Below are 72,089 nucleotides of genomic sequence, written 5' to 3'. Positions count from 1 at the left end.
GAGAATAGACTTTTGACATAAAATTCTCTTTAAAGCAGCTTACACTTCACACTCACATAGGTGATTTCTAACTGTGTCATCTCATAGATACACTATTTGGTCAAATCTGTCAAACTTAGCGAATCATTGAAAACCTTAAGCTTTATTAACTCATTAACAAGTCTTAAAGTATTAATCTTGCTCATGAACATTGTATTCATCATAAGAATGGATTGAGTTGATTGACAATGTCGAACTTTCAGTCACAACTTTATTTTTCTCGTTGAATCTAACTCTTGGAATCTCCAGTCTTCTTGAAAGATTTACCGACGTGTTGACTTGTCCTAAGCTGTAAATGCATTTCCTTAGATTATCGTTCAACTGCCTTTCTCACTAGGCCTTTCGTTAGTGGATCTGACACATTATTGCTCGACTTCACATAATCAATTGTGATAATTGCACTAGAGTGCAGCTGTCTTATGGTGCTATGTCTCCATTGTATATGACGAGACTTATCGTTGTACGTGATGCTCCCTACCCTACCTATTAATGCTTGACTATTGCAATGTATGAAAATAGGTCCCACATATTTGGGACAAAATAAAATATCCTCCAGGAAATTCCGAAGCCATTCAACTTCTTCACCAGCCTTATTTAAAGCAATAAATTCAGATTCCATTATGGACCAAGCGATATATTTCTGTTTGGATAATTTCCAAGAGACTGCTCCTCCACCAAGTGTAAACACATAAACACTTGTTGATTTTACTTCATTTGATGAAGTGACCCAATTTTCATCACTATATCCATCAACCACAACAAGATATTCATATAATGCAAACCATAATGTTTTGTATGTTTCAGATACCCCAACAAACATTTCATTACCATCTAGTGAGTTTGATTCGGATTACTAGTGAATCGACTGAGTTTTATAATAGCACATGTTATATCTGGTCGCGTACAATTCATAATATACATCAAACTTCCCAACACTCTGGCATATTCCAATTAAGAGTCACTTTCACCTTCATTCTTTTGAAATGTAAAGCTTAAATCAATTGGAGTTTTGATAACATTGAAATTCAAGTACTTGAACTTATCCAATACTCTTTCAATATAATAAGATTTAGATAATTCTAGTCCCTGAGTAGTTTTGAGAATTCTGATCCCTAAGTTCAAATCAGCAACTCCTACGTCTTTCATAGAGAACATGTTGGACAACATGCACTTAGTAGAATTTATATCATCAATATCTTTACTCATTATTAACATGTCATCAACATACAGAAAAAAATGACTTCTTGATTCATAATGTTTTAATGTAAACACACTTATCACATTCGTTAATCTTGAATCCATTTATCAACATTGTTTGGTCAAATTTAGTGTGCCATTGTTTAGATGCTTGCTTGAGAACATAAAGCGACTTCACAAGTCTACACACTTTGTCTTCTTTACCAGAAATTACAAACCCTTCAGGTTGTTCCATGTAAATTTCTTCATCCAACTCTCCATTTAAGGAGCTGTCTTTATATCCATTTGGTCGATTTTAAGATCGTACAGTGTCACTAGTGCTATTAAAATTCTAACTGATATTATCCTTGTTACTGGATAGTATGTGTCAATGTAGTCCAGACCTTCTTTTTGTCTGCATCCTTTGACTAGCCTTATATTTGTCAATAGTTCCATCAGCTTTCATTTTCCTTTTAAATATCAACTTTGATCCTAAAGGTTTATTTCTTGGAGAAAGATCAACCAATTCCCAAGTATGATTACTTAAAATTGATTTGATCTTCCTATTGGCAGCTTCTTTTCAATAAGTTGACTCAGGTGAAGGCATAACTGCTTTAAATGTTCGAGGCTCATTTTCAAGCAACAACGCCACAAAATTTGGTCCGAAAGAAGTGGGTTTCAGTTGGTGAGTGCTACAGACCCTCACTAGGTAGTGTATTTTCTGTTGATTCTTCCCTTGGTTGTTTAGGTATTTCACTTGTCGACTCACATTCAGTTTTATACCGATAAATGTGTTCAAAGAACTTTGGGTTATCTGACTCAATCATAATAACATGAATCTCTGGATTATCAGATTTGTGAACCAAAAATGGCAGGCCTTACTGTTCACAAGATATCTAATATTTTAGGTCCAATTTTCACCCTTTTGGGTAATTGAACCTCTAACTTGGATAGACACCCCCACACTTTGAAATATTCAAGTTGGGTTTCCTTCCTTTCCACAAGTCATATGGAATTGAGTGAGTTTTGTTGGTACCCTATTGAGTATCTTATTAGCCGTAAGGTCCCCCCAAAGGTTTCGTGGTGAACCAGAATTAATCATTAAGGCATCCATTATTTCCTTTATTGTTATGTTCTTCTGTTCTGCCAAACTATTTGACTAAGGTGTATAGGGTGCATTGGTTTGATGAATAATACCATATTCCAAACATATCTCTTCAAAATGATATTCATATTCTCCACCCTATCACTTCAAATTACTTTTATCTTTAGATTCAATTGGTTATCTACTTCATTTTGTATTGCTTAAATGCATCAATTGTTTCATCTTTACTATTAAGAAAATATACATAATAAAACTGAGTGCAATCGTCAATCAAAGTTATAAAATACTTTTTCCCACCATGAGATGGTGTCGACTTCATATTGCATATATCTATGTGAATTAAGTCTAAAGGTTTAGAATTTCTTTCAACAGACTTATAAGGATGTTTAACAAACTTATCTTCACACAAATTTTGTATTTCAATTTGTCGCAGTTAAAATTAGGCAATAATTATAAAGTAGCCAATTTTCACAAGGCTTTATAATTTACATGTCCCAAACGGGCATGCCATAAATTATTTGACTCTAATAAGTAAACAGAATCAAAATTCATATGAATATTGTCAACAACCATTTCATACAGTTTGAAGAGACCCTCATTGAGGTAGCCCTTTCCTATGAACATCTCATTCTTACTTATCACAGCTTTGTCAATAACTAGGGCACACTTAAAACCCGTTCTTAACGAGTAGTGCAGTAGAAACTAAATTTCTCCTAATGGTAGGGACATGCAGAACACTGTTCAAAGTCAACACCTAACCAGATGTCATTTTCAACATTACTTTCCCAGTTCCTGCAATCCTTGTTGTTGTTGTGTTTCCCATGAACGAATTTTCATCGTACTCAATAGGTGTACGTTGCAAAAGCTTCTTTTGGAAAGCAAATATGCTGAGTGGCACCTGAGTCAAGAAACCACTCCTTAGGATTTCAAACTAAGTTACACTCCGAGATCATTACACACAAGTCACCTGCATCTTCCATCTTTTCTACGATGTTTGCTTGACTTTTTCCTTTGCATTTGCCTTTATGTTTGTCCTTTCTTGGAGAACAACAGTTTTAACAATTGCCTTTGAATTTCTTCTTGCTTGTTCAGACTTTTGTCCATTAGACTTTTTTCTCTTTTTCTCTTCGGTAGGAGCTTCTTCAATAATATTAACTCCAATGATTGTTGAACTCTTATGAGACTTATTTTCGGCAGTTTTGTTACCTTCCTCAACCTTGAGTTCAATCAAAAGATCTTTAAGCTTCATTTATTTATGCTTGTGCTTTAGATAAGGAGTCAACTTCTCGATCAATGCAGTCACTTTAAAAGCTTCATTTACTACCATATCTTCAGGAGTCAGATCATGGAGAATAAGTTTAAGGTCATGCACTTGTGATCCAACAATTTTACTATCTACCATTTTATAGTCTAAAAACTTTGCGACCATAAACTTTTTCAAGCATGCATCTTCTATCTTATATTTATTCTCAAGTGCATCCCACAAGTCATTCGAAGTTATCATTGCACTTCGAAGTTTTTATTGCACTATATACACTAAGTCATCCTCTAAAGCACTCAGAATGTAGCCCATACATAGAAAGTCTGCCTATTTCCATGCTTCAGTAATCATGAATTTTTCTCTGTCTGACATTTCATCAGCAGGCACTGGAGTTTTTTCGCTGGTAAATTTCTACAGACCAAGAGGGGTAAGCCAGAAAAATATCCCTTGTTGCCATCCTTTAAAATTCACACTAGAGAATTTACTCGATTTATCCTCTTATGGTACAACAGTTCGTGTCGGTGCAGAAACGTCCACTGTAACATTATTGTTTTCCATTTATGATAAACAAAAATCAATATAATCTTAGTAAGTAATAACTCAAAATTGCAGACTTAAAGGAGTATAAAACCATGAAGGTTTTTGTCTCCACCAGAAATACAAATTAAACTAAAATAATAATTTCCTTAAGCTTGTTGTCAATCTGTGTTTGAAAAATAGAATTACCGATCCCAACAAAACTTTGCAGAAATACAAAGTAACCAAAGATTATTGAACCAGTAAGAAAAATGAACAAATTCAGAAAAACTAAAATATGTAAACGTACCAGAATATGAAAACTTTAGAATAGAAAAAGATCAAGCTCATTGAATGTACAGTGTACCCTTAAGAAAATTATTCCCCTCAAGTATTCGAGGTTTCATTTAGAATCTGTCCTCCCAGGATAGAATGATCTCAATCACCAACGTATTGATACCCAAAACTCTTATGTCATTAGACCACTCAACAGCAGTAAAGTACACGAAGAAAATTTTGTGAAGAGAAGACATCAGAAAAGTTCGTAAGGAAAAATTCCAAAGAATAAATGGTATTTATAGGCAAAGGAACAGGTTCTGAAAGTTTGCAACCCTTTCAGAATCCACACGATCATTTATGAAAATTTGTAACCTCTCAAATGGTCCTGGTTGTTCCTGAAAGTTGCAAACTTTTAGAAAAGTCATTTCCAAACGGTGGGAAATTTAAATAATATTGGGAAAGATTTTATATAAAATGAGTTGCGCGGATGCTAGTCGGGTCGGGTTAATCAACTAAAAAGTTAAAACGTTTCAGTTAATCTCAATTAAATAATTGAAAATGTTTCTATTATCAACTAATTAATCTCTCAATCGATCATTTTCCAAAGTCAAATCCAAAGCCAAAGCCAATGTCGAAGAAAAATCCAAAGCCAAAGCCGAGCCGAGCGAGCGACGACGATGATGAAGGCGCGATGGGAGTCCCTCTTTCCAACCCTTCTAACAATTAATTGGATTTTTCTATATTTAAATACTGTTATTTTTCTTTCCACCACGGATGACTGACAAATGCCTTTTCACTAAAGCAGAAAAGGACTTTTCAAGTTCACAACTCTTAAAGTTCCCAACTTTTGAAGTTTCTCTCTATTCATATTCCCTCCATTTCCCATTAATTTTTTCTATATACCCAATAGTTCAAACATAAACATGAAAATGCGAAAAATGTTATGAAAATGCTACCTTTAACACACTTCACAATTCTAACCAATCCAAATTTTGCCATGCATCTGTTTGTCTATTTGTTCTTTTCTTTTATCATTCATTTTGGTGTCGTTTTTGGAACGTCATAAGATAGATTTTATCTTTAAAATATATATATATATATATATATATATATATATATATATATATATATATATATATATGAGAAGGAAAACAAGGGGTCACCTTGTGTAAAAGTTAGGGCTATGCAACATGCCTTTCAGAAATTAATTTTAAAACATAAAAATATCTCCAGATATAAAATATTTACCAAGTAATAAAGAAAAATATATGAATAGCAAGGTTCATAAAGATCCACTCTTATGATATAATATAATGTTAATGAATTAGATGACTAAACTATTAATTGTTCCCAAATCATGCGCCTTTTCACTTTACTAATTTCTACGGTAATAAGAAGTCATTCATTGTTTTTTGACATGCATTATAAACATTAAAACGAAGTTTCATACTCATGAGTCACATCGGAGATAACTTCTTGATCCTAAGAAAAGTAAAAAAAATTTTCTTTATCAATAAAAACTATCATAAAAAAAACTAAGAGTAAAAATTCACTTATGCGGAAGCCAGATGAAAAAAAGGTTCCCGAATGTAACATTCCGCAACTAGAAATAACTAGAAAGGATTTAAAAATCTGGAAAATATTTATTTTTTGAAAGAATAAGGAAATATAGATGGTCTACTTGAAACGACCATAACTCCTAGATCATGATGAGTTAGGAGTACTTACATATATGGTTGGAACAATCTTGGAATAATCTTTCGAACGCCACTAAGTTTGCGCAATTCTGAGTTTGGATGACTGAGTTATGCCTTATCGACAGTCGGGATGTTGGATTAAGAAATGTCTAATCTAGATTTGGGGAGGGCAATTTAGTCTTTTCCTTACCTAATTATATTTATTTATTTTTGGGAATAAATAGGGGTAAAACAAGACTTTCTTCAGTTTAGGAAAATTAGAATTCACGCTGGACTTGGAGAAAAGAGAAGAGAAATTAAGAAATCGCCAAGAAACCTTCGAGTTTTGAGTGTGGATTTCATCGGGGATGTTCCCTAAAAATTTCTGTGGGTGTCTCATAACATTGGGTTTGTTCGCCCATGTGCCATGTATGTTTGAGTTAGCGTAAACTATTTCTAAAACGATTTGAATTTGAATGTTCTTGTTGGTTGTTCTTGAACATGAGTTGAGGTTTATGATTTTATTGATGTGGAAAATGATGTTTTTTTAGTTCATTGGGTTAGATCTTTGTATATATGATGTGGTTACATGAATCTAAAGTGAATTTGAGAAAATGAATCAAATTAAAACGATATAAGATTAGAAAGCGAAAGGATTTTTTTTAGATTTTTGCCTAAGGAACAGGTTGGCGCGATGTGCCCCCATAGTGCCTGAAAGGCTGAGGCAGTGCGCCAACATTGCGCCAAAAATGAGCCTCAGTCAAGTGAGGCTGGCGCGGTGCGCCCTAGATGCACCCTGATCAACATTTTTCACCTAGTTTTCATTATTCAGTTTGTTTAAGTCGTTGTAGAGTGTATTAACATTTCCCATTGATTCTAACTACTTGAGATTATTTTGAAACCCCTAAAAATTATCCAAAATCACAAAGTATAACCTTGAATCCATAATCCAATTCAAGGAAAGTTAAGATCAAAGTAAAAAGAAGTCAAGAGTCAAGTCGAGAAGTTAAGAAGCAAGTTAAAGTAAAGTTTATTAATTTTAAAGAGTCTCTAATAATGTTTTAACCGTGTTTTTAAGACTCCAATTTCACGTTAAGTAAATATTAAAGAGTTGATTTCATTTCTCAAAAAGTTATAAGGGAACTAAGTACACCTTAAATGTTTGTAAATGTTTTCACATTTAAACAAGAAAGGAAAACTGAGATTTCTAAAAGAGCCACTTAGCTAGTTTTTCGATATAGAGGAATTATGATATCCAAGATAGTTTTTAAGTTAAGTTTCAGCAATTATCTCAAACTAGAGAAAAAGTTGTTCTAAATACATATGAGCTTAGTATATGTTGGGAGTTGTATTCAATAGTGATATGGGGATGGAAGTTCATATTAACTCATGCCCCATAAACCATGTAGCCATCATAACAGAGAAAAGGTCATACTTTTTAGATGATTCCTTAGTACTTTATAGCATAGACTAGTGGATCCACTTAGTTTTTCAGGTTCTATACCAATAGCAAGGTATAGGATGGTCCTAAAATGTGAGGTAGAACGTTGTACCATCACTTAGACTTATATTAATGGTTGTCGATTAGAGAATCTCCCATAGAAGTTAAGCCACTTTTTATATAAGTAAAGTTAATTTTGTTATTGTTTTAGTTGTTTTATAAAGCTTTATGTACATCACATGTGTTTTAATTGTTTTAGTTTGAGTTGAGTTTTTCATAAGTTGAGAAGATTCAAGGTAAGTGTTCTTTTCATAATCTCTTTCGAACCTACGTTTGTTAGCATTTCAACTCACATACTCGTACATTCAGTTGGTGCATCGTATTATGATGCAGACACAAGTACCGAAGATCAAGATCCAGTGCCCCGTTGATCCAACTTGAGCATTCAGAGTCTGTTGATGAGCCTCCTTGCCTTCTGGAGGACTCTTTTATCTTATTTCTATTTTATTTACTAGGATGTTGTGGGATTTGTCCTAACATCCATCTTAGTTATTTAGAGGCTTCATAAACAGTAAGATGTTAGTCCTTTGAGTCTTTTCATTATCATCTCCTATTGTTAAGACTTGGGTTGCCACTTTTGGCCAAGTTGAATGTTTAATCTTTTAAACATTCTCAGTTGTTATACTTTTCAGTTTAGTTAATTTCACTGATCTTTATAGATATGTATGTTGTCTTCCGCTAAATTAAGTAAGTCAGGACAAGGGTTTTCTTGGGACCAGCAATGGTATTCGAGTGACATCCGGAGTATAGGATTGAGCGTGACAAAAATGGTATCAGAGCCCAGAGTTCAAGATTCCTAAGGAGTCTATGAAGATGTGTCTGTAGATTCCTAGTTATCGATGTAAAGTGCTCCATATATATAATTAGGAGGCTGCAACATTTAGGAAATTCCTCACTTCTTTCATATTCATTTTGTGGGTTAGAGTTTGATCTCTAAAAAGTTTCCCTCTAATTCGTGCTTGCATTATTTTCAGGTAATCATGCCTCCACGAAGGGCAGTAAGAGTAACTCAATGCACCTAAAGTGCAACCTTAAGGGAAAGTTACAAATGTTGAGTTTCATGAGGTTATAAGGATGCTCCGTCAAGTTGCGACCAACCAAGTTGGGCATTATAGAGGAGCTCAACAAGAAGAGTCTGACACTTCAAAGATTTGTGAGTTCTTGAAGATAAATCCTCCAAGTTTCACTGGTTCGAGCACTACAGAGGATCTAGAGATCATCACTGAGGAATTGAAAAGATATTCAATGTGATGAATGTTGATGACAATGAACGAGTTGCGCTAGCTGCGTATCATTTGAAAAATATTTCTAGGACTTGTTTCGGCCAATAGAAGAAAGGAAGGGTTGAGGGTGCACCGCCTGCAAGTTGGTCCTGTTTTGAGGAAGCTTTCTTGGGGCGATTTTTTCCCCGAGAATTGAAAGAGGCCAAGGTACGTAAGTTCCAAACACTTAAGCAAGAGTCTCTAAGTTGCATGAGTATGGGTGGAAGTTCATCCAACTATATCGTTATGCTCCAGAGATATTTAAGGACATGAGGAGTAGAATGAGTTTGTTTGTTGTTGGGTTAAGCTGACTATCAAGCGAAAAAGGTCAGGCAACAATGCTTGTTAGAGATATGAGTATTTCTTTTTTGATGGTTTATGTGTAGCAGGTTGAGCAAGAGAAGTTGAGAGACACAACGGAGTTCCGAAATAAGAAAGCAAAAATAGGGAATGAGTTTGGGCATCAAAAGGTTAATGTGAATCATTTGTCTTTTCAAAAGAAAAAGGGACATGCACCCAGGAACAAAGGTGAGCATCATGGCCAAAATTCGCAAAACTTCAGAGCTAGGCCAGCACAGTTTCAAGGTAGTGTGGCACAAGGAGGTAGTTGGGATCTGTATGTGCTAGGTGTGGTATACACCACTCAGGTAAGTATCGTGATGGGAAGATAGTTTGCTACAAGTGCGGTCAAAAGGGTCACTTCATGAAAGAGTGTCTTAAGAATAAGAAGGGTGGTGGAAATTCGAGAAATAGAGTCCAATCTTTGACAGTTTCTCCACCAGTCATGGCTACACCTAGAGGAGCTACTTTCTGTACAGCTGGAGGAGCGAACCACCTCTATGTGATCACTAGTATCCAAGAGAAAGAGAACTCTCCAAATGTTGTCACTGGTATGATTAAAGTCTTTACTTTTGATGTTTATGATTTACTAGACCCAGGAGCAAGTTTATCTTTTGTAACCCTTTAGGTTGCAAATAAGTCCGATGTGATCCACGAGAGCTCTTGTGAACCCTTCTGCATTTCTATACTTGTTGGGGAGTCTATTCTAGATGAGCAAGTTAACCTTGATTGTGTCATTTCCATCAATCACAAAGACACTATGGTTGATTTAGTTGAGTTATACATGGTAGATTTGGATGTCATTCGAGGTATGGACTGCTTCATGCCTGATATGAATCAATAGATTGTAGAATTTGAGTTGTCAAGTTTCAGATTCCTAATGAGCTAGTGATAGAATGGGGTAGTAGTTCAGCAGTGCGTACGGGTCATTTCATGTCATATTTACTACTTAGTCCAAGTTAATGATTCAAGTGTTGAGGTATCTCCCATACACTCAGTCACTATAGTAAAAGAGTTTCCACAAGTATTTCCTAATGATCTACCCAGAGTGGAGAAATAGACTTTGGCATACACATCATTCTAGATACTCGACATATCTCTATTCCTCCATATAGAATGGCACCAGCAGAGTTAAAAGAGTTGAAAGAATAGGGAAATGATAAGTTACATAAGGGCTTCATTCGACCAAGTGTCTCACTTTGGACACTCCGGTCTTGTTTGTGAGAAAGAATTATTCCCTTAGGATGTGTAGAGACTACCATAAGTTGAATAAGGTTACCATCAAGAATAAATATCCCCTTCCTAAAATTGATGATCTTTTCTATTAGCTTCAGGGTGCTTTCTGTTTCTCAAATATTGACCTTAGATCAGGCTACCATCAGTTGACAGTAAGGGAATGTGATATTCCAAAGACAACATTTAGAATCCGATATGGTCATTATGAGTTCTTAGTCATGTCATTTTTGTTGACTAATGCACTAGAAACATTCACAGACCTTATGAATAGAGTCTTCAAACCTTATTTAAGTATGTTTGTTATCGTCTTCATTGATGATATACTAATCTTTTTAAGGAATGATTATGCTAGTCATCTTAGAATAGTTCTATTGACTTTGAAAGATAGAGAGTCATATGCCAAGTTCTCTAAGTGCGAGTTTTGTATGTGGCGTTCTTGAGCCATATAGTATCCGGTGATGGTATTAGAGTAGATATTCAGAAAATTGAGGTAGTGCAAAATTGGCCTAGACCTACCTCTCCAACTGATATTAAGAGTTTCTTGGGTTTGAATGGCTATTACAGAAGGTTTTTAGAGGGTTTCTCATCGATTTTGTCCCCTTTCACGAAGTTGACTCAAAACATAGTGAAGTTTCAATGGTTTGAATCTTGTGACAAAAAACTTTCAAGAATTGAAGATGAGATCAACTATTCCTCAGTTTTGACTTATCAGAAGGTACACAAGGTTTTGTGATGTATTGTGATGCATTTAGAGTTGGTTTGGGTTGTTTCTTAATGCAGAATGGTAAGGTTATAACTTATGCCTCCAGACAGTTGGAGGTTCATGAGAAGAACTACCCAACTAATGACTTGGAATTGGCTGCTTTCGTATTCACTTTAAATATATGGATTGATTATTTATATGGTGTTCATGTTGATATATTCATTAATCATGAGAGCCTTCAATCTATATTCACCTAGAAAGATCTTAACCCTAAATAGAGGAGGTGGTTGGAATTACTCAAGGATTATGACACGAGTATATTTACAACCTAGGTAAGGCTAATGTGGTTGCTGATGCTTTAAACAGGTTGTTTATGAGCAGCACCACCCATGTTGAGGAAGGAAAGAGAGAGTAAGCAAAAGATGTTTATAGACTTGTTTGCCTGGGAGTTAGATTTATGGATTCCACATAAGGAGGAATAGTAGTGAGAATGTAGATGTATCATCCTTAGCTTCAGAACTGAAGGAAAAGCAAGACCAAGATCCAATTTTGCTTTAAATTGAAGGTAAATGTTCATGAGCAAAGAGTTAGCTTTTGAACAAGGGGAGATGACGTTTTGATATACCAAGGTAGATTATGTGTGCCAATGGTGGATGGACTCCAAGAGAGGATAATGGAGGAAGCTCATAGATCCAGATATTCCATTCCTCCGGGTTCCAAAAAATGTATCGTGATTTGAGAGAATTATATTGGTGGAATGGTATGAAGAAGGGAATTTGCTGAATTTGTCACTAAGTGCCGAAATTGCCAACAAGTGAATGTAGATCACCAAAGCCTGGTGGTTTGGCTAAGAATATAAAACATTCAGAATGGAAGTGGGAGATGATTAATATGGATTTATCATGGGTTTACCAAGGTCTCATAGACAAAATGATTCTATTTGGGTGATTGTCGACTGGATGACAAAATCAGCCCAATTTTTGCTGGTAAACACTAACCATTAAGCAAAGGATTATGCTAGGTTATATATTCAGGAGGTGGTAAGACTTCATGGGGGTTCCAGTATCCATTATTTCATATAGAGGTACACAATTTTAAATATATTTTTAGAAAAGTTTGGGTTCAAAGGTTAACTTGAGTACCACCTTTCATCCTCATACAGATGGGCAAGCAGAGCGTACCATTCAGACAGTAGAAGATATGTTGAGGTCTTGTGTGATCGATTTCAGGAAAATTGGGATGACCAACTAGCTCTCATTAAGTTTTCTTACAACAACTGTTATCACTCTAGCATCCAAATGGTTTCATATTAAGCTCTTTATGGGAGAATATGCAAATCTCTTATTGGATGGTTTGAAGTTGGCGAAGCAGGGTTGATAGGACCTAATTTAGTTCACTGTCATACCCGGAGAGTACACTCCAGATGCGATCGGAGGCGGCATCCACTCAGAGGACTCAGACAAGACTCATAGCGTTCTTCATAACATGTCATTTGTTTAAATTTAAGGAAAATCAAAAACTTATAATAATATGTAAAGTATACTTAGAACTTCATATTTAACATTCATATTAGCATACGATATTCTAAAAACTTGTCTAACATGTATAAAACAATCTAAAGAATACGAATATGGACTTAGCTAATAAATAGTCAGTATGCCATATAGGCCTTAATACAAAAGAATCCAAAGAACATAGATGGAAATAGAATATTCTTAAAACTACTAAAGTCTTCATAAGCTAGAGTATGAAAAGATATCATTCCCGAACATGAGGACCTACCAAACTTGGAGAACGAGTTTCAAGCTTCTTCAATCGACCTTGTTAATCTTCAACGGCCGGACACTACAATTGTAGTAATATAAAGTAATGGGGTTAGTACGCCACATGTACTAAGTATGGGTATATGCATATAATATTTAAGGACATGCATGAAAAGGATCATTTATCATTTCTTTAAAAAGCATGCTAAGTCATATAAATGTCTCGAATGCACATATAATAGAATATATACCAGTTAAGGATTTCATCAACATAAAGCATGATCATAATAAAGACATATTATCTTAGAGTCATGTTAACGTTTCATATTCAATAGATCATATAAACATAGCATAAAAAACAATTACCAATGATACAATCCCCAACCTACAAGTGCAATGGTCATGTGAACCTCGTAACCCCACACAACGAAATAAATAAGATAGGAGAACACAAGTAAATCTTGGATTCATGTAACTTGTAACATAAGTAGTCATTATCTTATAAAGCAATATAGACCAATCACATGTTCATTAAATTAACCAACTTAAGAGTAACAACATGTATCATAATCATCATAGCTTTCATGTTATCATATTACATAAGAACAATCTCCTAGAATTTCCCTTTGAGTCAACTTATGTAATGTCTAGGTAGAGTCTCATACCCTTACCGATACTAAGTAGACTCCACAAGTCAATTTAGTCAATGTCCATTTAGTTGTCTTTCATTTTACATGAGGGAAGATTGACCTTAACCTACATAGATCATGTGAGCTAAACATGGAATCTGGTGTCACAAAACCCCACATTAAAAGAATGTGGTCTACCGGCAAAAGTAGAACCAAACATGACATAGATTTAGGAGGATCCACTAGCTAGTATCCTATGGTGGAAAGAGAGTTCAAGAACTAGAAGATGTATTAGAGACCATAGTTCCACATTACATGGCAGCCTCTATCTCATGAGAATCATTATGAACCTACCTTCAAACTAAGGAAGGGAAACCTCTCATATCTAGTTCATTAGTGCTTAGATTAAGTCCCTTTCTTCAAAAACCTTTAAGTTGTCTTTTATCATAAACTTATCATAGGTCAAAAGAGATTAAATTCTTGTATAAAAATGATCTTGAGATATTTAGAATTAGATGATAATTTCCTTTCATCATAACTCTTTGTATGTGAGATTAACATAACATAATCACCTGTGTAAAGCATACAAGAGGATATCATAAACTTACATTTTTGTATTTTTATGATGATCTCACATTTAACATGTTCACAGCACAAGATACACTCATAGCAACATCATCCATACTTCATTAGCATATTATCATCATTCATTGTCTAACATAAACATCATAGAGCAATCACAACTTTAGAAGACTTACCTCTTGCTTCCAAGTACCTTATTCAAGAACATACGTTCAATTTTTTAATAATCATAACAATAACATAGTGAAATACTCAATAGCGTAGTCAATACCAACTATTCAATTCATATACAAGATCAATTTATAATGTAGGATAAGGGAACGAGTCATTAAAGAGTTCATTCAAGTTTTAGTTCCAATCCCAATGTTTACATGTAATCAACTAGTAGATACAACCCAATTAAGACTATTATTTAGGGAGAGGTAATGTATGACACGAGATTCTAACATTATTTAATCAAATACTCAATAATTCCTGTGAAAGCAACCATAGAAAACCATTATTTTTATTGAAAGTCATAAATCTAGAGTTAGGAAGTAAACCCATTTCGTAGAGTAAAAATCCTAGAAGTTTAAAGTTTAAATTTTTGAAAACCATCTTTGAAAGGACCTCTTGGAGAAAGGAATCCCAAGAGTCAAAACCCCATACCTTATAGACGAATAATCCACCAAATTTGATTGGAAACCTCAAAGCCTTTGTCTTCTTGCTTAAGCTCTTCTTGTTCTTCAATGGAGTTTGGAAAAGAGAGTGTTTCTTGAGAGAGATCAGTAATTGCATATGATTTTGACGCGTAAAACGTGGTCTAATACTGACCTACTTTCCATATATAGTCATCCTATAGAATACCCAAAAGACCTTTCACTTAAATGGGTCTTTTTATGAAGCTAAATTATCAAAAATACGACTTTAACGAATCTGAGAAGTGGCTGCGCATTGTGGAGCCAATTTCCATTATATTTATGAATTTTTGGGTTGAGGCAGTGAGGTACGTGTCAGCCTCGTGTCGCGAGGCTTCCCCTCAATTCTTGAGGCAGTAGCCTTCATGTAGGTTGTGTGTCATGCACCTCATGCCCTTATCTTGTTCGTGCAGGCTGCTTTTGTAGCCAGCCTACCCATGTTGGGGTCTTCCCGAATGACCATTCGAGTGGTCTTTGGGGTGTCGTTACTGGATGTTTGGACCCTTTGTACTGCATACTACCTATCCAAGATCTCTTTACAAGTTTTGGCCTTCCTTTGACACTTCGAAACCTTCACAAAACATAGGGACGTCAACTAGTTCAAATTAGCTAGTTTTCGGACGTCAAGGTCTTTTTTGTCATTTTGGCTCTTACCTTTTCTAAATGAACTTATTGCACTAATATAGATCTGGAAACATCACTTTAAACAATATTATATAGGTTAATCTCTAGTATAAGTCATGAAATTTCCGGAGTATTACATTATTCCCCCCCTTAGGAACATTCATCCCCAAATGACACAAATATTTTGAAGGGTAGGAATAGACTCAATACTACAAGCCCAATCAAAAACAACATAAAATGATAATGAATCACAGCTCATAGGAGTACTTCACAACTCTTTTCAACACGTACCATAACATTACACATAACACTCAATTAATGATGCACACATAAGAGAGATTAACATTTCATAACACACAGTGAGGAATTTCCTTCTCAACATCAACATGAGCTCAAAATACATCAAGAGTTACCATGCTATCATTCTTCTTAAAACAACAACAAGACAAGAAATCTAAACAAGACACATGCATACATATTTCAAATAAGAGAAAGAATAGAGTATGAAAGTTTTTTTCTTTACTCAAATTGGTATGACTTACCATAATATGCACCTATTTAGAAAACAAGTCAATTTCATGATTATTCATTAATTTCTGTACTAAGAGGAATGTCTGGCCTTAAGGAGTAAAAAGATGAGGGTAGTGGGACTTCATGTCGGCTTCAGCCTCCCATGTTGCACCCTTGACAAGATGGTTCCTTCATAGAACTTTTACAGAGTCAACCTCCTTGTTTCTGAACTTCTTGACCTGGCGATCTAGGATCTCAACCGGAACCTCTTCATAAGAGAGTTTTTCATCCACCCCTAAACCTTCAATTGGCACAATGGATACCAGGGCGCTCATGCATTTCTTGAGCATAGAAACATAAAACACAGGGTGAATTTAAGCTAGTTCACTAGGTAGTTTAAACTCACAGACAACCTTTCCAATTCGTTGTAATACCTCATAAGGAACAACATCAGGGGACTTAACGTCCAGTTATAGGTGAAATATTCAAGTAGACATGATTACTTATTTCAAACTCAAGGTCTCTTCTTCTATTGTCGACATAAGACTTTTGCTGACTATAGGTTGTCTTTAATCTATCTCTTATGATTCAAACTTTCTTTATAGCCTCATATATAATATCTGGACCAAGGAGTGAGGACTCACCAACCTCAAAACATTCAATTGGAGACCTACATATTCTACCACAAAGAGCTTCAAAAGGTTCCATGGAGATGCTAGAATGATAGCTATTGTTTTAAGAGAACTCAATCAAAGGTAGATGATCATCTCAAATTCTCTGGAAATCAATAACACAGGATCTTAACATATCTTCAAGGGTCTGAATGGTACGTTCCGCTTCTGAGGATAAAAAGTGGTAATAAGTTTTATTTGAGTACCTAAATTCTTTTGAAAAGCCTTACAAAAATGAGAAGTGAATTGGGCACTTCTATCCGAAATGAAGACTCACAATCTCATTAATGTAGACTCTTGGATAATCTTTGGCAGTATAATTAGATTTAACAGGAATAAAATGGGAATATTTGGTCAACCTATCCAGAATAACCCTTATAGAATCAATTTGCCTCTGGGTTCGAGGCAACCTAACAAAAAAATCCATATTGATGGCTTCACACTTCCAAGTAGGGACATCTATGATTTGGGTTAAACCACCCAATTTAAGATGCTCAGCATTAACTTGTTGGTAGTTGGAACACTTAGCAACAAACTCTGCTATGTCACTTTTTAGACCATCCCACCAATAGATCTCTCTACGGTCATGATACATTTTGGTGGCACCCGGATGTATAGAATAGCGAGAACCATGAGCTTCTTCTAGAATTCAATTTGTCAAATTAACATTGGGTACGCATAATCTCCCTTGGTACCTAAGAATACCATACCCCCGTTGGGAGAATGACTCACTGAGCTTACCAAGTATTGATTCCTTTAACTCCATCAATAGTGGATCTAGATGCTGCTTAGATTTCACCTCCACCACTAATGATGAGTCAGAGTTATGATGGACGATGAAACCACCATGTGGAGAATCTTCAAACCGCACACCTAATCGAGCCAACCTATGAACATCTTTCACAAGTTCTTTCTTCTCTTGTTCCACATAAGACAAACTACCTATAGTCACACGACTCAAAGCATCCACAACCACATTAGCCTTTCAAGAGTGGTAAAGGACACTCATATCGTAATCCTTCAACAACTCTAACCATTTTATCTGTCAGAGATTTGACTCCTTTTGTATAAACACATATTGAAGACTTTTATGGTCCGTAAACATATCAACATGCACAACATACAAATAATGTCTCCATATTTTCAAGGCAAAAAGTATAGTAGCTAACACAAGGTCATGAGTTGGATACTTCTTATCATGAACTTTGAATTTCCTAGAAGTATAAGCTATCACCTTACCATGCTGCATGAGGACACATCTTAAGCCCACTCGGGAAGGATCACAATATACTACAATGCCTTCATTTCCCTCCGGTAAGGTCAACACTGAAGTTGAGGTGAGCTTATCTTTCAATTCTTGAAAGCCTTTTTCACAAGCTTCCGACCACTCAAACTTTACCTTCTTTTGGGTCAAAGTTGTCAAAGGAGAAGCAATGAAAGAAAATCCATCGGCAAACCTTCTATAATACCCGGGTAGACCCAAGAAACTTTTTGTGTCTATGGGAGTCAAAGGTCTAGGACAATTTCTGACTGCATCCGTCTACTTCGAATCAACATCCACACCATCACCAGAGATAATATGGCCAAGAAAAGCAACTGACCTCAACAAAAATTCACACTTACTAAATTTGTCTTAGAGCTGGTGTTCTTTGACGACTTGCAAGGCCAACCTAAAGTGACTCTCATGCTCATTTTCACTCTTGGAGTATATCAAAATATCAACAATGAACATAATCACAAATGAATCGAGGTAATATCAGAAAACTCTATAAATTAGGTCCATAAATACCGTTGGTTTATTTGTAAACCCAAAAGACATAACTAGAAATTCACAGTTACCATATCTAGTTCGGAAAGCTGTTTTGGGAGTATCTTCACCTCTAACTCTAAATTGGTGATACCCTGACCTTAAGTTAATCTTGGAAAAGTAGCTAGTACCTTGGAGTTGATCAAATAGATCATCAATACGAGGGAGAGGATACTTGTTCCTTATGGTGACCTTATTAAGTCGGCGATAATCAATGCAAATTCTAAGAGACCCATCCTTCTTCTTAACAAAGTAGACCAGAGAACCCCATGGAGAAGTACTATGTTGAATGAAACCCTTGTCTACTAAATCTTTAAGTTGGATCTTCAAGTCTTTCAATTAAGTCGGAGCCATCCTATATGAAGGAATTGAAATGTGGTCCATATGTAGTAAAAAATCAATGCCAAAATCAATTTCCCGTTCCGGAGAAACTCCTGGAAGGTCAATAGGAAAAACCTCAAGGAATTCGCTCACTACTGGGACAGACTCAATAGAAGGAGTTTCATATTATAGGTCTTTAACCCTCACAACATAGTATAGACAAACCTTGGCTATCATCTTACAAGACATCAAGCAGAAAATGATTTGACCCTTTGGCATAAAATTCCCCCCCTTCCACTCTAAAATGGGTTCATTTGGGGGTTGAAACTTCACTACCCTTGTTCTACAATCTATGGAGGCAAAACATGCATGAAGCCAATCCATACCCAAGATGATATCAAAGTCAAACATGCCAATTTCTACCAAATCAACAAGAGTAACGCTATTGGGCAGCATCACAGGACATATCCTATAGACTCTTTTTGCAACCAAAGAGTCACCTATTGGGGTACAAATAGAAAAGGTTTCAATCAAAACTTCGGGAAGTGCGTCAAACTTCCGAGCTACCAAAGGTGTAAAAAATAAAGAGTAGCACCTGGATCAAGTAATGCATAAACATTAATAGAGAAAACTTGTAACGTACTCCTCACAACATCGGGAGAGTTCTCTTGTTCATCCCTAGTCTTGAGTGCATAGAAATGGTTCCTTTTTGGAGCTTCAGAATTTGAACTGCTTGGTTGAGCTTGGACATTCCCATTGCCTTGGCTTCTCACATTAGGAAAGTCTTTCACCATATGGCCACCCTTGCCACAACCATAGAAACTATTAGTCCCAACAAGAGATTCACCAACATGCTTCTTACCATAGTTACCACAAGTTGGTCTCTCTTTTGGTGGATCAACATTTATCCCCTTTTGAGGTTTAGGATTTGAACCTCTATTATTGCGATTCTTGGAGAAATTAGAAGGAACCTAATTTGAAAAACTCTTCTTGCACTTAGGATTGTCTTGCACATCAAGCCTACTCTTAGGAGAACTACTTTCAAAAGAACTTGCCTTTTTAGGTTCCCTATTCTTGTTCCTTAGACGACTATCCTCAACCTGTTAAGCATGAACCATCAAACTAGAAAGATCCATATTGTCATGAAGTATGGCTGCACGACATTCTTCTTCAAGCTCTTCGGACACGCCCGTTACATAACGACTTATTTTATCCATATCATTCAAAACCAAAGAGGAAGCATATTTGGACATCTTAATGAATTTCAAAGAGTATTCCTTGAAACTCATACCTCCTTGATGAAGGTTGATGAAGTCCTATACCTTAGCTTCCTTTTGCTCCCTTAAGAAGAATCAGTCAAGAAAGGAATTAGATGCTAAAGCACATAGTGTCAAAGCTCTAGAGGCAAGACATAGATTTACAAAGAAAAGATAATTTTCTTAATCATCACATAGCCTCTCATCCATAATTATGGCCCGCTACACAACTATGAACAAAACACAAGGTAACGTGGTTTAGTGAGACATTGAACCTAATGATATTTAACCTCATGATCTGATACCAAGTATGTCACACCCGGAGAGTATACACCAGATGCGACCGGCGCCGTCATCCTCTCAGAGGACTCATACAAGCCTCTTAGCGTTCTTCATAACATGTTATCAGTTAAAATTTGCGGAAAATTAAAACTATTAATACAATGTGAAGTATACTTAGACTTCATACTTAACGTTCATATTAATATACGATATTCTAAAAACAAGTCTCACATGTATAAAACCATCTAAAGAGTACGAATCTTGACTTAGCCAATAAATAGTCAATATACCATATAGGCCTTAATACAAAAGAATCCAAAGAACATAAATGGAAATATAATATTCTTAAAACTACTAAAGTCTTCATAAGCTAGAGTATGAAAAGATAGCATCCCCGAACATGAGGACCTACCAACACTTGGAGAAAGAGTTCCAAGCTTATTCAATCGACCTTGTTAATCTTCAACGGTCGGACCCTACATTTGTAGTAATATAAAGTAATGGGGTAAGTACACCACATATATTAAGTATGGGTATATGAACATATCATTTAAGGAAATGCATGAAAAGTATCATTTATCATTTCTTGGAAAGCATGCTTAGTCATATGAATGTCTTCAATGCATATACCATAGAATATGTACAAGTTAAGGATTTCATCAACATAAAGCATGATCATAATCAATAACATATTATATTATAGTCATGTTAACATTTCATACCAATGATCCTATCCCCAACCTACAAGTTCAATGGTCATGTGAAGCCCGATAACCCCACACAACCAAGTAGATAATAAAGGAGACCACAACTAAAGTTTTGATTCATGTAACTTCTAACATAATTAGTCCTCACCTCATAAAGCAATATAGACCAATAAAATGTTCATTAATGTAATCAACTTCATCTAAGAGTAACAACATCTATCATAATCATATACCTTTCATGTTATCATATTACATAAGAACAATCTCCTAGGACTTTCTTTAGAGTCTCAACTCACCCTATTCAATGTTCATTTACTTGTCTTTCGTTTTACATGATGAAACATTTGCCTTAACCGACATAGACCATGTAGCTTAACATGGAATTCGGTGTCATAAAATCCCACACCGAAAGAAGGTGATCTATCGGACAAAGTAGAACCAAACATGACATAGCTTTCTAGGTGGATCCACTAGCTAGTATCATATAGTAGCAAGATAGTTCAAGACCTAGGAGATGTATTAGAGACCCATAGTTCCACATTACATGGAAGCCTCTATCTCATGAGAATCATTATGAACCTACCTTTCAACTAAAGAAGGGAAACCTCTCATATCTAGTTCATCAGTGCGTAGATTAAGTCCCTTTCTTGAATAAACTTTAAGTTGTCTTTTATCATAAACTTATCATAGTTCATAGAAGATTAACTCCTTGTATAAAAATGATTTTGAGCTCTTTAGAATAAGATGAGAATTTCTTTTCATCATAACTCTTTGTATGTGAGATTAACATAACATAATCACCTTGTGTAAAGCATACAAAAGGATACCATAAACTTGCATTTTCGTATTCTTATCATGATCTCACACTTAACATGTTCACAACACAACATACACTCAAAGTAACATCATGAATACTTCATTAGCATATTATCATCATTCATAGTCTAATATAAACATCATAGAGTAATCATAACTTTAGAAGACTTACCTCTTGCTTCCAAGTACCTTATTCAAGAACTTACGTTCAATTTTTCAATAATAATCACAATAACATAGTGAAATACTCAATATCATAGTCAATACCAACTTTTCAATTCATATACAATATCAATTCATAATGTAGGATAAGGGAACGTTTCATTAAAGAGTTCATTCAAGCTTTAGTTCGAATCCCAATGTTAACATGTAATCAACTAGTAGATACAACCCAATCAAGACTATTCTTTAGGGAGAGATAATGTATCACATGAGATTCTAACATTTTTTAATTAAATAATCAACAATTCGTGTGAAATCAACCATAGAAAACTATTATTTTTCATTGAAAGTCATAAATCTAGAGTTAGGAAGAAAACCCGTTTCATAGAGTAAAAACCCTAGAAGTTGAAACTCTTGAAACCCGTCTTTGAAAGGACCTCTTGGAGAAAGGAATCCCAAGAGTGAAAAACCCATACCTTATAGATGAATAATCCACGAAATTTGATTGGAAACATCCAAGCCTTCATCTTCTTTCTTAAGCTCTTCTTGTTCTTCAATTTAGTTTTGCAAAAGAGAGTGTTTCTTGAGAAAGATGGTAATTTCATTTGAATCTAATTTCGATGTGGAAAAAGTGGTCTAAATGAACTTATTACACTAATATAGGTCTAGAAATATAATCTCAAAAAATATTAAATAGGTTAAGCTCTAGTCTAAGTCATGAAATTTTCGGAGAGTTACATTATCCCCCCCTTATGAACATTCGTCCCCGAATGACACTAAAATCTTTTGGAGGGTAGGAATAGACTCAATACTAGCAGCCCAACAAACAACAACATAAAATCATAATGAGTCACAACTCATAGGAGTACTTCACAACTCCTTTCAACACATACCATAAGATTACATATAACACTCAACTCATGATGCACACATAAGAGAGCTTAACATTTCATAACACATAGTGAGGAATTTCTTCTCAACATCAACATGAACTCAAAAATACATCAAGAGTTTTAACATGCCATCATTCTTCTCAAGATAACTACAAGACAGTGAAATCTCAAGAAGACACATGCATACATATTTCATATAAGTACAAGAATAGAGTATGAAAGTTTTTTCTTAACTCAAATTGGTTGACTATTACCATAATATGCAACTATTTAGAAAACAAGTCAATTTCATAATTATTCATTAATTTCTTTACTAAGAGCAGTCTGGCCTCAAAGAGTAAAAAGTTGAGGGTAGCGGGACTTCATGTCGACTTTAGACTCCCATGTTCCACCCTAGACAATATGGTTCCTCCATAGAATTTTACAGAGGCAACCTCCTTGTTTCTCAACTTCTTGACTTGGCGATCTAGGATCTCAACCGAAACCTCTTCACAAGAGAGGTTCTCATCCACCCATAACCTTCAATAGGCAGAATGGATACCGGGTCACCTATGAATTTCTTGAGCACAGAAATATGAAACACTGGATGAACGAAAGCTAGTTCACTATGTAGTTTCAACTCACAACCAACCTTTCCAACTCGTTGTAATACCTCATAAGTACCAACATAAGGGGACTTAACTTCCCGTTTTAACCGAATCTCATCACCCCTTTCATAGGTGAAATCTTCAAGTAGACATGATCACCTATTTCAAACTCAAGGTCTCTTCTTCTATTGTCAGCATAAGACTTTTGCCGACTGTAGGTTGTCTTTAATCTATCTCTTATGATTAAACTTTCTCTATAGCCTCATAGATAATATCTAAACCAAGGATAAAGGACTTACCAACCTCAAACCATCCAACCAGAGACCTACATCTTCTACCATAAAGAGCTTCAAAAGGTGCCATGGAGATGCTCGAATGATATCTATTGTTGTAAGAGAACTGAATCAAAGGTAGATGATCATCCCAACTTCCGTTGAAATCAATAACACAGGGTCTTAACATATCTTCAAGGGTCTGAATGGTACGTTCCGCTTGACCATGTGTCTGAGGATGAAAAATGGTACTAAGTTGCACTTGAGTACCTAAACCCTTTGCAAAAGCCTTCCAAAAATAAGAAGTAAATGGGGCACCACTATCCGAAATGATGGACAAAGAGATCCCATTAAGACTCACAATCTTATTAATGTAGATTGTTGCATAATCTTTGGTAGTTTAAGTAGACTTTATAGGAATAAAATGGGCAGATTTGGTCAACCTATCAACAATTTCCCATATAGAATCATTTTGCCTCCGGGTTCAAGGAAACTCAATAGCAAAACCAATGTTGATGGCTTCCTACTTCCAAGTATGGACATCCATGATTTGGGTTAAACCACCCGGTTTAAGATGCTCAGTTTTTACTTTTTGGAAGTTGGGACACTTAGCAACACACTCTGCTATGAACCTTTTTAAAACATCCCACCAATAGATCACTCTAAGGTCATGAGACATTTTGGTGGCACCCGGATGTATAGAATAGAAGGAACCATGAGAATCTTCTAGAATTTGATTTCTCAAATCCTCAACGTCGGGTACAAATAATCTCCCTTGGGAGAATGACTCATTGAGCTTACCAAGTACCGATTCCTTTAATTCCATCAATAGTGGATCAAGATGCTGCTTAGATTTTGCCTCCACCACTAATGATGATACGGAGTTATGATGGACCATGAAACCCCCATTTGGAGAATCCTCTAACCGCACACTTAATCGAGCCACCGTATGAACATCTTTCACAAGTTCTTTCTTCTCTTCTTCCACACGAGATACACTACCCATAGTCATACGACTCAAAGCATCTGCAACCACATTGGCCTTGCCAGGGTGGTAAAGGACACTCATGTCATAATCATTCAACAATTCTAACTATTTTCTCTGTCGGAGATTTACTCATTTTGTGTAAACACATATTGAAGCCTTTGATGGTCAGTAAACACATCAACATGCAAACCATACAAATAATGTCTCCATATTTTCAAGGAAGGAACTACAAGGTCATGAGTTGGATAATTCTTCTCATGAACTTTGAGTTGCCTCGAAGCATAAGCTATTGCATGAGGACATATCCCAATCCCACTCGGGAAATATCACAATATACTACAAATCCTTCATTGCCCTCTGGTAAGGTCAACACACAAAGCGGAGGAAAGCTTATCTTTCAATTCTTGAAAACCTTTTTCACAAGCTTCCGACCACTCAAACTTCACCTTATTTTGGGTCAAAGCTGTCAAAGGAGAATCAATTGACGAAAATCCATAAAAACCTTCTATAATACCCGTCTAGACCCAAGAAACTTTTTATGTCAATGGGAGTCAAATGTTTAGGCCAATTTCTAACTGCATTCGTCTTCTTCGTATCAACCTCTACACCATCACCATAGATAATATGGACAAAAAAGCAACTAACCTCAACCAAAATTCACACTTACGAAATTTGACGTAGAGTTGGTATTCTTTGAGGACTTGCAAGGCCAACGTATAGTGACTCTCATGCTCATTTTCATTTTTGGAGTACATCAAAATATCATCAATGAACACAATCACAAATGAGTCGAGGTAATCTCGAAAAACTCTATTCATTAAGTCCATAAACGTCGTTGGGGTATTTGTTAAGCCAAAAGACATAACTAGAAATTCATAGTGACCTAAAGTTGGTGATATCCCGACCTTAAGTCAATCTTGGAAAAGTAGCTAGTATCTTGGAGTTGATCAAATAGATCATCAATCCGAGGGAGAGGATACTTATTCTTTATGGTGACCTTATTAAGTTGGCGAGAATCATTGCATATTCTAAGAGACTCAACTTTCTTCTTAACAAACAAGACAGGAGCACCCTATAGAGAAATACTAGGTTGATTGAACCCGTTGTCTAGTAAATCTTTGAGTTGGATCATCAAATATTTCAATTCAGTCGGAGCCATCCTATATGGAGGAATTGAATGGGATTCATATCCGGTAATCAATCAATGCCAAAGTCAATTTCCCATTCCAGGGGAACTCCTAGAAGCTCATTAGGAAAAACCTCACGGAATTCCCTCACTAGTGACTGACTCAATAGAAGGAGTTTCACATTTTATGTCCTTAACCCTCACGACATGGTATAGATAACCCTTCGCTATCATCTTACAAGCCTTTAAGCAAAAAATGATTTAACCCCTTAGCATAGAATTTCCCCCCTTCCACTCTAGAATGGGTTCATTTTGGAGTTGAAACTTCATTACCCTTGTTCTAAAATCTATGGAAGCAAAACATGCATGAAGCCAATCCATACCCAAGATGACATCAAAGTCAAACATGTCAAGTTATACCAAATCAACAAGAGTAAATCTGTTGGGCAGCATTACAAGACATTTCCTAGACTCTTTTTGCAACCAAAGAGTCACCCATTGGGGTAGTACAAAAAGAGGGTTCAATCAAAACATCGGGAAGTGCATCAAACTTACTAGCTACCAAAGGTATAAAAAAGAAATAGTAGCACCTGCATCAAACAATGCATAAACATTAATAGAGAAATTAGAAGGAACTTGATTTGAAAACCTCTTCTTAAACTTAGGCTTTTCTTGCATATCAAGCCTACTCTTACAGAACTACTTTCAAAAGACCTTTCCTTATTAGCTTCCCAATTCTTCTTCCTTAGACGACTATCCTCAACCTGTTTCGCATGAACCATCAACCTAGAAGATCCATATTGTCATGAAGCATGACTGCACGTCTTCAAGCTCTTTGGACACGCCCGTTACATAATAGCTCCTTTCATCCCTATCATTCAAAACCAAAGAGGAAGCTTATTTGGACAACTTAATTAATTTCAAGGAGTATTCCTCTACCTAAGCTACCTTTTTCTCCCTTGGGAAGAATCTGTCAAGAAAGGAATTAGATGCTAAAAGACACATAGTGTCAAAGCTCTAGAGGCACTACATAGGATTACCAAGAAAAGATAATTTTCCTAATCATCACATAGCCTCTCATCCATAATTGTGGCACGCTTCACAACCATGAACAAGACACTAGGTAACGTGGTTTAGTGAGGCATTAAACCTAAGGATATTTAACCTCATACTTTGATACCAAGTTTTTCACACCCAGAATCTATACTCCAAAAGTGAACAACATCGTACTTCTTTCAAAGGACTCATACAAGCCTCTTAAAATTCGTTATAATATATCATCAGTTAAAATTTGCAGACTATTTAAAACTTTTAATACTATGTGAAGTATACTTAAACTTCATACTTAACATTCATATTAGCATACGATATTCTAAAAACTTTTCTCACGTGTATAAAATCATATAAAGAATATGAATCTGAACTTAGACAATAAATAGCCAATATGGCATATAGGCCTTAATACAAAAGAATCCAAAGAACATTAATGGAAATAGAATATTCTTAAAACTACTAAGTGTTCAAAAGATAGAGTATGAAAAGATGACATCCCCGAACATGAGGACCTACCAACACTTGGAAAAGAGTTTCAAGCTTCTTCAATCGACCTTCTTAATCTTCAATCGCCGGACCATACATTTGTAGTAATATAAAGTAAGGGGTTAGTACGTCACATGTACTAAGTATAAGTATATCCACTTAACATTTAAGGACATGCATAAAAAGGATCATTTATCATTTCTTTGGAAAGCATTCTAAGTCATATGAATGTCTTAAATGCATATATCATAGAATATTTACCATTTAAAGATTTCATCAACATAAAGCATGATCATAATCAAAGACATATTATATTAGAGTCATGTTTACATTTCATATTCAATAGATCATATAAACATAACATAAAAAACATTTACCAATGATCCCATCCCTAATCTACAAGTGCAATGGTCATGTGAAGCCCCATAACCCCACAGAACCAAGTAGATTAGATAGGAGACCATAAGTAAAGCTTTGATTCATGTAACTTGTAACATAAGTAGTCATCACCTCATAAAGCAATATATACCAATAACATGTTCATTAACGTACCCAACTTCATATAAGAGTAACAACATGGATCATAATCATGATACTTTTCATGTTATCATATTACATTATAATAATCTCCTAGGACTTCCCTTAGAATAAACTCGTGCAATGTCTAGGTAGAGTCTCATACCCCTATCTATACTAAGTAGACTGCTCAAGTCACCCTAGTCAATGTCCATTTACTTGTCTTTCATTTTACATGAGGGGATATTCGCCTTAACCTACATAGACATTGTGAGTTAACCATGGAATTCGGTGTAATAAAACCCCACACCGAAAGAAGGTGATCTACTGGCTAAAGTAGAACCAAACATGACATAACTTTCTAGGTGGATCCACTAGCTAGTATCCTAAGGTAGCAATATAGTTCAAGAAATATGAGATGTATTCGAGACTCCTAGTTCCACATTACATGGCATCCTCTATCTAATGAGAATCATTGTGAACCTACCTTCCAACTAGGGAAGGGAAACCTCTTATATCTAGTTCATCAATGCTTATCTTAAGTCCCTTTATTAAATAACCTTTAATTTGTCTTTTATCATAAACTTATCATAGGTCATAGGAGATTTGATTCTTGTATAAACATGATCATGATCTATTTAGGATTAGATGAGAATTTCCTTTCATCATAACTCTTCTTATGTGGGATTAACATAACATAATCACCTTGCGTAAAGCATACAAGAGGATATCATAAACTTTCATTTTCGAATTCTTATCATGAACACATATTTAACATGTTCATAGCCCAACATAAATTCATAGAAATATCATGCATACTTATTAGCATATTATCATCATTCACAGGCTAACATAAACATCATAGAGAAATCATAACTTTAGATGACTTACCCTTAATTCCAAGTACCTTTTTAAGAACTTACGTTCAATTTTTCAATAATCATAACTATAACATAGTGAAATACTCAATACCAACTCTTTGATTCATATATAAGATCAATTCATAAGGTAGGATAAGGGAACTGGTCATTAAAGAGTTCATTCAAGTTTTAATTCCAATCCCTACGTTTACATGTAATAAAGTAGTAGATACAACCCAATCAAGACTATTTTTTTACTGAGAGATCATGCATCACATGATATTCAAACATTATTAACCAAATACTCAACAATTCGTGTGAAATCAACCATTGAAAACCATTATTTTTTATTGAAAGTCATAAATCTAAGGTTAGGAAGAAAACCTGTTTCGTAGAGTAAAAACCATAAAAGTTAGAATTCTTGAAAACCATCTTTGAAAGGACCTCTTGGGGAATGGAATCCCAAGAGTGAAAAATCCATACCTTATAGACGAATAATCCACGAAATTTGATTGGAAACCTCGAAGCCTTAGTCTTCTTCCTTAAGCTCTTCTTGTTCTTCAATGTAGTTTTGAAAAGAGAGTGTTTCTTGAGAGAGATCAGTAATTGCGTTTGAATCTGATTTTGACGCGTAAAAAGTGGTCTAATACTAACCTAGTTTCCATATATAGTCATCCTATAGAGTACCCAAAAGACCCTTCACTTGAATGGGTCTTTTTATGAAGTTAAATTACAAAAATACTACTTTAACGAGTCTGAGAAGTGGCTGCGCCTTGCGGGGCCAATCCCTAGTATATTTCTGAATTTTTTGGTTGAGGAAGTTAGGTACGTGTCAGCCTCGTGTAGCGAGGCTTCCCCTCAATTCTTGAGGCTGTAGCCTGCGTGTAGGCCATGCGTCGTAGCCTGCCTACCCATGTTGGAGTCCTTCCCAAGGACACTTGTGGTGGTCCTTGGGGTGTCGTTAGTTGACGTTTGGAACCTTTTTACTACATACTACCCATCCAAGGTATCTTTACAAGTTTTGGACTTCCTTTAATAATTCGAACCCTTCACCAAACATAGGGATGTCAACTATTTCAAAATAGCTAGTTTTCAGACGTTAAGGTCTTTCTTTGTCATTTTGGCTCTAACATTTTCTATAAATGAACTTATTACACTAATATAGGTTTGTAAACAACATTTTAAACAATATTTAAATAGTTTAAGCTCTCTTCTAAGTCATGGAATTTCCGGAGTGTTACATTTACCAAGCTATGGAGAAGGTGAAGGTTATTCAAGAGATTTTGATAATGGCGCAGAGTCGTCAAAAATCCTATACGGATGTTTGGAGGAGGTTGTTAGAGTTTGAAGTTGATTATTGAGTATACTTAAAAGTTTCACCCTTGAAGGATGATATGAGGTTTGGTAAGAAGTGGAAGCTCAGTCCCCGATATATTGGACCTTATTGAATATCCAAGAGGATGGGCAACGTAGCTTATGAATTAGAGCTACAAAAAGAATTAGTAGCAGTTAATTCGGTAATTCACATCTCTATGTTGAAGAAGTGCATGAGTGATCCATCATTGATCGTACCAAATAAAAATATTGGGATTAAGGATAACTTATCTTATGAGGAGATTCCTATGCAAATTTAGATCGCCAAGTTCGCAAGTTGAGAACATTGGAAGTTGTGTCACTCAATGTCCTTTGGAGGGACCAATTTGTTGAAGAAGATACTTTGAAGTTGAAGAGGATATGAAGAAGACATATCCACATCTCTTTGAATCCATAGAAAATGCAGACCAAGGTACTAATTTTCTTCTTAGTACTATCTAAGAATGAGAAAGCATGTTGTTTGTTGTCTTTGCTTGTTGGGTGTTTGAACTTGGTGTTACTACCATTATCCTAGTAAGAATAACCTCATTCGAGGACTAATATTCCCAAGGGGGAGATATTGTAACATCTCTGCAACTAGAATTAAATAGAATGGAGTTAAAAATCTGGAATTTTTTTTTTTGTAAAGTATAAGGAAATCTGGAAATTTTTAAGTAAGTTAAAAGTGAATTTTTGGTAAACATAAAACAACCATAACTCTTAACTCAAGATTAGTTAGGTTTAGTTCAATACATATTTTGAAATCTCTTGGAATATTCTTTCCAACGCCGCCATGTTTGCGTGATTCCGAGTTCGTATGAGTGAATTATGCCTTTTGAAAGTCAAGTTTTTTTTATTAAGGAAAGTCTGATCCAGATTTGGGAGGGAAATTTATTCTTTTTATTACTTAATTATATCAATTAATTTTTAGGAATTAATAGAAGTAAAACATGACTTTTTTTATTTTAGGAAAATTAGAATTCACGCTACGGCTTGGAGAAAAGAGAAGAGAAATCAAGAAATCACCAAGAAACCTTCAAGTTGAATTTCAGCGTGGGTGATCCCTAAACAGGTATGTGGGTCTCTCATAAATTTGGGTTTGTTCACCCACATGTCAAGCATGTTTGATTCAGCGCAAACTAGTTCTAAAATGATTGGAATTTGAACGTTCTTGTTGGTTGTTCTTGAATTGCTTTCGTTTTTGAACTTAAGTTCAGGTTTATGAATTACTTGATGTGGAAAGGTTTTTTTCTTGATTTCATTGAGTTAGATCCTTGTATACATTATGTGGATACATAAATTTAAAGTGAGTTTGATAAAAAGATCGGATTAAAACAATTTAAGGTCAATAACGAGAGGAAAGATTTGCCAGATTTTTGCCTAAGGAACAGGTTGACGCAACGCGCCCCCATAGCGCCAGGAAGGTTGGGGAGGCGCGCCATAAATGGTCCTCAGTCAAGTGAGGCTGGCATGACGGGCCCTGGATGTGTCCAAATCGACGTTTTTCACCTAGTTTTCATTATTCTGTCTGTTTAAGTCCTTCTGAAGTGTATTAACACTTCTCATTGATTCTAACTACTTCAAATGATTTCTTAACACCTAGAAATCATCCAAAAATACAAATCATAACCTTGAATCCATAATTCAATTCAAGGAAAGTTAAGATAAAATGCAAGAGAAGTTAAGAGTCAAGTCGAAAAGTTAAGAAGCAAGTTAATGTAAAGTTTATGAAGTTTTCAAGAGTCTTTAATAATGTTTTAACATTCTTTTTAAGACTCCAGTTTCACGTTAAGTAAAGAGTAAAGAGTTGAATTCATTTTTAAAAACTTTATAAAGGAACTAAGAATTCCTTAAAAGTTTGTAAATGATTTCACATTTAAACAAGAAAGGAAAACATAGATTTCTAAAAGAGACATTGAGCTAGTTTTGCAGTAAATAGAAAATTATGATTTCCAAGAGAGCTTTTTTAAGCTAAGTTTGAGAAATTATCTCAAACCAAAGAAACGGTTGTTTTAAAAACATACGAGTTAAGTATATTTTGATAGTAGTATTGAGCACCGATATGGAGATGCGAGTTCATATTAACTTAAGCCCCCATAAACCATGTAGCCATCATGGACAGATAAAAAGTCATACTTTTTAGATGATTCCTTAGTGATTTTTAGCATAGACAAGTGAATCCATTTAGTAGCTCAGGTTATATACAGATGGCAAGGTATAGGATAGTCCTTGGAAACGTGAGGTAAAATATTGTACTATCACTTAGGCTCATAGTGATGGGTGTTGGTTAAAGAATCTCCCGTAGAAGTTAAGTTACTTTGCATATAAGTAAAGTTAAGTTTGTTACTGTTTTATCTTTAACGAACCAAAATTGTTTTAGTCTTTTTATACAACTTTATATACATCCCATGTGTTTTAATTGTTTTATGTTGAGTTATTCATAAGTTGAGAAGAGTCAAGGTAAGTGTTCGTTTAATAATCTCTTTCCAGCCTATGTTTGTTAGCATTCAAACTCGCATACTATTACATTCAATGGATGATTCTAGTTGGTCTGCATCATTTAGACACAAGTAACCAGGATCAACATCCAGCGCTCCGTTGATCCAGCTTGAGCATTCAGAGTCTGTTGTTGAGCTCTCTTGGATTCCAAAAGACTCTTGTATTTTTCTTTCTCTTTTAGTTACTAGGATGTTATGGGGTTTGTCCCAACATCCATCTAGGTTGTTTTGAGGCTTCATAGATAGTCAGATTTTAGTCCTTTGAGTCTTTTCATTATCATCTCTTATTGGTAAGACTTGGGCTGCCACTTTTGGCCATGTTGAATGTTTAATCTTTAAAACATTTTCAATTGTTAATTTTCAGTTCATTAAGTTCATTGATCATTTTAGATATGAATGTTCTCTTTCTCTAGGTTAAGTAAGTCAGGTCAAGGGTTCGCTTGGTGCTAGTTATGGTCTTCGAGTACCAGCCACGTCCGGGGTGTAGGCTCCGGGAGTTACACTGAAAAATAATAGCAATATCATTCTTAAATTTCAAGAGCCTTTACATAATCTTAAGAGAGGATAATTTCAAAGATCATAAGACAATTGCTAATAGTTGTTTGTTTTTTGTCGCTACTACCTGTGCTAATAAACAAGTGTAACCCAAAGTTAAATGTCATGTTCATTGTTTCAATATCATAAAAAAATTCACATGCAAAGGCAAGTTTAAAAATTAACCATAGCAGAAGTCATTATGAGAGGAACTATTCACTCATTGAACTTAGGCTCAACCTTCAATGAGTTCACTTTCAATCTACAAAATAAAAGTCACCGACATGATTCTTTATGGTGGTTGAAAGGTACCCAGTGAGATCCTATAGTGTTAAAGTGAAAAAAAATAAAAAAAATTGTCATCATAATTCAAAATTTCTCCAAATAACCATAGTTAGGGTAAAAGTAGAGACTTTGAACTTAAATAGCAACAAATAGATTTAAGTAAAAGAAGGATGAAATGGAATTCAAGCTGTAATCTTGGAATTTCTGGTAGTTCTTGAAATTTTTGTTTGAAAATAATAATTTAGGTACACTCAGTTACCATAATTTTGAGTTCTCGTAAAGAGGAAAAGAAAGAAACATAACTGAAAAAAACACCTTAGTTGAAAATCTAGAAAAAGGATCATTTTCATGGGCGATTCGATTGTTTTCTACTCAAGAAAGTTTAGTGGTCTTCTTCTTCCATCTAGATACTGATGGTGAAATTCTAACCCCAACAACAAACACAAACATCACGAAAACTAACACAAGAAAGAATTGATCCACTTGCATCATATAGGAGGAGATTATCAATTGCATGATTGCACATAATAATCAGTCCTTTAGTATGTACATGAAGAAAAGTAATCTTCTAAAATCTACTAATAATAAATCTTTTACATGGAGATGGACTATATTTTAGCTAGGGTTTGGTTTGGTTCGGTTATTGACTCACCAAAACCAAACCAACTTAGTCGATTTTAAAATTATCAAAACAAAACCAAAGCAAATATAATATATATTTATAGATTTGGTTGTTATCGGTTTCAGTTCGGTTTGGTTCGGTTATATGGTTAGTAACCATAAGCAAAAACATCTCGTCATTCCTTGCAGAAAAATATATAACCATATGGTCTCTACAATACTGAACCAAAAGAGGTCAGCCCAAAACTTTTATAATCCTTACAAATGTCCTAAATATATTAGAAAAAGTTGTATGCACCAAGTTACAATTACAAACAGTATGCTCGTTCAAAGTTCCTACCCTTTTTTTTTCAAAATCATTTTATTGTTTTATTGCATTTCGAAGTATCCACATTAGTAATATTACAAGTTTTTTAAAAAAGGGTCCACGTTAGCAAAGTAGAGGCAGTATTTGCACATAACAAATACATTCAACATCAAGTTTAATAACAATTGTTGTCATACAAAGACGATCTACATCTCCTCTCCTTTTTATCACTCAAAATAAAGGAAACATTTAAATTTTGTCTTCAACTGAATCAAATCAATCAATTCTCAAAGGAGTACGTGGATATTCTGAAAAAATAATGATTATATGTCACGACCCAATTTCTCGATTCATGAGGGAACTTATTATAACCCACCAGTATGTAAGCCAACCTGTAACCAAGAACAACACACAATGGGTGTGTGAATAGAAACTAAAGAAGAGTAAGCAAAATTACTATAACAACATAAGCAAACCAAAACATAAATAAAATTACGGATCCCTCCCAGAACTTGAAGTCACTAGTACAGAGCTACAAACAAAACAAGTACAAGTCCCAACAATGAACCAACAAAACTAGACTGTCTCGAAAAGTAAAAGAGAAGTCTTTATATATACAGATGGAGATTGAAATTGTACAAAACGTTGTGTGCACACCCCATCTCCAGACTAGAATGCTCCAAACTCGATCAACGGTGGCTACTGGTGCTCAGACCTGCATCACGAAAATAGATGCAGAGAGTAGCATGAGTACCAAACAACAGGTACCCAGTAGGCATCATAGGCCGACTGAACTAGAAAATTAAAGCAATATGAAAAGACAGAATTACATAACTAGAGGTCAATAACGGAAGGCTAAGTAACATAGAATGCACACGAGTGTATAAATATCTAACTAAAATAATATAAATAAGCTAACTACACCTAAATGGACCCCCATAAGCCCAGAAGGTACACTCATGCGCAAGTTTCAATAAGAATCCGAACAGACTCCCATAAGACCGGCGAGTACACAGAGTAACTATAACTAAGGAGAATAGAACTCAAGACCTAAGAACATCCAACCAAGTAGTAAAATCTGATGGTACGGAGGTCGGTCCTTGAACCAGACACTCACTAGAATTACAAAAGTAGCCAATCACATAATATAAGTAACTGAGGCCGGACCTCTAACCGAATGCTCTACATACTTGAGGCAGGACCTCTAACCGGATGCTCTACATAAATATGTGAATGGTCGAGGCCGAACTTTAAATCCGGATACCCTACCAAGATATCGATTTATCTGCTAAAAGAGTTTCTCTCTATCCATAATCATAAATACCCGTGGAATACCATCCAAACTTAGCTAATCAAAGTAAGTCCTTGAAACCGAATCGAAAATTAACTTGGAATCGCAGAGCGAAATTCATTGTCACTAACGTAACAGGTGAAGTCATAAAATCGAATAAATAAGGATAAATATCACCAGAGTAAGCTCATCATCTAGCTAAAGACAAAACTATTAGACTAATGTCTGCTACACCAGTCTACAAGGATTTAAGTCGGCCGAGCGACGTCGGGGCTAAACTAAGTCCTACTGACTTTGAATCATGCATTTCTGAGGAAAATCCTAGTCAAATCTAAATTAACGCCCAATATACTTCTAATAACCAGTATTCAAACATATAAGTAATTCATATAACAAAAAAGGTCAATTAATAACAATAAACATGCTCATAGTTACCGATAATTCATAGAAAAAGGCCAAAAATATAATTTTTAACACATATGCATGATACAATAACTACCCAATTCAAATCCCATCTAATCAACATGCATTCACATGTTCGAGTTCAATCTAAGAAAGGAAACCGTAGCCTACCTGTACGCAGATCACGTGCACTCCAAAAATTACTTCCCCGAAGCTTTTTCCTTTCTGAATGGACTCAAAACATTGATACACTATTAAAAATAGGGTCACAACCTTATTGCGTTCATTTAAACACTAAAATCACAAGAAATGGAGACGGGCCAATTTTGCGGTTAAAACGGAAAAAGTAGGATCCATATTGAGAAATCTAGAAATAACCCCAAATAAAGGTCCTAAACAACTCTTGAAACTTGTGTTCCAAAATGGAACACAATTTGGGATTCAAAAAAGTCCCAACATAACATCCAATCAAAAACACAAATTCTACGCTAAAATTCAGCAACACTGGCAGCAACTATTTTCAAGAATTTATTAAAAATGAAGGTCCAACTGCCAAAACCAATCACACCACGAAGATCCTCACAAAAAACCCCATAATATAGGCTCTTGAATCACCAGATTCGGACCTAAAATGACCAAGAAATCACCTTCTAAAAGTTTTCCAAAAGTTGAGCTCGAAAATGAGCTATGGCAGCAGTTAAAACACAAAATTTACCTCACATCGGGTCCCCAAATCACATTCAAAGCTCATCAATGTGTTGCCCTCGAAAAATATATATCGCAACTTAAAGTAAGACATAAAGACAGAAATTTGTGCCTAAAGGACGAAGTTGGTCGCTTATAAACCCAAAAATCTGAACGTTAAAACCCCAAATTCTGGTTGTTAAAGCGCTGCACCAGATTTCAGATTTATCTAAATTCTTCAAAGTCTCCTACGGGTGATCGAAATACGTTTGGAACCTGATGAAAATAAAACAGATATGCTACCCTACCAAAGTTGACATTCCAGACTCAATGGCACAGTCGAGATTTCCATCAGATGTCATCTCGATAAAATGTGGGTCCCACTTTCATTGGTCATTTTAAGTCAAACCACAAAAGGGCTTGGAAAAATATCAAAAAACTCAGGACACGAAAGAAGGGTCAAACGACACCAAACTCGACATTCCAGATCTAGCCACGCTGACAGAATTTTCATCCGAGCGCATTTACTCAGAATGTTGACTACAGTCAAACTTAGTCTTGAACTAAAAGTTAAAACGCTTAATCGCACCAACTCACACTGAAAACTTCGGGAGTTATGTCGACCATGCTACTAGCCTAAAATGACCCTTCCAAAACTAATAGAATCGTCAGAATTGGATTTTGATGTCATCTTCTTGAACATTTGATCGAAAATAATCGTTCAAGGTTCATAAGCTTCAAAAACACTAAAGCACACACAATAACCAAACGAATGACTAGGTGACTGAACTGTCAGTCCCAACAAGTCATAAATGACTTGGGGTCACTATAGTTATGCTCTAAACGATGCACAGAAGATAAAACACTAAAATGACAAAAGGGGTCATTACAATATCCACTACTAAAAAGGACTTTTATCCACGAAAGTAAGGGTCAAGAAGTACCTGAAGGCTCAAACAAGTCGGGAAACTGCTCTCGCATCTCCTGCTCGGTCTCCCAGGTAGCCTCCTCGACTGAACAATGCCTCCAACGGACCTTAACAATAAGAATGGCTCTCGAGCGCAATTTCCTCATATCTCTTGCTAGGATGGCAATTGGCTCTTCTACAAATATCAAACAGTCATCCAACTCAACTGCATCATAATGGAACACATGGGACTCATGAGGAATATATCGGCGTAGCATCGAGACATAGAAAACTGGGTGGATGGCTGAAAATGCTGAAGGTAGGCCAACTCATAAGCAACCTCCCCAACTGTCAGAAGTATCTCAAAAGGCCCAATGTACCTGGGGCTAAGCTTACCCCGCCTCCCAAATCTCATCACACCCTTCATGGGCGACACACGGAGGAATACCCAATACCCAACAGAGAATCTCAAAGGTCGACGCCTTCGATTTGCATTACTCTGGTGCCTACTCTGAGCTGACCTGAGTCTATCCTGAATCACTCTCACCTTCTCCAAAGCCTCCTTAATCTAATCTGTACCTCGCGATCTAGGATCTGTAGACTCGAACCAGCCCACTAGAGAGTGATAATGCCTACCATCCAAGGCCTCAAATGGGGCCATCTGAATGCTAGAATGGTAGTTGTTATTATACGGAAATTCCGCCAAAGGCAAGAACTGGTCATAATGACCACCAAACTCCATAACACAAGCCCGAAGCATGTCCTCAAGGACCTGAATTGTGCCTCTGACTAGCCATCAGTCTACGGGTGGAAAGTTGTGCTAAGGTCAACCCGGGTGCCAAACATATCCTGAAAGGTCCTCTAAAAGCTAGACGTGAACTGAGAACCCCGATTTGATATAATAGAAATTGGCACCCTATGAAGTCGAACCACCTCCCGAATGTAGATACGAGCCAACCTATCGGCGCTAATAAAGATTGAACGGGAAGGAAATGTGCTTACTTGGTCAATCGATCAACGATGACCCAAACACTACCAACTCCTCTAGAAGTCCACGGTAGACTAGCCACAAAATCCATAATGCGGTCCCACTACCACTTTAGAATGGGTAATCTCTTAAATTCACCACTAGGCCTCAAATGCTCAGCCTTTACTTGCTAGCAGCACAAGCAACGAGAAACAAAGTCAGCAATATCTCGTCTCATGCCACTCCACCAGTAATGCTGTCTCAAATCACGATACATCTTCGCTATACCCAGATGGATAAGATATCTAGACTTATAAGCATAAGAAGGTATCAACCGTATCAAATCCCTAACTATCGAGACACAAATGCGACCGGCGAATCTCAACACTCCATCAGGATCTAAGGTAGCTTGATCACCATCACCCGCTAACACTCGATCTCTAAGGGACACCAAGGCCTTATCCTCAAACTGACAACCACGGATCCTATCATGCAAAGAAGACTGGACTCCCATATAAGACATGACGCGTCTAGAAACTGAGATACCTAATCGAACCATGCTATTGGCTAAAAACTGAATGTCCAAAGCCAAGGGTCTCTCCCCCGCAGATAAGAAGGCTAGACTACCCATACTCACGAACTTCAGGCTCAAGGCATCAGCTACCAAGTTCGCCTTGCCCAAATAATAGAGAATAGAGAGATCATAATCCTTTAGGAGCTCAATCCAACGATGCTGCCTTAAATTAAGGTCCCTCTTGCTCATGATGTCCTGAAGACTCCTGGGGTCGGTACAGATCTTACATCGAACTCCATACAAGTAGTGCCTCCAAATCTTAAGCGCAAAAACTACCGCCGCCAACTCCAAGTCATGGGTGGAGTAGTTGCTCTCATGGACCTTAAGTTGCCTCGATGCATACGCAATAACCCGTTCCTTCTACATCAATACACAACCTACACCAAAACCATACGTGTTACAATAAATCCTAAAACCCTCGCCCTCAATTGGAATAGTCAATATAAGAGCGCTAGTAACCAACTCCTTGAGCTTCATAAAGCTCATCTCACACTACTCTGACCACAGAAAGGGAACATCCTGGTGAGTCAACCGAGTAAAACGAGCTGTAATAGTAGAAAACCCTTCAATAAAGCACCTGCAGTAACTCGCTAACCCGATAAAGCTACGAACCTTAGTAACAGAAGTGGGTCTATTCCAACCACGAATAGCCTCAATCTTCGTCGGATCAACCTTAATACCCTCTTTGGATATCAAGTGCCCCAAGAATATTACCGATGCAAGCCAAAAATCGCACTTTGAAAACTTGGCATAAAGACGTTGATCTTTCAAAGTTGGAGCACTATCCTCAAGTGTTGCTCATGTGCACCCCGGCTCCGCGAGTAAACCAAAATGTCATCAATGAAGATGATAACAAATGAATCAAGGTATGGCCTGAACATACGTGTCATCAATTCCATGAAAGCGACTAGGCATAAGTCTACCCAAAAGACATTACAAGGAACTCATAATTGTCGTAATGAGTCCTAAATGTTGTCTTAGGGATGTCTGTTGCTCTAATACTCAGCTGATGGTACTCGGACCTCAAATCAATCTTAGAAAATACGATGGAACCCTGAAGCTGATCAAACAAATCATCTATACAAGGCATAGGGTAACGGTTCTTCACAGTCACCTTGTTCAGCTGGCTGTAATCAATGCACATCATCATAGTCTCATCCTTCTTTTTCATAAACAGAACAGGAGCACCCCAAGGTGACACACTCGATGAATGAACCCTTTTCCTAAGAGGTCCTCTAACTGAACACTGAGCTCTCTAAGCTTTGAAGGAGCCATCCGGTAAGGCGGAATAGAAATAGGACGAGTGTCGGGCTCCAAATCTATGGCAAAATCAATGTCACGCTCTGGGGGTAGGCCACGTAGATCTGTAGGGAACACATCTGCATACTCTCTAACCACAGGAACTGAGTCAACTGAAGGGACCTCCCTACTCACATCTCTTATGTGGGCCAAATAAGATAAACACCCAAAAGCACCCAACCGCCTAGCCCAAATAAAAGAGATGATCCACATCGTTGTGTGACTATAAGCAGCCTGGCACAACACCGGGAGAATATCAGGCATGGATAAGGTAACAGTCTTGGCATAGCAATCCAGGACCACATGGTAGGGGGATAACTAGTCCATGCCCAAAATCACATCAAAATCAATCATATCTAGCATAATAAGATCATCTCCAGTATCATAACCCTAGATAGTCACTAAGCAAGATCACAATACTTGATCCACCATAAAGGCCTCACCTACCGGGGTAAAAACATGAACCGGCTCTACCAAAGACTCGGACCTCATACCCAATCGGGGAGAAAAATAAATAGATACATACGAGAATGTGGACCCTGGATCAAATAATATTGTAGCATGCTGATTACATAATAAGAGCATACCTGAGATGACATCTTCAGATGCCTCAGCTGCCGCCCTTGCCAGGGCTGCGTAGAAATGGCTCTAACCGCCTCTGCTTGGTGCACCCGATCTACCACCTGACCTGCCTCACGAGCTCCACCCCTAGTACCCTGTCGACTGTCTCGACGGTCCTAAACTTGACCACCTCCTCTAGCTGGAGAAGACACGGCTAAAACTTATCTAGATGTAGGTGGAGCTGGTACAATCGCCCCCTACCTCGTCGGGGGCATTCTCTAGACCAATGGTCAAGATCGCCACAATCATAACACCCCGAAGTTGAATGCCCTGTAGTAAACCGACCACGTCATAAAGGAAGGGAATTTAATGCCCTCGAATTTTGGCATGTACTAGGACCACTCTGCTAATATTGGCCTCCCTCAAAAGTAGGTAATGTCGCCTGAATAGGCCGACTGGACTGAACCTTCTAGAATCTCTAACGGTTCCTATCATATGAGTCCCTCCCCAAAGTTTGCGACCCACTATAGCTTCCTTGGTACCATGCCCTCTTATCGCTGCCCCCTTGGGCCTCACGATGAATATGGTCCATGGATCGGGCATGACCGACCAAATCAAGAAAAGAACGTCCAGCTGAAACCATATGCTCTTTGTCAACCATCAAACGGTATCGCAACCCACGCATAAAACAACAAACTCTCTCCCCCTTCGTGGGCAGGATCATAGTTGCACGGCGAGACAACTCATGGAACCTTGCCTTATACTCTGAAACGGTCATAGATCCCTGCTCTAATCTAGAGAACTGATCACGAAGCCTATCTGTGACGTTCCGTGGCATGAACCGGGCCAAGAAAGCCTCTGAGAACTCACTCTAAGATATATGAGGAGATCCAACTTCTTGGACTCTCGATACATGCGCCACCACTGCCTGTCTGGCCCACGGAATTGATGAGCGATAAAGTCAGCTCCTCTCCACTCTAAGAGGCCTAATGACTGTAACTGCTCCTGGCAAGTGAACTCTCACCAATCGCCCCTGAGAATATAGGTGGTGCCAACCTCTGAAATACCCGAGCATCTTCTGATCCCGTAATGGCATCTTCCTAACCTCTATGTCTGGCGGGGTATCCACATGAAATGGTGGCGGCTGAACTTGTGGCGATGGGGCTGGTGCTGGTACTGCTGGTGCTGGTGCCTATTGTATATCCCCAATAGCTGCTAGTATCTGAGTCAAGAGGGAATGAAAATCAGGTGCTGCAACTGGTTCAGGTGGTGGTTGCGCTGGCCCCGTCCCCACTGGTTGTGGCGGTACATGCGCTGCATGAGGCTCCTCCTCCCTATCTCGGGCCGGTTCCGTGTCCCTACCTCAACCTCAGGGTCGACGTCTACCCCAAGTTGGGGCTCCAGGTGCATCTTCTCTGGACGCACCGCCTCGCGTGCGAGCCATCCTGCAATAGAGTGAAACAACTGAGATTTTAAGTAACAAAGAAGACACAGGAGGCACGAATTTGAAACAAAAATGGATATCTTCAAAACTACTTCGTGTAGCCTCCTAAAGATAAGTTACGGACGTCTGTACACCGATCCGCAGGACTCTACTAGAAATTAGCTATGTAAAAGTGAGACCGTTGAACCTGGGGCTCTGATACCAATTTGTCACGACCCAATTTCTCGAGTCATGAGGGCACCTACTATAAACCACCTGTAGGTAAGCCAACCCGTAACCAGAACAACACATAATGGGTGTGTGGGTAGAAACTAAACAAGATTAAGCAAAATTACTATAAAAACATAACCAAACCAAAACATAAATACAATAAGGGATCCATCCCAGAACCTGGAAGTCACAAGTACAGAGCTACCAACAAAGAGAGTACAAGTCCTAACAATGGACCACCAAAACTAAATTGTCTCGAAAAGTAAGAGATAAGTTTTTATATACACAGATGGAGACTGAAATAGTACAAAATGTCATGTGCTCACCCCTATCTCCAGACTAAAGTGCTCCAAACTCGATCAACGCGGGCTACTGCTACTCGGACCTGCATAACAAAAATAGATGCAGAGCGCATCATGAGTACCAAACAACAGGTACCCAGTAGGCATCATAGGCCGACTGAACTAGAAAAGTAAAGCAATATGAAAAGAAGGAATTACATAACTAGAGGTCAAGAACGAAAGGCTAAGTAACACTAGAATGCACACGAGTGTATAAAGATCTAACTAAAATAATATAAATAAGCTAACAACACCTAACTGGACCCCCACAAGCCTAGAGGTACACTCGTGCGCAAGTTTAAATAAAAACCCGAATGGATCCCCATAAGCCAGACGAGTACACAGAGTAACTATAACTAAGGAGAATAGAACTCAAGGCCAAAGAACATCGAACCAAATAGTAGAATCTGACGGTACGGAGGTCGGGCCTCTAACCGGATGCTCTACATAAGTATGTGAATGGTCGAGGCCGGACCTGAAGCGGATACCCTACCAAGATATCGATATAGTTGCTGAAAGAGTTTCTATCTATCCATAATCATAAATACCCATGGAACACTCTCCAGACTTAGCGAACCAAAGTAAGTCCTTGAAGCCGAATCGAAAATCAACTTTGAATTGTGAAGCAAAATTCATTGTCACTGACGTAACCCGTGAAGTCGTAACATCGAATAAATAAGGATAACTATCGCCGGTGCGAGCTCATCATCTAGATAAAGACCAAACTATTAGACTCAAGTCTTCTACACAAGTCTACAAGGATTTAAGCCGGTCGAGCGACATTGAGGCTAAACTAAGTCCTACCGACTTCGAATCATGCATTTGTGAGGCAAACCCTAGTCAAACCTACACTAAGGCCCAACATACTTCTAATAATTAGTATTCAAACATACAAGTACTCCATATAGCAAAGAAGGTCAATTAATAACAATAAACATTCTCACATTTACCGATAATTCTCATAAAAAGGCCAAAAATATAATCTTTAACACCTATGCATGATCCAATAACTACCCAACCAAATCCCAACTAATTGACATGCATTAACATGTTCGAGTTCAATCTAAGAAAGGATACCGTAGCCTACCTGTACGTAGATCACGGGCGCTCCAAAAATCACTTCCCATAGCTTTTTCTTTCCGAATGGACTCGAAGTTGATACACTATCAAAAATAGAGTCACAGCGTTATCATGGTAATTTCAACACTAAAATCGCAAGAAACGGAGACCGACCAATTTCACGGTCAAAACTGAAAAGGTGGGATTCGCATTGAGAAATCCAGAATTAACCCCAAATAAAGGTCCTAAACAACTCTTGAAACTTGTGTTCCAAAATGGAGCACAATTTGGGACTCAAAAAAGTCCCAACATAACATGCAACCAAAAAACCAAATTCTATGCTAAAATTCAGCAACAATGGCAGCAACTTTTTACAAGAATTTATTAAAAATGAAGGTCCAACTACCAAAACCAATCACACCACAACGATCCTTACAAAAAAAACCACAATATAGACTCTTTAATCACCAGATTCGGACCTAAAATGGCCAAGAAATCACCTTCTAAAAGTTTCCCAAAAGTTGAGCTCGAAAATGAGCTATGACAGCAGTTAAAACACTAAATTTACCTCACATTGGGTCGCTAAATCAGATTCCAAGCTCACCAATGTGTTTCCCTCGAAAAATATCACAACTTAGCCTTTTGAATCGCCCAATTTGGAGTTCTATAGCTCAATATATCGCAACTTAAAGTAAGACATAAAGGCTGAAATTTGTGCTTTTATAAAGGACGAAGCTGGTTGCTAATAAACCCAAAATCTGGTTGTTAAAACCCCAAACTCTGGTCGTTAAAGGGCTGCACCAGATTTCAGTTTTATCTAAATTCTTCAAAGTCTTCGATGGGTGCTCGGAATCCGTTCGGAACCTGATAAAAATAAAATAGATATGCTATCCTACAAAAGTCGACATTTCGAACTCAATAGCACAGTCGGAATTTCCATTAGAGGTCATCTAGATAAAATGTGGGTCCCACTTTCATTTATTATTTTAAGTCAAAAACCACAAAAGGGCTTGAAAAAATATCGAAAACCTCAGTACACGAAAGAAGGGTCAAACAAGACCAAACTCTACATTCCTTAGCTAGCCGTGCTGACAGAATTCTCATCAGAGCGCGTTTACTCAGAATGTTGACTAAAGACAAACTTTTTCATTAAACTTAAAGTTAAAACGCCTAATCGCACCAACTCACACTGAAAACTTTGGGAGTCATGTCGACCATGCTACTAGCCTAAAATGACCTTTCGGAACTGATGGAGTTGTCAGAATTGAATTCTGATGTCATCTTCTTGAACTTTTGATCGAAAATGATGGTTCATGGTTCATAAGCTCCAAAAACACTAAAGCTCACACAATAACCAAACGAACGACCAGGTGATTGAACTATCAGTCCCAGCAAGTCATAAATGACTTGGGATCGCTATAGGAACGCTCTAAACGCTGAACAGAAGATAAAACACTAAAATGACAAAAGGGTCATTACATTATATTAGACATTAAAAATAAAAACATAAAAGTATATAAAGAAATTATAATCAAGCAATTAATTGTGTGAAGTACCTTTTTCAAGTATCTCAAGATTTTGAATTTCATCTAAAAGATCTTCAAACTTGTACTCTTTAAAAGTTGTGTTCCTTAACCATTGTTGACTACAAATAAGAACTTCAGCTGTCTTTGGCGATAAATAACTTCGATAACAAGCAAGAAATTGACCACCTGTGCTAAACGTTGACTCTGATGTAACTGTAGAAACACGAATGGCAAGCACATCTCTCGCAATCTTGGAAATAATTGGATATCGCTCGGATGAAGCTTTCCACTAAGCCAAGATATTAAAATTCTTGTTCTTCTCCAAATCATCCAATATATATTTATCGAGATCAGACTTAGTATCAACATTATTTTCATTTTCAACAAACTTTTTCCATTATGATTGCACATCACAATCTTGCATTTCATTATTTTGGCTCATCCCACTAGCTTGAAATTGAATATTTTCACCATGAGTCTTAACAAGTGAATTTGCATACAAAAGAGATAAAGTATTTTTCAGTTTACTAGATCAATCTTCTCCCTCCACAGGCTTATAAAATAACTTGAAAAGAAATTCCACATACTTGAACTTATATCGAGGATCTAATACAATAGCAACAAATAATAACATTATCGTATCATCAAAGTCTCCCCAATATTTAGTAAAAACAAATTCCATATTCTTAGCCATATTACTCAACAAAGGATCATCAGAACTAGAATATTTGAGAACATAACTTTAAAGATTATAAATCTCATGAAAAAAATAGTTAGAAGTGACATGTAAAGTTTCTGAAAGTTTTAGAGAGATCAGTAGACAATTTGGAGAAACTTAATGAATACTCTCACATTCTACCAGTCATCTACAGATGGGTGTTCTCTTTTTCCTTTCATGTTTAGATAATACCTGAAGTACTTATGATCATTTTCATACATTCTTGCAAAGGCTTATTCAAACTTTTGAGTTGTGTTTAAACATTACATATGTCGAGTTCCACCTTGTCTCAACATCCAAACTCAAATGGCCATGAGTGTCTAATTTGACTTTCTCAACATATGACCGAAAGGAATCAGTTCTCAAAGCAGAAGACTTAACATATTTCTCCACGAGCCTTACTTGAAAAATAGACTCGTTTTGCTCAATAAGATCTTCTTTCAGAATCAAATTTAGAATATGAGCATTACATCTAACATGTAAAAGATTATTTTACAATATAATACTTTTCCAATCATTAGTTCTCGCTTTAAAGTGTGTGATTGCAGCACTATTAGTTGTTGCATTATCCAATCCAATAAACATGCCTCAATTCCTTTGGCTATCGTCTCACCTTTATGATCTGGAATATGAAAAAAGTTTAGAATTTTTTTTTGCAGATTTCATTCATCTCTTATCCAGTGAGTAGTAATGTCTATATAAGTCAAATTTTAAATTGATGTCCAAGTATCACTTGTAGACACACATGTTGATCCTTCATAAGCCTTTTTTTGCTTATTCTTCTCCTCTTGATAAATCTGTAAGCATTGTATAGCAACGGTCATGCGAGAAGGTAACTCATAATTAGGCAAAATCAGTGTCATTAATCATTTAAACCCTTCTCCCTCTACAACTTTAAATGGCTTTTATTAAGAATAACAAACTCAACAATGACCTTCTTAACCTCAACAACATTATAAACAATCGTTTCCAGAGTCCTTGTCCTTCTTCATTGATAGGTTTAAGCTTTAGGGTTGGATGTGATATATGAATGATTTTGTACGAGGATTTGGCACATTTACTGTTTATATGTGTCCATAGATTAGAAGTCCCATACTTACTAAGGCAAGAAAGTACTTTATAGCAATAATTGCATTTCCCTTTTGTTCACCTTTCTTATCAAGAAGTTTTTCAAAGTGATTTCAAATTTGTGATGTTTCCCTACCACTCCCTCTATGGCTAGAATCTTGACCAAAAATAGTAGTTATTTTTTGTTTATTTTAGGAGGATTGCATGTACAAGAACTTGTAGATGTTTTAAGAGTGTTACCATGTGCTCGAACTATTGTTGGCGTGGATGTAATTTCTTTTTTCAGCCACATTTATTCGTTCAACTTCCATTGTCTCAATCTAAAAAAATCAAAAATTAAAATAAAGCAAAAATTTTGAATATTAGAATCAAGAAATTTGATTTACTAGTAGACAAACTATTAATTAAATTTAACAAATTAATACTTTACCTATGACAAATGGTTAAAGAGATGTAGAAGCAAGTTGCAATAGAAAACAAATCTCAAAGAGTTGATGAAAAGTGTCGCTACACTTTTTCACCGCAAAAGAACGTGTTAAAGTACAATTGTACTTTGTGATTTGACCTAAGAGTCAAAAATCTACAATTCTTGTAGTTGTATTTATTGAATCAGGCTTCAAATTTTTGCTAGGTTTTAATGTCTTTTGTAACCATTATTTTTTAATAGAATTTATTGAACATATATATATATATAGAGAGAGAGAGAGAGAATTTGTCTATTTGGTTTGGCTATCTTTTTTATTTTTTTAAAAAAATTTATAACCAAATCAAATATTATCAATTTTTAAAAATGTAAAATCAAATCAAATCAAAACCAAATGAAAATCGATTTATTTAATCAGTTTGGTTCAGTTTTTCGGTATGGGTTGATTTTTTTCCAAATCGTGAATACTCCTAATTTTAGTCATCAATTCTAACTATTTTTCGAAGGCTACCACAATTCGTCCAATTGTTGTATCAAGAAAAAACAGATTTCGTACCTCATAGACCATCCATGTGGACCTTTACCTTCGTCTTTCACTTATTCAACAACCCAAATAACACCTGAGAATCAATACAGGATGTAGATTCATCGTGAAACAACATAGATAACATTATAACAGGCTAACTTAAGTCCTTCAGTTGATGGTTGAACTTTTTTAGATGTGTTGATGGAAAATAAGGAAATTATGGAGAACTTGTTCTCCTTATTGATTTCTTCATATCTTTTTTTAACCAATAAATAGACAAACATTTGTGATCACGGGGAAAAATTGAATAAATTTCAACTAACCTTCACCTCATCATAATAGATGGCTCCAAAGTCACTTTCTTCAATTCTATTCAAAACATTGTAGTCTTTAGTCCACTCAATATGTTTTTTCGGGCAAAAACTCCATTGATTTATCCACACGTATGCCCTATAAAGCGATACTGAAGCATCATCATTCTTGTTAAAAAAAAAGTTAGGTAATAAACTTGTAGATTAAGCATTCACTCCCCCATATAGATTTGTTGATTGCAGATTAAAGAAAAATTAAATTACCTTCGAACGAAATTGAATAAGAACATAGCAATATAACATTTGGATGACCGATACAATAATCCCTCTAACAGTTATTATATTACTCCCGATAGGCTTGTAATATGTTAATTGATCTGAGAAATCATTGGACATATATGAGAGGAAGCAAGTCATCAACCAAGAACTTAAAGTTTAATAGTGGATAAGAGTAATTGGTTATTCTAAAGAACATAAATAAAAGAAAGTCAAGTTTCCAATTTTCTTTTTTCTCCCTCAAGTAATGAGGAATCAATAAATTGAAAAACCACTCGCATCAATAAAAAAAACTGAAAGAACACTAAATTTTTTAGAAAAAATAATAATGATATCAAGAAGACACACAAAAACCTGAAGCAACAAAATTGAAATAATTCTAAATTTAATGCATGCAACACTACTACGACACAAGGCCAAATAAAAATCAGCAAAATTGAATAAAAAATCAAATCAATCGAATAAAAAATACTACAAAATAAGACCTAAAATTATTTTAAAAATTAAAAAAATCAGAGATACATGAACTAGTAATATTTACGGGGCAGAAGTTATGATAGCAGCGGAAAAAAAAAGTTTAATATGAGCATTGGAAGGTGGAAGGGCTAGAATTTCTCGACGCCAAGATGAAAGGATGAAGGATGAAAGATGAACAATAAGTTCACTTTTAAGAGCAGCTCTTTCAATTAAAAAAAAAAGAGCTTTAAGGTGTGAGAATTACAATAATATACTACTTAAGAATTTATAATTAACAAAATATACACATAATTCTATTTAGTTACAAACATAGTTCCAAAAATTACAAACATAGCAATATAGATGATTTTTTAAATTTTAATTTTATTTCTTATTTTTTATTTTCTTCTCTCCTATTTTTGGGATTATTGTCTAATTTTGAGATGATAATTATGATATTAAATTTTATATATTTTGACTCTTCAATTGCTATTTTTAAGTCACATGTTACTTTAAGATGTCTATCCAATAATACTTTTATTTTTCTGCTTTTTGTATACACTCCACAAAAAGTAAAAGTTCTTTATATTAATCTAAAACTCATTTATTTTACTGCTTTTTTATACAATCCACACAAAATTAAAAGTGTTTATACCTAAGTAAAAAAAAATATCTTCCCGACATTTTTATTCAAAATATTAGATATTCCTATCTAATTTATTTTGATAGAAGTTTTAACCCTTCTCTTTTCCATCATCTTCTCCATTGTTTCACTTTCAGTTCTTAACTTTCACCCATCCCTTTTCACCATTGTTAATTTTTTCTATTTCATATTTTGATTTCTATGAATAGAATGCCTCAAAAAAAGTCATATTACATATTTTTGTAGCAATTGTGGTTTGTGTGTGTATATATATTTGGACTTGTCAATATAGGTTGACCCAATCGGGTTAATTCATACATGCTTTGAAATTTGATGGCCTAGTCGAGCTAGTTCATTTTTATGTGGGCCAGAAAATGATCGGTCCAACCATCTTTTCTTCAAAGTATATTTTGTATAATTTTTTGAATAAATTTTAATTTAAAAATATTATCATAAATATCGACAAGATAATATTATATGGGGTTAGTATTAGTACTTGTTAATCAAATACACAAATAAAAGTATCTATATAATATTTATTAAATTTGATTTAAAGTAAAAACATAAAAAGCTATATAGAAATATTAACCTAATTGTTTTCCAATGATCATAATAAAATACAAAAACTATGATAAAATTCCATAGATTATAACCTATGTAGTAATCCCTAGAAATTTAGAAACTTTTTATTTTATGGAGTACACATTTCATAAATATAATTTGTATTTAAAGGGGAAGGGTCAAAATTACCCCTCAACTTTGTTTATTGGTTGACTTTACCAATACCGTTAAAAACAAGTAATTTTTGCCCCCACCGTCAATAAACTTAACAAATATACCCCTCTTTGGACGGAAACCCCCAAATCAATTGAAATTACCCGATTATAATTGAAATTATCCAACTTATTTTTAAATAGAACCAGAACCCAACTCACTAAACTAAACAAAACTCATAACAAATTAGCTCATCTCCTATCTTCTTCATCTGAGTGCTCTTCCCCTTCTTCTCAATGTTCTTTGTTAAGTACCCTAAGAACACTTACAATCTTTATCATGGCTAACACATAAATCCTACATTGTCTAACCAAATCAATTAAAAAAATTGATAATTATCTCGAATTGTTCAATGAAGGTTGTCTAGGCTTCGACGGTTCCCATGTTACCACACCAGTGAACTCATCAAAATTATATTTTTTTGGATATTCAAATTCAACACTATCAATGGGTACTAGTCCTTCAGTCTTGCTAACATTCTCATCTTCTCTCAAACCATTGAGAACCTCACAATTAACACTAATAGAGGCAAACCCAAGTGAAATTCTCTCACAATGCAATTGAAAAATAACTCTTCTCATGCTTGAAATAAATTAATTTTTACGACTATTCAAACTAAATAAAGGGATATAGTGGATTCTTCTTACGGATCAAAAACAAAAGAGCTCAAATTGAGTGCAGATCTACGATATAGTTGTTCTTATTGAATTTATTTTGGTTATCAAAGGCGAAAACCCCCAACTTGGATACAAAATCAAAGGGGTTGGCTGATTCTTGAGTCACATAAGAAAATACTACCATTCTTAAAATTTGGGAGATGATAATGTGCGGCAAATCAATGTGCAATCTGAAATGTGACACAAATTGAAAATTGTTTCTTTCTTCTTTGGGAATTATAAGTTAAGAATCTTGGTTAGTTAAGTATATTTATTTGGATTAATTTAGTTAGATGGGCCCTATTTGAGTTATATTAGGGTGATGGGTTATTTTTTAACAAAAATCGGGTAATGCTAATTGATTGGGGGTTTTCGTTAGGGTATATTTGTTAAGTTTATTGACAACGAGAGTAAAAATAATTTGTTTTTAATGGTAAGCTCCACCAATAAAATAAAGCTGAGGGGTAATTTTGAGTCTTTTTTCGTATTTAAATTGTAATTTCAAACTTTAAACAAATTTTGAGTGTAGACTCCTATTATTTTTAGTACTCTATTTTATTTTATTTTTAGTTAATTTTTATTAGGTTTACAGGTCAATTCTATCCATATTTCTCAAATCCACAAATCGACATGCTTATTCAGGTCGGACTAAAAAATTCTTTCATAAATGTGCTCCAAAAATTAAAGACCAACCCTATCAAATCACGGGTTAGATCAGACCGATCCAACGGACCTATCCCATATTGACGGCTCTATATGTATTTGATTAGTATGTGTATCGAGAAGATATGAACATATCAAAGACACTTTTTTTTCTGAATATTTTTTTATTGAGATATAGAGCATTACTTTGAAACTATGGAAAAAGGAAAATTGTTATTGTTACCATCATTAAAAGCGGAGCAACCGATCAATTTTAGAGACAACTACAAAATCTCTAATCGAATCAACGAATGTGTTAATAATATCCTCATAATTGGTTGAAGAAAAATTATCCTCTTTACAAGGATTTTGAGGATGAAATCTCTACTTCTAAAAGAATAAGAGAAAATTAAAGTTTATAGTGTGAGTTTGATGTATTACCAATGTGTGTGATTGGTCATATATCATAGTATTATCACGAAAATGTGTTTTTATTACGTCAATTGTCTATATTCATTATTGTTTCAAACTATATATTTGAACTTAAGTAGTTGCTACAGATTGAATGTATGTTGGTATATAATATCAAAACAATACACTATATACAACCATTATTATGACAGATTTTTTGTACTACTCTAATATTATATCAATTTGTATTTACATTTAAAATGAGGGCTAATTCTGATTTCAAATCATTTTTTTTACATTAATTCATTGTTACATTGACTTTTATATGCAGAATATCAATCAATATATACCTCATCGTTTAGATCAATATTTGTGCTTACTCCATCACAAGTATACCAACGGTGTACTTGGTCGTTATGATACACAACCATTGTTATTAACGTTTTTGGTGTTACTCAACAATTGTATTAAAAATTTGCGTTAATAATGTGTATTAATACTAGTTTCAATTCAAACCAAACTCATATTTTTGTGTTCAATGTTCATAATACCAAAATATAAGCAATTATATACCCCCAATTTGAACAATATTTGTGATTATTTCACCAAAAATATATCTAGCCATTATAACAACCATTTATTGATTAAATTTTTTTAGTATTACTCAAACATTATACCAAAATATTTAACTAAATATTGTGTAATAATTTTAATTCAATTACTCTAAGCAGTTGTTGTTCATATTCAATAATTAAGATTGATATTTAATACCAGCGTTTCAATCAGCCACGTGACTATCAACGATAAGTCTGTTAAATAACCAATAATAAGAATACACTAATCAGGAATAACCAATGTTGGATAAAATTGCATTCATTATTCTTAAAAAATTCTAAAATTTTTTGCAAAGAAGCAACGAAACATTTAGTAAAAAATATTGAAAATAATACATAATTGTTAATTCTGATAAGAAAATTTGGGTCAAGTCTTTTTGTTAATACATCATTGTTAATTCTGATAAGCAAATATGGGGGAAGTCTTTTGTCCTGACATACCACATTTACTACAAGTGATTTTACTACACTTGTATTATCCTTTGTTGAATCCCTTCTTACGATCGTCACTTGATGTTCTGATTGATTATTTTCTTGTAATTGGCGGTAACATTACCTTTTCAAAGTTGATTTTTTTTGTGGTATCTACCTGTTTCAGATCTGAACTTATTAGTAGTGCTTTTCGACAAACAGAATGGTCATTTCAATGTATTCAACTTATATATGTTATGTTTTACAGAATGTTTTTTGATGACATGATAATGCTTAACTTAGATATGATATTTACACCACCATTATTTACCAAAATGGAATCTACATGTACACCATCATCAGCTACAAAAATCCCAGCTTTCAATGACACAAAAAAGTATAAGAATAACACCAATCGAAGGAATATTGATTGTATTGAAGTGTTAAGGGAATACATGGGAGATATATATAGGAGATATAGGAAGGAGTACTAATCCTAATAGGACTAGGATTAAAGAGTACTAATCCTAATAGGACTAGGATTAGTACACAGTAAAAACTAATATTATTCTATACTATTTATTTAATACTATCTGTTATTATCCCCCCTCAAGCTGAGCTGAGCGGAAGCGAACAGAAGCTTGGAACTGAGGTAATCGTGCTGTCGGCTCGGGAGAAGCTTGGTGAGAATATCAGCCGGTTGTTCTTCAGTGGGTACATACTGCACAGTCATGGTGCCGGCCTGAACTTCATCGCGAACAAAGAGACAATCGGTATCAACATGCTTCATTCTGGTGTGTAGGACAAAATTCTTGGCCACACAGATGGTTGATTTGTTGTCACAATAGAGAGCGGGAACAGTGTGAGTGGCGTAGAGTTCGCGAAGAATATATGTGAACCACATGGTCTCAGCAGCAAGAAGAGCAAGGGCGCGGTATTCAGCTTCAGTCGAGGACCGAGAGACCTTGGGTTGTTTTTTTGTACACCAGGAGATCAGGTTCGGACCCAAAAAACGAGAAACCCTGATGTAGATTTTCTGTCATTTTTATCATTCGCCCAATCTGAATCTAAGAAACCCCGAAGCTCCAAGTCCCCGGGTCGAATGAGTAAACCACGACCAAGAGTGCCAAAAATGTACCTGAGAATGCGTTTTAGACAATGGTAAATCATGTTCACTTTGTTGATGCATGCGCTGAGCAACTCGGTTGACAGCAAACTGGATGTCAGGACGGGTAATGGCCAGATACTGTAGAGCCCCAATGAAGCTGCGGAAGTGGGTGATATCGGCAAAGGGGGTGTCGGCTCCATTCGTAGACGAAGAGACTGCCATCGGTGTTGGTTGACTGGTGCATTTTTCCAGTCCAACTTTCTGCAACAAATCTCGAGCATATTTTGACTGATGAAGAAACAAGCCGCTGCCTGTCCGAGAAACCTCAATTCTCAAAAAATAATGTAACGGGCCAAGGTCCTTCATTTTGAAGGTAGTATGCATAGCTCGAGTGACATCCTGAATGAGAGCTGCAGTAGAGCCTGTAATAATGATATCATCTACATAGAAAAGAAGAACGACTGTACCGTGTGCTTAATATCGAGTAAACAGACTCGTGTCGTGTACGCAACACGTGAAGCCGAGTCCCTAGAGGAACATTTTCAGACGTGTGTACCAAGCACGGGGGGCTTGCTTGAGCCCATATAGAGACTTCTGGAGTTTGCAAACATGTTGAGGGAAGCGGGGATCAACATAGCCCGGTGGTTGCGTCATGTAGATAGTTTCATTAAGCATGCCATGAAGAAAAGCATTGACATCCAACTGATTGATGAGCCAATTGTTGCGCATGGCGAGTGACAGTACCAGGCGAATGGTTTCCTGCCGAATAACAGGACTGAATGTCTCGGAGTAATCAAGCCCAAACTCCTGATTGTAGCCTTTAGCAACCAAACGAGCCTTGTACCTGGAAATACTGCCATCTGCATTGTGTTTAATTTTGTACACCCATTTACAAACCATTGGGTGCCGCCCATGGGGCTTAGGTACAAGAACCCAAGTTTTCTGATCAGCCAAAGCCTTAAACTCGTCATCCATAGCATGACGCCAATAAGCATTTTTTGAGGCAACAGAGTAGGTTGTTGGTTCACTATCGGGAAGGGGTGTATTTGGTAGTATGGTAACCTGAAAGGTTTTGGGTTTAAAGATACCGCCTTTGCCACGGGTTAACATGGGATGAGTATTGGGGGGTGGCACGGGCGGTGGTAATTCGGGGGTGGCCGGGAAGGACCCAAAACGGATCGGGCTGGAGATGTTATGGGTATGGGGTTGTTCGGGTTGGTTGTGAGTGTGGGTGGTGGTTGTGGGTGTATTGTGGGTGACAGTGGAAGGGGTGGTTGGGTAGTGGGTGGAGGTGTGGGGGAAGGTGGTGAGGGACCCTGTGAGTATGTTGGAAAAAGGGGAAGGACGCCAATGAATGATGTATTTGTGGAGGAGGAAATAGACTCGTAGGAAAACTCATTTTCGACAAATTTGACATGACGAGATATGTAGACTTTATGAGTTTGTGGGTCAAGACAGGGATAACCCTTGGAGGTAGGATGATAGCCCAAAAAAATACAAGGACGGGATCGGGGTTGTAATTTGTAAGTAATATGAGGGCGTAGCCAAGGGTAGGCAAGACACCCAAAGACGCGGAGTTTGGTATAATTGCGAAGTTCTTGGTAAAGGAGTTGATAGAGTGATTTGTTGGAGAGGGTGTGACTGGGCATTCTGTTAATGAGGTAGTTTGCGGTGGCTAGAGCTTCTACCCAAAAGGAGACAGGGAGATGAGATTGATGTAGAAGAGTAACCATCGTTCCAATGAGATGGCGATGCTTACACTCAGCCACCCCATTCTGTTCGGGAGTGTATGGACAGGAGGTTTGATGTATAATTCCCAGGGATTGCAGAAACTGGCCAAAGATGTTATTTACATATTCCTTTCCATTGTCACTTCGAAAAAGTTTAACATGAGAATTGAATTGTGTTTTGACCATTTTTTTCAAAAGTGACAAAGGTGGTGTATGCCTGTGATTTGTGTTTTAGTGGGTACAACCAAGTGTATTTTCTAATATTATCCACAAAACAAATATAATAGCGAAAACCAGCAAATGAAGGAACAGCAGTAGGACCCCATAGGTCAGAATGAATAAGTTGAAAAGGTGCAGTTGTACGCTTCTCAAATAAAGTAAAAGGTAATTTATGAGATTTAGCAATTGAACAGGAGTCACAATTGTTTACATGAATGGGAGAAAAACCTAATTGAGACATTAAAGAATTTATTATTTGAGTAGACGGGTGACCCAGACGACTGTGCCACAACAGACTGTGGCCATCAGCCGAAAGAGCCACTAGAGCCACAGGAACGCTTTCTGAAACTGGGTGGGCAGACGAACTTGTGCCAGGAAGAACGTACAGACCATGCTCACAGGGGCCCTGAAAAATCACCCTCTTCGTAGTATTGTCTAGGATCTTAAAATCATTAGAGGTGAACAAGAGTGAGCAATTATTGTCTTTTGTGAATTGGTGAACTGAAAGGAGATCGGTTTTAATAGAAGGGACGTAGGTAAGGTTACCTAGGTGAAAGATAGCGGTGGGGGTTTTAATGGTACCCGTGCCAGTGTGAGAAATTTTAAGGGACTCACCGTTGCCAACAGTAATACCATTGGAGCCATGATATGGATTTGGAGCGTTAAGCATGGATAGATCAGAAGTAACGTGCATGTTGGCCCAGTATCCAACAGCCATTCAGAGGAAGGGCCGGCTCGAGATGCATAATTGGAACGGTTATCACTATTTCGGCTCTCCTCATACCGAAACCAGCAATGAACAGCGGTGTGTCCTGTTTTATGACAGATTTGACAAGTTGGACGATCCCGCTCGTAAGTGCCGTGCCCGCCGCTGGAAGATGACTTGCCGCCGCTGCCGAAGGAGTGCAGGCTGTTGTTGCTGCCATGCTGCTGACCGTCGTACGGCAGACGACTGCCCTACCGACCGCCGCGCCCGCGACCTCCGCTGTTTCTGCCGTAGCCACCGCGGCTCCCCTGCCGGCCGCCACCACGCCCCCTGTGATAGTTCTGGCTTGCGGTGAGGGCGGATGCCGGCTCCATAACAGGAATATTGATTGTATTGAAGTGTTAAGGGAATACATGGGAGATATATATAGGAGATATAGGAAGGAGTACTAATCCTAATAGGACTAGGATTAAGGAGTACTAATCCTAATAGGACTAGGAGTAGTACACAGTAAAAACCAATATTATTCTACACTATTTATTTAATACTATCTGTTATTACCAATATTGAATCAATACGTACAGGGTGTGAAAAAATCAACTTTAAATGACACCAAAAAAATTAGAATTACATCAAACTAATACAAAACAATAAATTTTACCAAATCACTTACGAAAACACATAATCACTAGATATGATTTTTATTATACAAACCATACAAAAACAAACCAAAGAATTAGAAACAAAAAGGAATCATTATCGTGTACAAAAAAATCAAGTCCGAATTACACAAAATCCGAATTACACCAAATTATTTTTAAAAAACTCATTTCACCTAATCACTTACTAAAACACATAATCAGTAAATATAATTTCTATTCTAAACCCCAAAACCAAATATAACAAATCAATGAATTAAAAAAAATCAAAACGACTCATTGTAACCCAAGAACCCATATAAAATATGATATACTACAACAAAATCATAAAGATTTTTCAATTAGAAGTATCACATAAAAAACATAAAGGAAATATTAAATTATCAATAATACTTGATGCATCTCAATGTCTTTTGTGTTTAATTAGAATTAAATTATTGTTAGTATTCATGATTAAAGAGTGAACTAGAATGAGTAGAAAGAGAATAACTTTTGAGAAAAGAGATAAATATACTCCCCACTATATCATAAATGATATATTAATACCATCTGTTATATTTTAAAGTTGTATATGTCCTTGTCGTCATTCTTTTGGGTTGTATATGTCCTTGAATCTAACCGTTGAACATGTGGCATTATCTAAATGATTTATCTGATTTATTTATTTATCACCCAAAAATTAAAAATTCATCCGACGATCAAAATGGATGGTGTCAAAATCCACTCTTCATTTTCATGGAAATTAATCCCTTTATTCTTCTCAACCCACCATAACCATGGAATCAAGCACTCTATCTTTCAAGGAAGAAGATGACTTGTTCACTAAACTACATTTTTCTTCACTTTCACTTCAAACATTGGATCTTCCACATTTCATCCAGGTTCAACATGTAGCATCCCTGCAATTTATGTTAATCGGTGTCTTTCAAATTTTTTAAGCTCGTTGCTAAAAAAAATCTTCCTCTTTATTTAGCACGGTAGAAATTTAGGTTATTGGGTGTTTTAAATATTTTCAACACATTTCAATAATAACAAATCAATTTGAGCTTGAAAATTTTGATTTGATTGTAGACCCACTTTATTAAAGCTTGAAGTTTTGCCCCTTAATTGTTGGTTGTATTTTCTCAAACCCTTTCAACAATAACAAATCGGTTTGAGCTTGAATTTTTTGATTTGAATGTAGACCCACTTTAAAGTTTGAAGCTTTGTCCATTAATGATGATAGTATTTTCTCAACCCCTTTCAACAAATAATAAATTGATTTGAACAAAAAAATGACATTAATTTCTTGATTTCAATTGAAATAATATGCTTTTGATTTTTTGTTCGCGATTTCGAAAATGAATTGAAGAACATTTTTTCTTTATTTGATTTTAATGAAGATGAAAAATCATGTTTTTATTTTTAGTTTAAATGTAACGGTAGTTAGTTTGGGCCATGGGTGGGTAAAGTATAGGAAATGGTTGGGTATTCAAATTTTTTGGATAAATATATAAATAAATAAAATCAGGTAAGTTATTAAGATGATGTCATGTGTCAATCTGTTAGTCTTAACAGAATAAATGATCCAAAATATTGACGGTGATGTTATATACAATCGTAAAGTATAACGAAGGATATTTACATACCATTTACGATAGTTCGTGAATATAATTGTTATTTTTCCTTTTATTTTGTTAAGAAATTTTTTATTGATAGGAGAGAATATAAATGACTCATTTGAATAAATTATGGAAGGTAGAAGATTTTTAAAAAAAGGAAAAAGTAAAAATCGTGGAACAGTGTTACACATTTTTTTTAAAATTTATATATATATTGAATCAATACGTACAGGGTGTGAAAAAATCAACTTTAAATGACACCAAAAAAATTAGAATTACATCAAACTAATACAAAACAATAAATTTTACCAAATCACTTACGAAAACACATAATCACTAGATATGATTTTTATTATACAAACCATACAAAAACAAACCAAAGAATTAGAAACAAAAAGGAATCATTATCGTGTACAAAAAAATCAAGTCCGAATGACACAAAATCCGAATTACACCAAATTATTTTTAAAAAACTCATTTCACCTAATCACTTACTAAAACACATAATCAGTAAATATAATTTCTATTCTAAACCTCAAAACCATATATAACAAATCAATGAATTAAAAAAAAAATCAAAACGACTCATTGTAACCCAAGAACCCATATAAAATATGATATACTACAACAAAATCATAAAGATTTTTCAATTAGAAGTATCACATAAAAAACATAAAGGAAATATTAAATTATCAATAATACTTGATGCATCTCAATGTCTTTTGTGTTTAATTAGAATTAAATTATTGTTAGTATTCATGATTAAAGAGTGAACTAGAATGAGTAGAAAGAGAATAACTTTTGAGAAAAGAGATAAATATACTCCCCACTATATCATAAATGATATATTAATACCATCTGTTATATTTTAAAGTTGTATATGTCCTTGTCGTCATTCTTTTGGGTTGTATATGTCCTTGAATCTAACCGTTGAACATGTGGCATTATCTAAATGATTTATCTGATTTATTTATTTATCACCCAAAAATTAAAAATTCATCCGACGATCAAAATGGATGGTGTCAAAATCCACTCTTCATTTTCATGGAAATTAATCCCTTTATTCTTCTCAACCCACCATAACCATGGAATCAAGCACTCTATCTTTCAAGGAAGAAGATGACTTGTTCACTAAATTACATTTTTCTTCACTTTCACTTCAAACATTGGATCTTCCACATTTCATCCAGGTTCAACATGTAGCATCCCTGCAATTTATGTTAATCGGTGTCTTTCAAATTTTTTAAGCTCGTTGCTAAAAAAAATCTTCCTCTTTATTTAGCACGGTAGAAATTTAGGTTATTGGGTGTTTTAAATATTTTCAACACATTTCAATAATAACAAATCAATTTGAGCTTGAAAATTTTGATTTGATTGTAGACCCACTTTATTAAAGCTTGAAGTTTTGCCCCTTAATTGTTGGTTGTATTTTCTCAAACCCTTTCAACAATAACAAATCGGTTTGAGCTTGAATTTTTTGATTTGAATGTAGACCCACTTTAAAGTTTGAAGCTTTGTCCATTAATGATGATAGTATTTTCTCAACCCCTTTCAACAAATAATAAATTGATTTGAATAAAAAAATGACATTAATTTCTTGATTTCAATTGAAATAATATGCTTTTGATTTTTTGTTCGCGATTTCGAAAATGAATTGAAGAACATTTTTTCTTTATTTGATTTTAATGAAGATGAAAAATCATGTTTTTATTTTTAGTTTAAATGTAACGGTAGTTAGTTTGGGCCATGGGTGGGTAAAGTATAGGAAATGGTTGGGTATTCAAATTTTTTGGATAAATATATAAATAAATAAAATCAGGTAAGTTATTAAGATGATGTCATGTGTCAATCTGTTAGTCTTAACAGAATAAATGATCCAAAATATTGACGGTGATGTTATATACAATCGTAAAGTATAACGAAGGATATTTACATACCATTTACGATAGTTCGTGAATATAATTGTTATTTTTCCTTTTATTTTGTTAAGAAATTTTTTATTGATAGGAGAGAATATAAATGACTCATTTGAATAAATTATGGAAGGTAGAAGATTTTTAAAAAAAGGAAAAAGTAAAAATCGTGGAACAGTGTTACACATTTTTTTTAAAATTTATATATATATTGAATCAATACGTACAGGGTGTGAAAAAATCAACTTTAAATGACACCAAAAAAATTAGAATTACATCAAACTAATACAAAACAATAAATTTTACCAAATCACTTACGAAAACACATAATCACTAGATATGATTTTTATTATACAAACCATACAAAAACAAACCAAAGAATTAGAAACAAAAAGGAATCATTATCGTGTACAAAAAAATCAAGTCCGAATGACACAAAATCCGAAATACACCAAATTATTTTTAAAAAACTCGTTTCACATAATCACTTACTAAAACACATAATCAGTAAATATAATTTCTATTCTAAACCTCAAAACCATATATAACAAATCAATGAATTAAAAAAAAAATCAAAACGACTCATTGTAACCCAAGAACCCATATAAAATATGATATACTACAACAAAATCATAAAGATTTTTCAATTAGAAGTATCACATAAAAAACATAAAGGAAATATTAAATTATCAATAATACTTGATGCATCTCAATGTCTTTTGTGTTTAATTAGAATTAAATTATTGTTAGTATTCATGATTAAAGAGTGAACTAGAATGAGTAGAAAGAGAATAACTTTTGAGAAAAGAGATAAATATACTCCCCACTATATCATAAATGATATATTAATACCATCTGTTATATTTTAAAGTTGTATATGTCCTTGTCGTCATTCTTTTGGGTTGTATATGTCCTTGAATCTAACCGTTGAACATGTGGCATTATCTAAATGATTTATCTGATTTATTTATTTATCACCCAAAAATTAAAAATTCATCCGACGATCAAAATGGATGGTGTCAAAATCCACTCTTCATTTTCATGGAAATTAATCCCTTTATTCTTCTCAACCCACCATAACCATGGAATCAAGCACTCTATCTTTCAAGGAAGAAGATGACTTGTTCACTAAACTACATTTTTCTTCACTTTCACTTCAAACATTGGATCTTCCACATTTCATCCAGGTTCAACATGTAGCATCCCTGCAATTTATGTTAATCGGTGTCTTTCAAATTTTTTAAGCTCGTTGCTAAAAAAAATCTTCCTCTTTATTTAGCACGGTAGAAATTTAGGTTATTGGGTGTTTTAAATATTTTCAACACATTTCAATAATAACAAATCAATTTGAGCTTGAAAATTTTGATTTGATTGTAGACCCACTTTATTAAAGCTTGAAGTTTTGCCCCTTAATTGTTGGTTGTATTTTCTCAAACCCTTTCAACAATAACAAATCGGTTTGAGCTTGAATTTTTTGATTTGAATATAGACCCACTTTAAAGTTTGAAGCTTTGTCCATTAATGATGATAGTATTTTCTCAACCCCTTTCAACAAATAATAAATCGATTTGAACAAAAAAATGACATTAATTTCTTGATTTCAATTGAAATAATATGCTTTTGATTTTTTTTTCGCGATTTCGAAAATGAATTGAAGAACATTTTTTCTTTATTTGATTTTAATGAAGATGAAAAACCATGTTTTTATTTTTAGTTTAAATGTAACGGTAGTTAGTTTGGGCCATGGGTGGGTAAAGTATAGGAAATGGTTGGGTATTCAAATTTTTTGGATAAATATATAAATAAATAAAATCAGGTAAGCTATTAAGATGATGTCATGTGTCAATCTGTTAGTCTTAACAGAATAAATGATCCAAAATATTGACGGTGATGTTATATACAATCGTAAAGTATAACGAAGGATATTTACATACCATTTACGATAGTTCGTGAATATAATTGTTATTTTTTCCTTTTATTTTGTTAAGAAATTTTTTATTGATAGGAGAGAATATAAATGACTCATTTTAATAAATTATGGAAGGTAGAAGATTTTTAAAAAAAGGAAAAAGTAAAAATCGTGGAACAGTGTTACACATTTTAAAAAAAATAAAAAATATATATATATATATATATACACACACACACAAATTAGTGGTAACTAAGGTAACTAATTTGTATATTTAATTTTGTTTTTTGTTTTGAATAAATGGGCTTGCCCACATTTTAAATATTAAAAAAGAAAAAATTAGTAATTAAGTCATAATATGTTAAATTAACAATACTTAAAAATATTTACTTTAAAATGTTAAAATGACAATATTTTAACAAATAAATTGTATCCTAATATAATTCGTTCACCTTTCTTTTATTTCACAAATTAGGCCCATTTTTTGACTAAAAAATAATAGATTTCATTATCCACTTTTCACTCTCTAAATATTTTTATCCAAATTCTATCATTTCTTTTTCTCTCTCTAAAGGTTTCTTTGATTATTTCATATACTCAAGTAACTTAGACCTTGTCTTTTTCTTAAATCAAAATCCTTCATTTTTCTAAGAAATCTTAGAAATCACTCAAAAGAATTTCAAGTTTTGTCGAAGTATTGAAATACAAAAGTATTCTATATGTTTTGTATATTGGATTTGGATCTGGAAGAAGTATCAGGTAAATAAGTGTCATTTTTTGTTGTCAATATTTGAAAACTTGAAAAATTGTTGAAGATCAGGGTTGTTGCGTTTTGTATCTAAACTATCAAATTGTATTCTTTATTGTTTTTATTTTGTTTGTTGCATTTTGTATTCACTATAAAATTTATGTGTATCTTGCTAAAATTTGAGTTTTTTAGATGTAACTTGTATTTAATTTGTAGGTGGGATTCATTTCAAATTATGTACATATTTAATTTTGTATTAATTTACATAATTTTGTATGATATTCTAAAGTAAGCTTTATACATTTATTTTTGGTATATATTCTAACTATATGCTAACAAGTTTCATATTTTTTGTGCTCATTTTATATTTTTGTATGCCAACAAGTGTTGTATTTTTTTTAATCTTGTATTAATTTTAAGTGTATGCCAACAAGGTTTAGATTCTTTGTGCCCATTTTGTATTTCAATATCATTTTGTGTTTCAATCTCACTTTGTATGCCAACAAGTGTTGTATTTCTTTTTTAATTTGTATTAATTCTAAATGAATGCTAACCCATTTTAGATTTTTTGTGATTACATTGTATTACAATCTCACTTTTTATGTCCATAAATTTTATATTTGTTTTTTAATTTTATATTTATTCTAAAATTTTATTCACTGCCACCAAAAATCATAAATCAATCGATTTCAAGTCGACATAGATTGAATATTTTCATTGGAGAGTTAAAAATTAATATTGAAAATTTGATGTTTAAGGGAGAGAGAATGTTAATTATGGAACCAAACACGTATAATAGAAAAAGGATTTTGTAAATTTTATCCCAACAATAAAAGATGAAAAGAAAAAAAAGAGTAGTGAAAAAAATAATCTAGACCAATTTAAAGTTATACCAGAATTATGATTAGTAATTATGGTAACTTTGTTGGTTTAAATTTAAAAATTATCTTATTTGAAATATTATTTTCCTTGATTTTCTCCATATTGTTATTAACTAATTGTATTTTTTTCAATTAAACAAATAAAAAAAATACATAAATCATCAATATAACAAACTAAAATATTGACACCTTCAATAAATATTAAAAGTTCTGCTATGAGACCCAAATAAATATCAAAATATTATTGTTTTGAAAATTTTTCCCAAAAAAAATTGAGCTACTAATGGCCAAACATTATGAGGCCTTATAGTATAACTTGAAATGTTTTTTGATACCTCTTTTTAAAGTTGTGTTAGTCTAAACACAAGTTTCACTTCTACTATATACTAGATGAGTGACAACTCAAGTCCCACTTCTACTATATACTTGATAATTGAAGGCCCGTTCACAGGTCCAATATAATTAATTATCTTTTTAATTTAAATTTAATATTTTTTTACCTAAATTCTCATTTTATTTTATTATAGTTTCTAAAATTTTCTACCATTTTTAAAAAATTATAAAAAAAACCCTCAGATACATCCCTATTCTCGATCAAATATATCACTAGCTCCTCTCGGGTACATCTCTATCCTTTCTCAAATACATCTGATCCCCTCTTGAATACATCTCTCCTCTGGATACACTCATATTCTCTCTCGAATATACTCCTTCTCTCTCGAATTCATCCGTGAGATACGTGTCTGCAAGTTTTTTTGAATAGTGCCACAACCGGTGTATCCACATTTCTATTGATGTATCCAAACTATAGTGATAAATTAAAGATAAATATTTTATAATTATTAGTATATTGTTCATAAATAAAATAAAAAAATTTATTAAATTTTAATCAACTTAAATTTATAACTTTACCATTTTCTCAAGCCCAACACTTTAGCCCAACTATAACAATCCTAAGTCCAAGTCCATCAAAATCCATTTTAGTCTTTACCTACCGTACTTCACATAATATAGTCACACTTTCTCTTAATTTAATAACTTTATTCGTGTAATGATAACTCTAGTATTGCTTAATTGAATCAACATTAACCTTTTTTTGTGGATTGTTCATGTACTTGGTGTTTGTGTCTATGGGGATACATATTTCCTCAAAAAAATTATTACTTTCAAACGGAATAAACTATAAAAACTGAATTAAACTAAACCAAACCGATAATAACAAGTTGCCGGTTATTATTTTCGTTTGATTTGATTTGGTTTTAGAAATTTAACAAACTAACTAGATTGATTTGGTGATTTCTTCACCTAACGTATGGTAGTCTTTGATTCATGGATAACTTTCATCAAACTCTGAATTTCAAAGTAGGGAATCCACTAAAAGCTATAGTTATCACTCCAAGTAATGAATTTTTTTAAAAACATTTTTAATGATTTAATTGTCATATATTATGATTGGATTGTTCATTATTATAGTTTTTATAAGATCTCACATGGATCCATGAAACCCCTTAACCCTAATTTATGATTGTGATTTCGGTGAATTGTAGTAAGATGAATACTATAAAATTATAGTTGTAGTAGTTCAGTTATTTGAATCATGTTACCATTTATGTCTAATGTAGAAATTCTAGATATGTAGGTTGAATGTGATCAATAGTCCGTAAAGGCAAAAACATGAGAATTAGCTATGTGTGTGAGACTTGTGTATATGCATTTATATTGTTTTGAGTGTAAAGTGAATACACTATGATCTAATTGTTATGTTGATTGGATGATTATACTCGTGCACACTTAGGTATGCATATACTATAAATTGAAAGGTCTATCACATGTAGTGATTCTAATGTTGGAAGACTAGTCTCACCTAATGAATCTATGAGCTTTAGTATGAGTTATATGGATTGAGTGTCAAGAAAGTATTCCATACTTATAAACTTAAGTCAAGACTTAATATGAAATCAATGGAAATTAATGCTTAGCACTAAGTGGATATTGATATGAGATGGATCCGAATTTGCAAATGAGTTTCTTTTACACTAGTGGAGTCTGGGTTCCCAAAGGAGTTGTCTCATAATATGGAAACCTTCTACCTTACTTGAATTCAGGTTTATGGAAGCAATCTCCTTATCCCATAAACTATGTGTCTGTTGGGCCCAAATTGCATACAGAAGTGCACATGGTCGTTCAAGTATTAAAGTGGCTCTTATAAAGAGCCGAGTATCATACCCAAGAGGACTTATGTTTAGAATCACTTAATTTCTCCAATTTTCAGCTAAGAACAAGTGTTATCAGTATTTACAAAAGCATTTTATTTTATAATTCTAAGTGTTAAATGAAATGTAACAAATACTATTCAGTTTCAAAGGTTAAAAACTGATTGGGTAACGTCCTGGGCTGCAACTTTTATCAGGATTCTTGCAGTTAGTATCATTTAAAAGGGTATATATCAACTACCGAATCAATGAATCACAGGGTTAAATGTATGAGCATGGTCCCCCGACCTATAATCTCCTATAATAAATAAAAACCTAACTCCATCATTGAGCGGGGATAGGCTGGATTATGTACTAAGCATTACGATTTCTTCCTATATATTGACCAAGTTTGGTTCTTAATCCTCTCCCGAGTTCAATTTGGATAATATATTTATTTTAATGATGATCAGTCACATAAGACGAAGAGCAAGAACATAAGAAAGACGCATATGATATTTGACACTAACCCAATAAAAACTTAATGACTTACAATCACATTGTAATGACAACCCTACAAATAGGGTATTTAACTACTCATAATCAAGAACCAACTGAATAATGTATAATAAACATAAAGAGATCGAAGGTAAAAGAGTTTTATAGAACCCTAAAAATAATGAAGATGTTCTCCCAAGTCATCGTTATTCAAAACCCAGAAAAAAGCGTAACAAAATAAAATATTTAACTATTTATACTAAAAGTCAAAACAGTCAAAACTAGGGAAAATGGGTGCAATGCGGAGGCATCCTTAAATTTCCATTCACATACAATTCCTCCTCTTCGCGTTGTTGGCACTTCAGGGAGTGCTCTAACTCAATGTCTCTTCTAAACAATATTTAATCTCTCTCCGTGATGTAGAGACACATCTATGATTAATTTTGCGTGAAAATGCACTCGTCTGCGATGCGGCTGCTACACGGAGGGCTCTGTCTCAATTCACCTTCTCACCAACCAAACCAAAATTCCTCTCCGGACGCGGAGATGATTCATAGATGCCTTCCATTTCTTCAATATTCTTTCTTGCTTTGTTTCAACTCGGATCTTTTGTGTTCCCTGTTTTCCAATTTTAGGCTCATTCCTCCAATTAAGATCACCTAACAACTAAATATGTTGGTTAGCTCATAAACAACGAAAATACTCAATAAGACTATAAACGAACACATAATTGAATTTAAACATAACTTTAATATGGGAATTATTAGATTTCTAGGCATATAAATATGCCTAAGATCACTACCCACACTTAGATCTTTGTTCGTCCTTGAACAACTAACTAAAAACTTCTAGACCTAGGCTCACTACTGTGGTATTTGGGCATCCACTACTTTCTTTCAAGGATCTATAACTAGTTGATCGGTGATGTCATCAAAGATACTTCATCTAATACTAAGTACCGATGGTCTTCAATCAGTATATAACTCAACCAATGGTTGGAATTGTTCCCACGGGGAGTGAACTGTAAATATTTCAGGCAATCACAAATCAAGTTATGCCAGTTATAACTACAAGAAATTATCTAATAAACACATACTAAATTTGAGAGGTGACACAAGTGTCAGTCAACTGTGTGGGTTTTTGTAATAAAATTAACAATTAAAATAGTAAAAACAATAGGAGAAACTACTGGGGAAACAAAATTCTTGTGATGTGATGGGCAGTTGCTATTGATAATACATCGTTGAGTATATGTAACTAGGTTAGTGTCACGACCCGACAATATACCCTAGAAGAAATGGTATTCTCAAATTGTGGCACCGTGTACTCGACCTCTCAGAGGTCTTGTACAAGCCCTTTGACATCATTCATTGCATACATGTATGAAAAGTAGTGTTGAGTCAAAACGTTTCACAACACATCGAATAAACTTCAAAATATATTTCATAGACACATGAATATCTTGGGTCACGACCCATACATAAACATAATAGAAAATATGTATCTAGGTCTATTACAATGTCTTTAACGAGAAAAGCTTAACATAGTTATGTCCTCGAATCAATTGAGGACATACCAAAAATTTCTTGAATGGATACTATTGTCCAAGCTTCACTTATATGACTCATCTCAAATTCCACCTACACCTTTAGACATAATATAAAATATATGGAATTAGGACATTAGAATGCATTAAGCATGACGACATGCAATAAAATCATGCTAAAAGGACATTTATATAAACATGCTCTTTTTAGAAGAAAACCTCATATCATAAGTATGAGAAACCACTTCAAGTCATCATAAAAACATATAAGACACATTCCAAGTAACCCACAATATACCATCAATATCACTTCAAACATATAAGAATAAGACTCTCCTACGAAAGGTCCTCCTAGGCTCACGTGAGTGAGACATGAAGTGGCCGCCTATACAACCCCTTCACACATATCTAAGTAATCATGAGACATGAAGTGGCCGCCTATACTTTCCCTTCACACATATCTAAGTAATCCTCAAGTTTTCTTAAGATAATGTTATTCACTTTATTCAATTAAACCCCCTTTATAAAGTCACTCTAAGACTCACCTAAGTAAGACATGAAGAGACCGCCCATACACCCTCTTCAAGCCTACCTAAGCAATCCTTAAAGATACTCTAAATAAGTACCTTTTCATTTATATGCATTTAATTTAAGTCACTATGTTTATTAAGACATTTAAGAGACATCCAACAATTAAGGACTTTCACATAATTGTCTTGGAGAAGACCCAAGGAACCTACACACTAGCACCTTCAAAGCCTACTCGTGCCATGATGAGAATAGCAATTAACCGACATAGACCATACTAGAGAGGCATAGAATCCAGAGTCTACCCTACTCCGATGAAGGGTGTTCTACTTGACAAGGGTAGAACAGGGACTCATCCCATTTAGGCACATGGTTAAGGAATATCATGGGTTTCTTTGTACTCTAGTCTCATCTTAAGTAGAGTCAGTCCCTAAGCATACTCACTCGGTTCTAGGCTTTGTTCTCATAGAGTAATTCAATCACAAGGGCATATGAAAAGGTACCATATAGTAGTCATAACCAAATCATAATACACATTACCAAAAATGAGGCCACTAGGGCTGCCACTCAATAGTTACCAGGATAACTTCATGAATTTCCTAAGGATAGTTTGATGCCGTTCCATCCAACCTACCCCTAATTCCATCATTCACACAAGAAGGATACCATTACGACTTTCAACTTCAAGGATGTCAAAACCTTCTATCTAATTTGAAGGTTCCACATTAATGACCCTCTTAACTATTTTTAAGGTCATATTTCAATCATACATACACAATACATGAAAAAGGTTCTTTAGCCTATCAAGTCAAGAGTCATATTAATATTTTTCATGTATCAAGTAGAGGGACATAGGTCTACCAAAACAAGACATACATATCATCATCTTATCGCATGTTTAATCACATTCATGTAACACGCAGGGTCAACTAGGTATACAACAAGTCACCCTATTCATTACTATAGAAACATCAACATAACTAATCATGAGTCTCATATAGTCAGCTAGGAAGATTCACACCTCAACATCAAGTAGCCATATATGAAGACATCACCAGAGTCTACTATAGACACATTTCATCAACTAGAAGAATTCATGCTTTGACTTCACATATACACATAAGTCATATAGACCTTCACAATGATCACATATATAAGTTATAACATGATAACATCATAATTCATATAGTAATGCCGACAAGGCCATATTCTTCCCAATTCATAAAGTAATGCCGACAAGGCCACATTTTTCACAACTATATCAAATAAGCACCACCACCATAAATGGATCATACCAAACATCATAATAGAAATATATATACAATATAAAAGAGGTTAGGTTAACATACCACCATTCCATCTACAACACCTCCAATCCATAGCCAATTCAACCAATTCAATCCACAAAGGCTCTTACCAATAACCATAAGCAACAATTCAAACCAAATAAAACTATACAAAGATTAAACATCATATGATATGACATTCATCAAATTAGTACAGCCTATATACAATTCTAACATGCTTCTTACATAATTCAATGACCCAAAGTAATCTACACAAGAAATCAATATGATAGAGACATGATAAAATCACCCATAATATAGCCAAAATTAGGATTTCATAATTTGCTTGGGTTCATAGGAATTTTGATCTAAAATCATTCAATTAACATCAATTCAATCATAAATTATTGATTCAAATTGTTTTATGCAAGAACCCATGGCTAGATATTAAAATAGAAGAATTAATCTTTTGAGAAGTCTAAGATAATACTTTGAAGTTTGGCTCCTTGAAGAAATAAAGTGCAAGAATGAAACACGATACCTTGATTTATAAAAATCCACGAAAATGGTGAAGAATTGATGGAGAAATCAAGCTCCAAGCTTTGACCTTGCTTCAAGCTCCAATGGAGTTCTAGAGGATTCTTCCTGGGATTGGTGGTTTGACTTTGAATAATGAACTTGAATTGAATTCTAGAAATATAAAACCCTTAGAATACCCAAAAGGACCTTAAGTAGACTCCCAAAACATTTTTAAAAATCTAGGTTAATTACCTAAACTAGCCCTTACCTTGGCTAAAAGTCTGCAGAATTGCAGGTCCTCAATGGACACCTATAGTCGACGGACCATCGATGAAATGACGACTCCATCCTGCAGGTCCATCATTTGTGATCGAGAAATTGAAATATGAGGGCTTAGATCCCACACTACGTATGGATCAACGTCCCCCAAATGACGGGGCATCGATTGGACAAAGGGGTGTCGATTACACATCTTGGTTTTGGACTATTTTGGCAATTTCAAGCCACAAGTTTGGGTCTTCCTTAAGAACCTTTATGGTAGTCCTTGGAGAGTCGTGCCCTAACATTTACAA

General features: G+C 35.0%; 2 protein-coding genes and 1 long non-coding RNA gene across 3 annotated transcripts; 1 reads left to right on the top strand and 2 right to left on the bottom strand.

Annotated features, from left to right (window-relative positions):
• The first annotated feature begins 3,930 nt into the window (after positions 1-3,930).
• LOC138347597 (uncharacterized) lies at positions 3,931-9,782 on the top strand. Its single transcript, XM_069295895.1, has 3 exons — positions 3,931-3,984; positions 9,205-9,418; positions 9,463-9,782. Exons 1-3 carry the CDS (start codon positions 3,931-3,933, stop codon positions 9,780-9,782), a joined length of 588 nt encoding a protein of 195 aa, XP_069151996.1.
• A 15,205-nt stretch (positions 9,783-24,987) lies between these two features.
• On the bottom strand, positions 24,988-38,323 carry LOC138347596 (uncharacterized). Its single transcript, XM_069295894.1, has 3 exons — positions 38,143-38,323; positions 37,601-37,789; positions 24,988-25,103 (listed from the first exon to the last, which is right to left on the bottom strand). The coding sequence occupies exons 1-3, from the start codon at positions 38,321-38,323 to the stop codon at positions 24,988-24,990; spliced, it is 486 nt and encodes a 161-aa protein (XP_069151995.1).
• An 8,022-nt stretch (positions 38,324-46,345) lies between these two features.
• On the bottom strand, positions 46,346-49,141 carry LOC138347758 (uncharacterized). Its single transcript, XR_011220288.1, has 4 exons — positions 48,604-49,141; positions 48,311-48,374; positions 47,571-47,650; positions 46,346-47,059 (listed from the first exon to the last, which is right to left on the bottom strand). It is a non-coding gene; the product is annotated as an uncharacterized lncRNA (long non-coding RNA).
• Positions 49,142-72,089: the final 22,948 nt, after the last annotated feature.

Source organism: Solanum lycopersicum, chromosome 3 (assembly GCF_036512215.1).
Source record: "Solanum lycopersicum chromosome 3, SLM_r2.1".
NCBI lineage: Eukaryota > Viridiplantae > Streptophyta > Magnoliopsida > Solanales > Solanaceae > Solanum > Solanum lycopersicum.
The sequence above is the reverse complement of the archived record's forward strand: the minus strand, read 5'-3'. Positions and strand labels throughout refer to the sequence as shown.

What these genes read in the sequence shown, in the direction of transcription:
- LOC138347597 (XM_069295895.1), top strand. Translation starts at nt 3,931, where the DNA reads ATGAATTTTTCTCTGTCTGACATTTCATCAGCAGGCACTGGAGTTTTT. An exon ending in GCACTGGAGTTTTTTCGCTG is followed by an intron (nt 3,985 to 9,204) that starts GTAAATTTCTAC and finishes TATGTGTAGCAG; the next exon opens with GTTGAGCAAGAGAAGTTGAG. An exon ending in AGGTAGTGTGGCACAAGGAG is followed by an intron (nt 9,419 to 9,462) that starts GTAGTTGGGATC and finishes TACACCACTCAG; the next exon opens with GTAAGTATCGTGATGGGAAG.
- LOC138347596 (XM_069295894.1), bottom strand. Translation starts at nt 38,323, where the DNA reads ATGCTTCGGGCTTGTGTTATGGAGTTTGGTGGTCATTATGACCAGTTC. An exon ending in TACAGATCCTAGATCGCGAG is followed by an intron (nt 37,790 to 38,142) that starts GTACAGATTAGA and finishes ATTATGATGCAG; the next exon opens with TTGAGTTGGATGACTGTTTG. An exon ending in CGACTTGTTTGAGCCTTCAG is followed by an intron (nt 25,104 to 37,600) that starts GTACTTCTTGAC and finishes CTCCTTTGACAG; the next exon opens with CTTTGACCCAAAATAAGGTG.